This window comes from Mus musculus, chromosome X (genome assembly GCF_000001635.26).
Source record: "Mus musculus strain C57BL/6J chromosome X, GRCm38.p6 C57BL/6J".
Classification (NCBI taxonomy): domain Eukaryota; kingdom Metazoa; phylum Chordata; class Mammalia; order Rodentia; family Muridae; genus Mus; species Mus musculus.
The window spans coordinates 154,961,526-155,025,505 of NC_000086.7; the positions used below are offsets into that span (position 1 = coordinate 154,961,526).

Below are 63,980 nucleotides of genomic sequence, written 5' to 3' on the forward strand. Positions count from 1 at the left end.
CACACCCATTCCCATTTTTTTGGCCCTGGCGTTTCCCTGTACTGGGGCATATAAAGTTTGTATGTCCAATGGGCCTCTCTTTCCACTGATGGCTGACTAGGCCATATTTTGATACATATGCAGCTAGAGTCCAGAGCTCCGGGGTACTTGTTAGTTCATAATGTTGTTCCACCTATAGGGTTGCAGATCCCTTTAGTTCCTTGGGTACTTTCTCTAGCTCCTCCATTGGGAGCCCTGTGATCCTTCCAATAGCTGACTGTTAGCAAAGAAAAACAGGAAAACACAACCAAAGTGTAGAAGTTCTTAAAGAAAAACAGGAAAACACATCCAAACAGGTGATGGAAATGAACAAAACCATACTAGACCTAAAAAGGGAAGTAGACACAATAAAGAAAACCCAAAGTGAGGCAACGCTGGAGATAGAAACCCTAGGAAAGAAATCTGGAACCATAGATGCAAGCATCAGCAACAGAATACAAGAGATTGAAGAGAGAATCTCAGGTGCAGAAGATTCCATAGAGAACATCGGCACAACACTCAAAGAAAATACAAAACACAAAAGGATCCTAACTCAAAACATCCAGGAAATCCAGGACACAATGAGAAGACCAAACCTACTGATAATAGGAGTTGATGAGAATGAAGATTTTCAACTTAAAGGGCCAGCAAATATCTTCAACAAAATGTTTGTTTTCTTTTTAATCCCCATGATATTCACATTCCCAGGACTAAGCTCTGTTTACTGCTTAGGATATAAAATAATAATATAAAAATTGAATGTATAATCAATATCTTAAAATAGCATGCTCACAAATTAAACCCGAAAAAAAAAAAACAAATTAAACTAAAATTTCTACCTGTCTGAAAAAATATTGATTTTTTTTCTAAGTCTGTAGTGGCCCCTGGGTTCAGGAAGTTGTTTTGTTTTGAAACATCACAAGGATCATTCATTTGTTTTCAGGGACTGGCTCCTCTTCCCCTTCATTCCATTCTTCCTCTCCTTCGTCCTCAACTGACTCACTTAGAGATACAGCTGATAAGGCAGATTTCAGTTTGGAACTGCAAGTGTTGTACACAGACAACAGGTACACATATCTGAGATGCCATGAGGAGATGTTGGGCATATGCACAGCCATGTCTATCTCAACAGTAGCTGTTGGGAAATCTACATCATTTTCAGATGTGCTCCCTTTAATGGGACTCTTGTCTCCTGAGAAGGACAGTGGTCTGTGTCACTTACAGGGATGTTGCACTTTTGGTATGCACTAGAAGGCCCCTAGAAATGGCTGCCTGCATGTGTCTTTTTGTTGTTAAACTGCTGCAGTGACTACATACAACTTTCCTTGGCCTTATGCAGCACTGGAAATGTATATTAGGTAAAAACTTCATCTGACTTGTACTAGTCCAGAGCTCCTCATCACTTGTGAGTTGAGATTGTGACTGGCATGCTTGAGCTCATTTTCTCCTTTGTTCCTCTCAATATTCCCCAGGAGCTCAGGCTTGTCCCTCAGGAAGCTGCAGTTCTCATAGACTTAAAACAAATGTACTAGGTTAACCAGGTACAAATGCAGCAAACCTTACTCACATTTTCCTTATCTATTGGAAGGTGGAGAAAAATGGCTCATATTTCTGTCTAGAGGTGATATGTGTTGTAGCACGACATTTATAAAGAGCAATGACTTATAGATAAAGTTGTCTGAATATCTATGTGACATTAACTGGCTTCTAAGAACCTGCCTGCCTGCATGCCTCCCTGCCTGACTGCCTGTGTGTCTTCCTGTTTGCATAAATAAGGTCAAATACAGCCCAACAATACTCTTTAGTAGTGTGGTTTTACTGTGTTCAAAGCTATGGATTACACTTGTATTTCTTTTAGATTATGGGGCTCTTCCAATCTTGAGTGTTATGCTTCAGAGGTTCCTGCACCTTTTGTCAGGGTACTGCCCAGGATTATACCTGACTTTTTCTGAACTAAGATAATCTCAATAAACTCATTGCTTAAAAGTCTTGGGTAAGTGAAAACATTCCTTTGCTCTGTAAGTGTTCTCTATATATGGAATGAAATCCTTTCTTCAAAATTTATTGAGAAAACCCATATACACTAGGGACATAGTGACTAGCAGAAAAAAAGATGACAAAAAGAAATGGCCATTCCCTCTTCTGTGGTATGGAATGGTGTATCTCCAGTAATTGTAATAATTATGTGTCCTCTGTTAGGGATACAGGATATCCACTTGACTTTGAGCCATCTCCCTAAGGTTGAACTGACCCAAGGCAGAATTACAATAGTAACAGACATGAGGAAGCAAACATCTTTGTTTACATGAGACAAAGCATCAAAAATGCATAAAGACAGAGGATGATCCAAAAGTTAAAAACGTTTCTTTTCTGAATTTTAAGGTGAGGGAAATAAGAGAAAACAGGGAAAAAGAAGCCCATTAGGTCAGCAAACTGCACTATGTTGCAAAATTTACATGATGTACAAGATGCTGTTGTGAGTTTTCACATGAACAAAACAGCCAGCAATAGAGGTGCTGAGGAAACCATCTGTGCAGCCTCTGGGATGGCAGGTGGAGAAGGGAGCCCTAGAAGGGCAAATTGATCAGGAGGTGGGAGTTGAGGACCATAGCCAAAACCAAACTGTGGTGGAGAGCCTAAATCCTGTGGGGAGAATCCTCCAACTAGTTAGGATACTATATAGGTGGTAAAGTTTGGGCATTGGGCAGGGTATGGGCTTCTATGTAAGATGGTCATGGGACATAGCTAACAATGTCCTATCCTGCTGGCACCTCATTTATTGTGGGCCCTATCCTTGTTACCATGTAAACAGTGTTGGTTCAGCCCGACCATTATAATTCCCCCATCGTCAATAATGTTACTGGCAGGACTAGAAAAGATTCTGCTAGGGTTGTTTGGATTCCTGGAACCAGATGCCCTCCTACAGTGGCCCCTCTGAGCCCTGCCACTGATGGTGACATTGTCTTCAGATGCATGAAGAACCACACAGTGTACTGCTCCATTCCTACCTGCACTATCCAGGGTGATGGATCCAGGGGAAGCTTTGGAAATACTGAACTCCTGGTAAATACACAGTCCAGACAAAATTAATGACCCCTGGACAGAATATTAGGGGAAGGTGGATCAGCTGCAAAGTCAATATCTGGACAGAAGTCTTAAATACATATATTTCTGACCCATCGGCACAATTGAATTAAGACACTGGTTCAACATCAGGGTTTAAAAATGCCATCAAGTTTAATTCAGAATTTGCAATTTCGTTTTCTTCTTCCTTTTTCCATATTGTATGATAGTGTTATCCCTAGCCTTTTGTTTTCCCATGTATTGCAATATTGAAGTAGAAGTAAAATATATTTACCCTATTGTGATTTTTGACAGAAAATTTCTGCATCATGTCTTGGACTATACTTTATAGAGCAGGTTTCATGTATAATAGAAAGGGGCCCTGGATACCAAGGAAATGGGTGAGGGTTCTGGAAGAGAGAGGTGCATGCATTTGGACCTTAATTAGGGCAGGAACCTGGAGTCCATAGATGATGCAAAGGCCATGAAGGAGTGCTGCTTACTACCTTGACCACCTTTGTTGCTCAGTCTGCTTTCATATAGAACCCAATATGACCAGCCCATGGTGGTATCACTTACAATGGGCTACCCCTCTTGTATCAATCATTAATTAAGAAAATGTTCAAACCCATGATAATTATCCAATCTTATATAGCTCTTTTCTCAATTGAGGTTCCTTCCTCTCAAATGACGTTAGCTTGTATCTCACTACATAAAATTATCCAGCACAGTATGGCCCCTTAAACCACCATTTTATCAGTTCCAGTCTCTCTTTCAAAGACTTCTGATAAATTATTAATCTGTCAATGGGAATATACTCCTTTTCTAGGTAACAAAATCAGTCTCCATATTTTGGGGTAATAGGCCCAAGCACAGCAAATTATTCACCAAGTGAGAGTGAATGCCTAGCACACTGGAAAGTTTAAATGTGTAGCTTTCTAAGTACCTAAATCCCAGACCAGTTTGAGCCTCTCAGAACAAAGTGCACTGCCTTCAGGGGACAAGGCTGTGCTGTTTGGTAGGAAGAAGCCTTCTGCAATGGACCCTGTTACAAGGATGGCAGGGAAACCTTTCTGGTTTCCAGAGGCAGAAGGAAGGTCAGAAAATAAGAAGCAGCAGGAAAGGTTGGGTGGGTACAAAAGACATAATTGGGAACAGGGACAGTAATGATGGAAATGACTGGGTCTTTGACAAAAGCCTTGACATCTGCGTTCTCACCTATCCAGGACACAGCCACAGAGAATTCATAAACTGTTTTGGACTAATGCAGTAAACTTTAAAAAATTATTTTTAGTTTAAATAACATATTATGAGAAGAATATAAAATAATAATAAGTTTAGTTTCTATAAGATCAACAATGCTGTCTTATCAATTACTCAGTATGTAAATCATAGATTTCTAAAGTTGTATAACCTTGGAAAAGCACTTTGAGGTTTTAATATTGCCCTAAATATTATTTGCAATTTATATAGATTAATATTTTAATACAATATAGATTCTCTTCTAAGACAACAGATCCTGAGTACACTTTCTATTTCATACACCCCATACAGCTCCACTCAAACCTCCCCTCTCTGTGCTCCACTCCCCATCTGATTCTTCTTCCAAAAAAGTGGAGATCTCCAAGGACAACTGCAACCAAACACTATAAAAGGCATGTCAGTATGACAAGGCAAACATCTCCAATGTCAAGGCTGGACAAGACAAACCAAAAGATCGAGAAGAGTAAACATCACAGGACAAAGAGTCAGAGACACTTTTCTGAAGAACAACCAAAATGATTTCCAGAGTGGTTCTATCAATTTGCAATCCCACCAGCAATGGAGGTATGTTTTACTTTCTCCACATCCTAGCGAGCATCTGCTGTCACGTGAGTTTTTTTTATCTTGTTTTGTTCCAATCAAATTCTTTTTTATGAGATGTTTTCATTATTTACATTTCAGATTTTATCCCCTTTCCTCATTTCTACTCCCAAAGCTGCTCTATCCCATATCTCTTCCCCCTGCTCACTAACACACCCATTCGCACTTCCCTATCCTGATATTCCCCTACACTGGGACATAGAGCTTTCCCAAGACCAAGAGACTCTCCTCTCATTGATGCCCTGCAAAGACATCCTCTGCTACATATGTGATTGGAGACATGGGTCCCTCCATGTGTTCTATTTATTTGGTGGTGTTTAGTCCCAGGGTGCTCTGGTGGTGCTTGTTTTTTATATTGTTGTTCCTCCTATGGGGCAGCAAACCCATTAAGTTACTTGTGTCCTTTCTCTAGCCCCTCCATAGAGACCCTGTGTAAAGTCCAATGGATAGGTGGGAGCATCGACTTCTGTATTTGTCATTCACTGGCAGAGCCTCTAATGAAACAGCTAGATCATGTTTCCATCAGTAAGCACTTGATGGCATCCAGAATAGTTTCTGGGTTTGGTAACTGTATATGGGAAGGATCCTCAAGGGGGACAGTCACTGGAAGGCCCTTTCATCATATTCTGCCCCAAATATTGTCTCTGTATTTCTCCCCAAGAATATTTTGATCCCCCTTTTAAGAAGGACCGAAGTATCCACACAATGGTCTTCCTTCTTCTTGAACTATATATGGTCTGTGAATTGAATCGTGGGTATTCTAAGATTCTGGGTTAATATCCACTTATCAGTGAATCCATACCATGTGTGCTCTTTTGTGATTGGGGTACCTCACTCAGGATGATATTTTCTAGTTCCATACATTTGCCTAAGAACTTCATGAATTCATCATTTTTAATAGCTGAGTAGTACTCCTTTCTGTAAATGTACCACATTTTCTGTATCCAGTCCTCTGTTGAAGGACATCTTGGTTTTTTCCCTCTCTGGCTATTATAAATAAGGCCGCTATGAACATAATGGAGCATTTGTCCTTATTACACAATTGAGCTTCTTCTGGGTATATGTCCAGGAGTGGCATACTTACATTCTCACTGAATACTATGTCCACTTTTCTGAAGAATGGCCAAAATAATTTCCAGAGTTGTTGTACCAGCTTGCAATACCACCAACAATGGAAGAGTGTTTTGCTTTCTCCACTTTCTTACCAGCATCTGCTGTCACCTGACATTTTGTTCTTAGTCATCTGACTAGTGTGAGATGGAACCTCACCTTTGTTTTGATTGGCATTTCCCTGATGACAAAGGATGTTGAACATTTCCTTAGATGCTTCTCAAGCATTCCATATTCCTTGGATGTGAATAATTTGTTTACCTCTGAACCCCATTTTTAATAGGGTTATTTGATTCTCTGGAGTATAACTTCTTGAGTGCTTTCTCTCTATTGGATATCAGCCCTCTATTAGATGAAGGATTGGAAAAACTTTTCCCAATATGTTGGTGCCATTTCGTCCTATTGACAGTGTACTTACAAAAGATTTGCACATTTATGAGGTCCCATTTGTTGATTCCTGATCTTAGAGCACAAGGTATTTGGGTTATGTTCAGGAAATTATCCTCGGTGACCATATGCTCCAGCCTCTTGCCCACTTTCTTTTTTTTTTTTTTTTTTTGAAAGTTTTAAAAAGTAACAATTTAATAATGAATATTTAGAAATGTGGTACACACAAAGATCATAGTAATATAAAAATGCATACAATTTTAACTAGTTTTTAACGAACCCTTAATATGGATAAGTGACAAGAGTTTTAACAGTTACCAGATATTTGGGGGGCTCATTTTAAATATCATTTGGCCATGCAAATAAAAAAATAAATACGACAAATATATGGATTTTGAAGTATAAATTGACATACAAATCTATATATTCTTAATAATTTTCATTAAAGCATGTTTGAAGCATTCTATAACATGAAGTTGAAAACTCAGATGTAAAGAAAGGCATGATGTTTTATTAGAATTGTGTAATTCACACACCAAATACCTAAGAGTATACACGAACCGTTAAACAAAGTGATATAACTAGTTATTTTATCGTCAATGTCATTGAAGTCAGATAATCACACTGGGACTGGGCAAGGATGTACATGCCAGTCTTCCCAGGCACACAGGGAGGGAACTGCAACAGGATCACTGGAGCCTTTGAGTTCAGACCTGTTTGAGCATCATTATAAGGCCTAACCTGGAAGAGGAGGGTTGGTGAGTGGGGCTTGTCACTAGAAGAATTAGAAAACTTCTAATTTTAAATGTTAATAGGGAAACTATAGTTTTTTATAGAGCAATTTAGAATTGAACTCCACTTTCCCAGGAGTGGTGAAGGAGAAACATAAGATTGTCAAAGCTTTGCTAGAACTTATGACAAGTAGATTTGTAAAATGTTGAAAATTAAGCTATATCCTTTTATATCTGCACACAATCCTGTGATATGTCGTGTGTGTGTATGTGTGTGTGTGTGTGTGTGTGTGTGTGTGTGTGTGTGTGTGTGTGTGTGCTTTTAAAATTGAGATATCCAATGTGCTAAACCATAAGATAGTACACTGGGCTTAAAATGTTTACATTCTCATGTCTTCAAGATGACAGCTTTGAGGCAGCTGGGGGTGAAGAGATATTTATTGTATCTTCTCATCTGAATAGTTTCAATAAAATTTCACGGACTTACATATTAATTTGACCATAACCAAGTTTGATAGAATTTACTATTTATATTTTCAATAGAATATATTCCTTAGTTGGATTTAAGCCAACAAAACTTAATTGGGTTTTATCACTAATTTACAAATTTAACACAGGAGGAAAAAAAAGGACCTTTTCTGAACTAATTTAGAGCAGTAGCCCTGAACTCTAACTATAGATGAGAATCACTCAAAGAGATTTTGGGAAAGACTGAAGCATGATTCAATTTCAGAAAAGCTCCCATAGGATTCTAGTATGAAATGAGGTTGGGTATCATTGAATGGGAATAATTAATAATTGCTATTCAAAATGGATTTGTTTTAAATAAATTAAAATTCAAGTATGAGTACTTTCTTTGTGACAGACATTATTATGAGTGCTAATAAAAGATGTTTTTCTATAAAAACTGTTGGATATTAATATTTATCCTAATCACTTGACTAGCTATATAAATTTACTAAAATAGTCTTCAAACTTTTATTATGTTTGCTATCATAAAAGGTTTCCTTTGACTTTATGTACTGAGCTGTCCTCCACTTAGAATTGTCATTGTAGTGATTATCAGCAAAAACTTTTCCAGAGATATACAGAGAGAATAGTAACTTCATCTTCAAGTTATAGTACATGAGGTATTCTCCACTCCATATCTGAAGTCACAAAGATGCACTCTAAAAACTGAAACAAGATACTGCATTGATGGTTACCAAAATCTCCTGGGTCGAGAACTAACACCCACTGCCTTTAGTGCTAGAGTTAAGTTATCTTAAAAAGAAAGAAAGAAATCTATGCCAGGTCCTCTGGGAAACTAAAAGGAATGGATCTTTAATGCAGAACATGTTTCTTGTGACCTATTTATAAAAAGTTTCATAGAAAACATTACGGAAGTATGGTTTCTAAGATGTAATTAGTGATTAGTTAACTTAAAGGAACTAACAATTTAAACTAAACGTTTAAAATTTTTATGAAAGATCAGTAGTTAAAATAAATACTTAATAAAATATATGCCATAAGAGGAATCTAGTGTTTAAAAGTAAATGTCACATTGTGTTGCCTTCAGTTAAGCAAAACTGAGTGTAGTGGCTTAAGCAGGTAAGAATGGCGAAGGTATTAGTTTGGAAACAGAAAACTGATTTTAACTGAAGACCAGAGAGAATAAGATGGAGGAGATTACTCTAATTACTCTAAAGCTTAAAGCCAGAAGCAGAACCCTTTGGGGAGCAAGTGTCATGAGTAGTCATGGTAATGTAGCTTATGTCAGAGCACTCTCAGTGTGAAAGAGAGAATAGAGTATTAGTGAGCACCACTAGGAGTGTGTGTATGTAACACTTTCCCTGCTTTACAGTTTAGAGTGAAGGACAAATGCATTCCTAAGCTAATATGTCATCTATGTGATGCATGATATATTTTATCATGTTTTTTTCCCTACCATTCCTTCTAATCCCAATGAAAGAACACAGAAAGAAAACAGTATACATTTGCAATACAATGTTGCTTGGCTTATGAGAAGAATTACTGAAGAAAAGAGAATGTCTTTCATGAGTACCAGTCCATTTCTGGATCCAAAGAGGTAAAGAAAAATGGAAAAGAGCGAATAAATGGGAATTCACAAAGCCCAGTACAATCCGGACTTATCTCCAAGGGTTCATCTTTGACACCCCATATTTTTCAATCAGATTAGTAGAAAGACTTACCAGTACTCCCCACCCTTTGCTTTGTATATTAAACCCACACCTTTTTCTTTCTGTAATAAAAGTTTCAAATTGTGACCTGAAATTTGTGATTTCTCTTTTAGTCACCCAAATTAAAATTTGTGCCCTAGCTTATAAAATATATATCCTGGGACAGGTAGATCTTCAATGAAACTCTCATTTTGATCCTATAGAGAGGACCTTACACCGTTTCTGAAAAACCAGTATATATTCTTGACATTTTTCGGTCTCCAGAACAAGCAAACACATGATATAGACTGAAGGTCTTGCAAACATTGTTACATGATGCAGAATTAGTATTATTCTCCATTTAAAATACGTTCAATCTCTTCTAGCCTTTTCAAAGCAGTAACTTTTTTCTTCTCAATTTCTTTGATGTCTTTTGTTGTTTTATGGGGGGCATCTTGGTCTGCATTTTCTGTTGATTGCTTGTTGGATTTAGAGTTTCTGTTATTGTTTGTTTTTAAGATTTGTGGTGGTCTGGATTCACTGCTGATTTCTTTTACATCCTCAGAAGGGATTTCCTCTCTCTCCTCTGTACCTGGAGTCTTATCAACTGGGGCCAGTGGCTGCTCCACAATACCAGAAGAGGAGATTCTATCCCTGACTATACTCAAATGGCATTGAATATACTCCTCATGAGGTGCTAATGCCAATGTTTCCACAAGACACCTCTCAGCTTTTAGTAACTCCTTCTCTTCAAACACACAGGTTGTGCTTCCCCTGCACATTGCTTGGATCCATTTCCAGTATCTTTTCAAAACATCTTTTAGCTCCAGGTATATCCTTCTTTTAGTTCATCAGAATGTCTCCTTTTAAAATGAGACCCTTGGTATGGTCAGGATAGTATTTAAGCAGCTCTTCTAAAATTGGCAATGCCTTTAACTCCTTAGCAGTCTGCAAATACAGGAGTGCCAGGTTAAACAAAGAACTTCTGAAGTCAGGTTGTAATTTGATAGCTTTCTTCATCCAAGACTCAGCTTCTGAATCCTTTTTGTCATCCATGGAGAGCATCCCCACATTGAAATAGCCATTAGCATCCTGTGGCTCTTCATTTACATAATTTAGAAGCCGTTTTCTAGCTTCAGGTCTGAGTTTAACTTCACCTGATTCCTGCATTAAAATAGCAGAATTAAACAGTGCTAGCTTATGTTTGGGGTTTAGTTCCAAAAGTTCTTCAGAGCTTCATTTGGTTCTTTAAGTTCAATATAAACAATTGCCAAGTTGTACCAGAGATCTGCATTATTTCTGTCCAGCTCTAGTGCTTTAAGATATGCTTCCTTTGCTTTGGGAGGCTGATTCATTTTTAAAAGCAACTCTCCCCTGCTAATGTAAGCCTGTTTGAAGTCTGGCCTCATGCTGATGGCCTGTCCGTACAGCTGGTCCGCTTCCTCCAGACGGGACTCATTTGCTCAAATAAGGTTGGCCAGATTGATATAAACGTTTAGGTGATTAGGGGCAATTCTGGCTGCATATTTTTTACCAGGGATAATCTGAGGCATCAGTGATTTAGCCAGCATATAAGACGCTTCAGCTTCTTTAGTTCTGTTTGAGTTTTTATAAGTTCTTCCTGCATTCATGTGGGCACCGATGTCATCTGGCTGAACATAGGTAGCCTGCAAGAAGTATTTCAAAGCTTTCTCAAAGTTCTTCACATTCTCCAGAGCATGAACCACATTATTCCTTAATTTGGCATTGTTTTTATTCACCTTTAAGGCTGACATAAACAATGTATATTCTGACTCCCAGTCCCAATTTCTATGAAGTGTTTTCAAGGCATGGGTTAGTATCACCATGGAAAGACAAACACATGAGAGCTTGTTCAGCACACTTTTGTTTGAAATTTTTTGCCATCCATGGGCTACTAAAATACAGAACCCCATGCTAGGAACATATAGTACTCACTCAGCAACAACAAATCCAACAGGAAAGAACAGGTTTGATGCGGGAATAAATGGTAACACCATTAAACAAAGCGGCATTAGGACAGTCTTTGAGGAGTCACCAGGGTATCTGAGACTGAATATTCCCAAAGCCCCCAGAAAGCAAAAGAAAGCAAAAGTGGCGAGATTTCGAACATCTAGAAATGATTCTATCAGTGGTATTTTCCCCATGGTCCAATCACAGCAGTGCTTCGAAGGATTCAGCAGAAGCCAGGCATTCACAGGAAGGAGGTAGTTAAAAGTCAGCTGCGGTGTCGGGGTTGGGCTTACAGCAGCTGGATTATCAAACCTTGTAAACACTGGAAGTTGTGACTGAATAACTTGGACTCTGATCACAACGAGTAGTAAGATACTGAGCATCAGGACAATGAGCTTCATCAGTGTCTGCAGCACAGATAAGGGAATGCTGCCCTTCCCGCGCAGAAACTGCCTAGCAAAGGTGCATAACATCAGCAAGGTGTACCCTTGGGCCACAAATACTTCATATACACAACAAATTCCGACAACCGTTATTCCTTGTTCCTTAAACAATGTTGCAACAGCCACTAAAAACACGGTTAATACAATCGGGGTCCACACTACAATTTAAGAAGAGAAAATAAGAGATCTATGGAATTATCTGGTCCTTTTGACTTAGTATACGAGAGAAAGGCAGCTAGGAAAAAGACAGATGATGAGTTCGGTGGGATAGCAAGCTTGTACAACCACTCTGGAAATCAGTCTGGCGGTTTCTCAGAAAATTGGAGATAGTACTACCGGAGGATCCCGCAATACCTCTCCTGGGCATATATCCAGAAGATGCCCCAACCAGTAAGAAGGACACATGCTCCACTATGTTCATAGCAGCCTTATTTATAATAGCCAGAAGCTGGAAAGAACCCAGATGCCCCTCAACAGAGGAATGGATACAGAAAATGTGGTACACTTACACAATGGAATACTACTCAGCTATTAAAAAAATGAATTTATGAAATTCCTAGGCAAATGGATGGACCTGGAGGGCATCATCCTGAGTGAGGTAACCCAATCACAAAGGAACTCGCACAATATGTACTCACTGATAAGTGGATATTAGCCCAGAAACTTAGGATACCCAAGATAAAAGATACAACTTGCTAAACGCATGAAATTCAAGAAGAAGGAAGACCAAAGTGTGGACACTTTACCCCTTCCTAGAAATGGGAACAAAACACCCATGGAAGGAGTTACAGAGACAAAATTTGGAGCTGTGACAAAAAGATGGACCATCTAGTGATTGCCATATGCAGGGATCCATCCCATAATCAGCTTCCAAACGCTGACACCATTGCACACACTAGCAAAATTTTGCTGAAAGGACCCAGATATAGCTCTCTCTTGTGAGACTATGCCGGGGCCTAGCAAATACAGAAGTGGATGATCACAGTCAGCTATTGGATGGGTCACACGGCCCCCAATACAGGAGCTAGAGATATTACCCAAGGAGCCTCTGTATGGATTGGGTGCACTGCGAAGAGCAGAGGTGCAATCATGCTGCTCCTCTTATCCAGAAAGAGTCTGCAGACCTTAAGGAAGATCACGCTGACGACAGCGTGGAACACTGTGTTCAGGAGGTGGTAAGACATGGCTTTCAGCTCACTGAGGAGATAATTTAAGCGAAATGTCAACACCATTAAGGGCCTGTATTACTTGTGGCTTCTCTCCTCAGACATAGGAGTTCCACAGAAGTCATTCTGAAATAAAGTCTTTAAAGGTGTAGATGGATGCAGGTCTTTATTATCCAGTATTGCTGAAAAATCATCAAAAACAAACCCACAGAACAGACTGTTCCAGTAGCAGGCGGCAAACACGCTGACTATTAAAGTTACATCTTTGAAGTTAATATCAGCCATCTTCCCTTCAAGCATCGATCACCCTCAAACTGAGGGCGGCTCCACCAGGAGACGGTTCAGGAAAGCTTCTGGGATGGTGGACCAGAGGACTCCGCAGAAAACACAGTTATAGCCTGCCATGCTCTAACTCCCAGGCTGCTGCACCTTACTAGCAGCTCCTCCCACCTCCCAAGCCTTCCACCAGCTCTCCCAGGGCAGCCGCAGCCTCCCGCCCCACTTTCTTTTCTATTAGTTTCTTGTGTCTGGTTTTGTGTGGAAGTCCTTGATCCTTTTGGATTTGAGTTTTGTACAAGGAGATAAGAATAGATTGGTTTGCATTCTTCTACAGTCGAACCAGCACCATATGTTGTAAATGCTGTCTTTTTTTTTCCACTGATGATATTAACTCCTTTATCAAAATCAAGTGACCAAAGGTGTGTGGGATCATTTCTGTGTCTTCATTCCTATTCCATTGATCTACCTGTCTGTCATAGTACCACTACATTACAGTTTTTTATCACGATTGCTCTGTAATACAGCTTGAAGTCAGAGATGGTGATTCCCCGAGAAGTTCTTATATTGTTGATAAAAGTTTTCACTACCCTGGGTTTTTTGTTTTTACAGATTAATCTTGAAATTGCTCATTCTAACTCTATGAAGAATTGACTTGGAATTTTGATGAGGATAGAATTGAATGTGGAGATTTCTTTCTCACAAGATGGCCATTTTTTTCTATGTTGATCCAACCAATACATTTGCATGGAAGACCTTCTGATCTTCTGAGATCTTCTTTGATTTCTCTCTTCAAAGACTTGAAGTTATTGTCATACAGATCTTTCACTTGTGTCGATTCAAACCAAGATCTTTTGTATTATTTGTGACTACTGTGAAATGTGTTATTTCCCTAATTTCTTTCACAGCCTGTTTATCCGTGGAGTAGTGGGAGGTTATTGATTTGTTTGAGTTAATTTTGTATCCAGACACTTTGCTGAAGCTGTTTATCTGGTTTAGGAGTTTTCTGCTGGACTTTTTGAGTCAATTAATTATACAATCATATAATCTGCAAATAGTGATATTTTCACTTCTTCTTTTCCAATTTGTATTTCTTTCATCTCCTTCTGTTGTCTACTTGTTCTGACTAGGAATTCCAGTGCTATATTTCACAGGTAGTGAGAAAGTCAACAACCTTGTCTATTCCCTGATTATAGTGAGATTGCTTCAAATTCCTCTCTATTTAGCTTGATGTATGCTACTGGTTTGCAGTATATTGCTTTTGCTATATTTAGGTATGGGAATGGAATTCCCGACCTTTCTAAAACTTTTATCATGAAGGAGATTAGAATCCATTCCATATACAGTCCCCAAACCCAGAATCTATTGTGGTTGCTGGGAAGTGCTTACTCGCAGGAGCCTGATATGACTGTCTACTGAGAGGCTCTGGCAGAGCTTGACAAATATAGAGAAGGATTCTCACAGCCAACTATTGGACTGAGTGTGGGGTCCCAGATGAAATAGTAAGAAATGGGCAGATGGAGCAGTTGCAGCCCCATGATTGGAGCCACAGTGTCAAAGTCCAGATCCCCAAGAATTCCTAGAGATTAGACTACAAAACAAATAGTATATATGAAGGGACTAATGGCATATGAGGGAGAGGATGGCCTTGCTGGACATCAGTGGGATATTAGGCCTTTGGGCCTGTGGGGGTTTGATGCCCCAGTATAGGAGAAGCTTAGAGATGGAAGGTGCAAATGGGTAGATGAGAGGAGGAGCACCCTCATTGAGGCAGGTGAAGGGAGGAGGGGATATGGCTCTCCAGATGGGAGACCTGGAAAGGAGATAACATTTGTAATATAAAATAAGAAAAGATCCAATAAATGGAAAAAATGGCATCTCACATTCTCTCCCATTGTAAGGAATCCAACAAAACCACCAATCCAACATCCATAACGTGTAGAGAAATTTTAATCCAGCAACATGACTTTCTCCCAAGAGATCATACCCAAAATATTTCAAGGTCAGTGTGGTCTGGCTAGAATTACATACTTTTTTTCCCACTGGATATAACGCAGACACAATTACTACACACCTTTAATCTCAAACAATGAAGGTAAAGTTATTTTTAGAAGGAAGTAGTCATGTTTGAAAGTGAAGTTGAATTGAGGGGCAGACAAAATTACAAATAATAGAAATATGGGAAAGAATGAATGAGAGATAGGATAGTGCAGTGGACTGGAATCAGTTGGTCCCTCAACACACTAGAGAGTCAAGATTCAGGTACTCAAGTGGTCAGCAAAACATCACAGACACAAACACCAGAGAGAGTATTGGGTCAGAACGTAATTTCTCATACCGAGCATCAGACTTGTATTACAGAAGAAAACTAGGAAATTAAGTGATACATTAAGGTCATCCAAGGTACACTGAGGTTACCTGAATGAAAATGACTCTTTACAAAAAAAAGAGAAATGCATACATGAAAGCTGACAGGATCCAGGCATGGTTTACAACTGGGATAAAGATCAGTGTTTACCACTGGGATATAAAGCAGACCCACCTAAGGTAAGCTTATTTTTAGAAGCCAGAGGAAAGGTCTTAATCCCCTTGCCATAGTTACAATTCTACTCTATTGGATAATTCACTATCACCCTAGGACATTTTAAATCCTGCACATGGAAGTGGCTCAGCTGTAATTCTAAGTTTACATTATAGAACTAGCCCTGAGACTACTAGCTCTTTTGTAGTAAATTGAAATGCCTGATTTCTTTCTCTACCTACATTGGAAGCATTGAATGAGTAGAATTCTTAATACATCCAAAGCCCAAGGTCGGCTCAAGGATTTCCTAGGATATTGAAACACTAGTGGAGGCCAATCTAACTTAGCTATATGTCAAGTCATTCCTTGGGGGCACTTATAATTAAACAATACTGAAGGGAAGCACACAGATCTGTTCACCAACTGAAACAAGGGCAAATTTGGGGCATTTTTGCAGGAGATGCCAAGGTTCCAAGAAACTAAGTTTCCATGAAGCTTTTTGACTCAGACCTATGTCCAAGCTTTGGGGCCAGTCACACAGATTCCACTGGAGTGTGTGTGGCAGGATATGCCTAACTGTCAAACCAAAAGGGGAGGCTACTTAAGAGAGATGGGTGTGGGAGGGAGTTTTACAAGGACAGTTTGAGAATAAAATACCATGGAGTGAGAAAAAGGCAGGTGATTAGAAAAGATTGCCAGAGATAGTTTGAGGTAAAACAAATGAATTCAGATAGAAGCCAAGGGAAACAAGTCTGAATCATTAAGATTGGAGAGAAATTTATACCAGAATAGCTGAGTTGAACCACAAAGTCACAATAGATAAAACAAGAAACTGATATATTTATATATTATACTAATATAATATTTATATATTATACTAATATAATAATAGTTCTGTTTGGTTTGTAACCTCGATTAGTTTCACTGTGTCTCTGTTTATTTATACTGGGAGATTAGGAACTAAGAAGTGTTGACCAACAGGGGAATAATGATAGGACTGTAAAAGTAGATCAAGATAATATTTAAAATAAAAATAATAATGATAAACAGGAAACAGTAAGGATCTTCAGCAGTAAGCCTTGGAGATGGAGATTCTTACAGGTCCACTGCTTTCTGCTTTACTTTATGTGACAAAGTGAAAACTCTTCCTATTTCATTTTGTTGGCCTTGTTCTCCTGATGTTCCACAACCTGTCTGATTTCTATAATTCTCCCTACTCCCCCCCAACAACATGCCCTGGGCTACCGGTCTCTTATCTGAAGGACCAGAGACCTCTAATTTAAACACTAAGTTCACATAATGTATGCCTGTGTGTCTCTGCACCTGCTCACAACCAATGATGAAGGAAGTCTCTCTTATCTGAAGAAAGCACTGACTTATGAGTATAATACACTGTAATTGGACATAATATCATTGATTTTTTAGGCCATTCATATTTGGTTCATCCCTAGGTCTCTGGGCTCTCCTGTTTCCATTTCCAGGCAATGTATTTGTCTCATAGCATGGACCTCAAGCTAAACAAAATATTGGTTGCCTACTCCTTCAACTTCGTACCACTATCCCTCTTGCGGTGCCCCAGAACTTTATATAGGTATGACAGATTGTACGTTGAAGGATTTGTGACAGATTTAATGTCCATCTTACACTGTTTTTAGCCTGCCCAGTACCTTCCCACACAAAAGTTCCTAGAATGTTGAAGTTGAGTCACCATGCATATACCAGCTAGTCTTCATTATACTCAATGAACCACGTGGCATTTTCCCTGACAATAGGGCCACCATGTCAGTTTGCAGAGAGCAAACTCTAGTCCTAGCATCAGCATGTGTTGTTTGGGAATCTCTATGGAACACTTCTGCTAAAATTTGAAGCAACTGCAATGCATTCTCACCACTGAAACAATGCTTGTGTTCCAAAGATGACCAGTACAGACTACACATCCTCCATTACCAGAAATCCTAATTATATTAATGGATTAGTAAGGGACAATGGATATAAAGAGGCAGCATGACCAAACAAATCTTATAAAAAAAACAACATTTCATTGTTGTTGAACCTACAGGTTCAGAGGTTCAGTCTATTATCATCAAAGGCAGAAAGAAGGTAATATCCTGTGAAACTCAGCAGCATATATACTAAAATTGGAACGATACGGAGAAGATTAGTATGTCCCCTGTGCAAGGATGACACGCAAATTCATGAAGCGTTCCATATTTTTAGGGAGCGCTTTGCCTGAGCATCAGCAGCAGACAACCTGGTTCCAGGACCCCGCCGAGTGCATTCTGCACAGGCCCCAGATATCCAGCCACCTTCCCGACCATAGGAAAGGTGCCCGAAGGGAGAGGGAGCAATTAGCCTGAGCAACGGCAGCAGACATCTTGGTTCCAGGACCCCTCTGAGTGTATTCTGCACAGGTGAGAGTACGGAATACAGAAGCTAAAAGCTTCTGGGACAGGGGGGAGCCACAGAGCTTCTAAGGCAGCCCCCTTTTCAGGCCCCAGACAGCTGGCCACTTTCCCAGCCAGAGGTTAGGGATCCGACCAGCCCGGGAAAGCTTTGCCTGAGCATCTGCAGCAGACATCTTGGTTCCGGGACCCCTCCAAGTGTATTCTGCACGGGCCCCAGAGATTACCAGATGGCAAAAGGCAAACACAAGAATCCTACTAACAGAAATCAAGACCATTCACCATCATCAGAATGCAGCACTCCCACCCCACCTAGTCCTGGGCAACCCAACACAACCAAAAAGCTAGACCCGGATTTAAAAGCATATCTCATGATGATGGTAGAGGACGTCAAGAACTTTAATAACTCACTTAAAGAAATACAGGAGAACACTGCTAAGGAGTTACAAATCCTTAAAGAAAAACAGGAAAACACAACCAAACAGGTAGAAGTCCTCAAAGAAAAACAGGAATACACATCCAAAGAGGTGATGGAAATGAACAATACTATACTATACCTAAAAAGGGAAGCAAACACAATAAAGAAAACCCAAAGTGAGGCAACACTGGAGATAGAAACCCTAGGAAAGAAATCTGGAACCATAGATACAAGCATCAGCAACAGAATACAAGAGATGGAAGAGAGAATCTCAGGTGCAGAAGATTCCATAGAGAACATCGGCACAACAATCAAAGAAAATGGAAAATGCAAAAAGATCCTAACTCAAAACATACAGGAAATCCAGGACACAATGAGAAGACCAAACCTACGGATAATAGGAGTGGGTGAGAATGAAGATTTTTCAACTCAAAGGACCAGCAAACATCTTCAACAAAATTATTGAAGAAAACTTCCCAAGTCTAAAGAAAGAGATGCCCATGAACATACAAGAAGCCTACAGAACTCCAAATAGACTGGACCAGAAAAGAAATTCCCCCGACACATAATAATCAGAACATCAAATGCACTAAATAAAGATAGAATACTAAAAGCAGTAAGGGAAAAAGGTCAAGTAACATATAAAGGCAGGCCTATCAGAATTACACCAGACTTTTCACCAGAGACTATGAAAGCCAGAAGAGCCTGGACAGATGTTCTACAGACACTAAGAGAACACAAATGCCAGCCTAGGCTACTCTACCCGGCCAAACTCTCAATTACCATAGATGGAGAAACCAAAGTATTCCACGACAAAACCAAATTCACACATTATCTTTCCACGAATCCAGCCCTTCAAAGGATAATAACAGAAAAGAAGCAATACAAGGACGGAAATCACGCCCTAGAAAAACCAAGAAAGTAATCCCTCAACAAACCAAAAAGTAGACAGCCACAAAAACAGAATGCCAACTCTAACAAAAATAAAAGGAAGCAACAATTACTTTTCCTTAGTATCTCTTAATATCAATGGACTCAATTCCCCAATAAAAAGACATAGACTAACAGACTGGCTACACAAACAGGACCCAACATTCTGCTGCTTACAGGAAACCCATCTCAGGGAAAAAGACAGACACTACCTCAGAGTGAAAGGCTGGAAAACAATTTTCCAAGCAAATGGCCTGAAGAAACAAGCTGGAGTAGCCATTCTAATATCAAATAAAATCGACTTCCAACCCAAAGTTATCAAAAAAGACAAGGTAGGACACTTCATACTCATCAAAGGTAAAATCCTCTAAGAGGAACTCTCAATTCTGAATATCTATGCTCCAAATGCAAGGGCAGCCACATTCATTAAAGACACTTTAGTAAAGCTCAAAGCACACATTGCACCTCACACAATAATAGTGGGAGACTTCAACACACCACATTCATCAATGGACAGTTCGTGGAAACAGGAACTAAACAGGGACACAGTGAATCTAACAGAAGTTATGAAACAAATAGACTTAACAGATATCTACAGAACATTTTATCCTAAGACAAAAGGATATACCTTCTTCTCAACACCTCACGGGACCTTCTCCAAAATTCACCATATGATTGGTCACAAAACAGGCCTTAACAGATACAAAAATATTGAAATTGTCCCATGCATCCTATCAGACCACCATGGACTAAGGCTGATCTTCAATAACAACATAAATAATGGAAAGCCAACATTCACGTGGAAACTGAACAACACTCTTCTCAATGATACCTTGGTCAAGGAAGGAATAAAGAAAGAAATTAAAGACTTTTTAGAGTTTAATGAAAATAAAGCCACAACATACCCAAACTTATGGGACACAACGAAAGCATTTCTAAGAGGAAAACTCATAGCCCTGAGTGCCTCCAAAAAGAAACTGGAGAGCACACATTAGCAGCCTGACAACACATCTAAAAGCCCTAGAAAAAAAGGAAGAAAATTCACCCAAGAGGGGTAGACTGCAGGAAATAATCAAACTCAGGGGTGAAATCAACCAAGTGGAAACAAAAAGAACTATTCAAAGAATTAACCACACTCAGAGTTGGTTCTTTGAGAAAATCAACAAGATAGATAAACCCTTAGCTAGACTCACTAGAGGGCACAGGGACAGCATCCTAATTAACAAAATCACTAATGAAAAGGGAGACATAACAACAGATCCTGAAGAAATCCAAAACACCATCAGATCCTTCTACAAAAGGCTATACTCAACAAAACTGGAAAACCTGGACGAAATGGACAAATTTCTAGACAGATACCAGGTACCAAAGTTAAGTCAGGATCAAGTTAACGGTCGAAACAGTCTCATATCCCCTAAAGAAATAGAAGCAATCATTAATAGTCTCCCAGCCAAGAAAAGCCCAGGACCAGATGGGTTTAGTGCAGAGTTCTACCAGACCTTCAAAGACGATCTAATTCCAGTTCTGCACAAATTATTCCACAAAATAGACGTAGAAGGAACTCTGCCCAACTCATTCTATGAAGCCACAGTTACTCTGATACCTAAACCACAGAAAGATCCAACAAAGATAGAGAACTTCAGACCAATTTCCCTTATGAATATAGATGCAAAAATCCTCAATAAAACTCTTGCTAACCAAATCCAAGAAAACATTAAAGCAATCATCAATCCTGACCAAGTAGGTTTCATTCCAGGGATGCAGGGATGGTTTAATATATGGAAATCTATCAATGTAAAACATTACATAAACAAACTCAAAGACAAAAACCACATTACCATCTCGTTAGATTCAGAAAAAGCATTCGACAAGATCCAACACCCATTCATGATAAAAGTCTTGGAAAGATCAGGAATTCAAGACCCATACCTAAGCATGATAAAAGCAATCTACAGCAAACCAGTAGCCAACATCAAAGTAAATTGTGAGGAGCTTGAAGCAATCCCACTAAAATCAGGGAGTAGACACGACTGTCCACTCTCTCCATACCAATTCAACATTGTACTTGAAGTTCTAGGCAGAGCAATTCAACAACAAAAGGAGATCAAGGCGATACAATTTGGAAAAGATGAAGTCAAAATATTACTTTTTACAGATGATATGATAGTATATATAAGTGACCCTAAAAATTCCACCTGAGAACTCCTAAACCTGATAAACAGCTTCAGTGAAGTAGCTGGATATAAAATTAACTCAAACAAGTCAATGGCCTTTCTCTACACCAAGAATAAACAGGCTGAGAAAGAAATTAGGGAAATAACAACCTTCTCAATAGTCACAAATAATATAAAATATTTTGGCGTGACTCTAAGGAAGTGAAATATCTGTATGATAAAAACTTCAAGTCTCTGAAGAAAGAAATTAAAGAAGATCTCAGAAGATGGAAAGATCTCCCATGCTCATGGATTGGCAGGATCAACATTGTAAAAATGGCTATCATGCCAAATGCAATCTACAGATTCAATGCAATCCCCATTAAAATTCCAACTCAATTCTTCAATGAATTAGAAAGAGCAATCTGCAAATTCATCTGGAATACCAAAAAACCTAGGATAGCAAAATCTCTTATCAAGGATAAAAGAACCTCTGGTGGAATCACCATGCCTGACCTAAATCTGTACTACAGAGCAATTGTGATAATAACTGCATGGTACTGGTAGAGTGACAGACAAGTAGACCAATGGAATAGAATTGAAGACCCAGAAATGAACCCACACACCTATGGTCACTTGGTCTTCAACAAGGGAGCTAAAACCATCCAGTGGAAGAAAGATAGCATTTTCAACAAATGGTGCTGGCACAACAGGTTGTTATCATGTAGAAGAATGCAAATGGATCCATTCCTATCTCCTTGTATTAAGGTCAAATCTAATTGGATCAAGGAACTTCACATAAAACCAGAGACACTGAAACTTATAAAGGAGAAAGTGGGGGAAAGCCTTGAAGATATGAGCACAGGGGAAAAATTCCTGAATAGAACAGCAATGGCTTGTGCAGTAAGATCGAGAATTGACAAATGGGACCTCATGAAACTGCAAAGCTTCTGCAAGGCAAAAGACACCGTCAATAAGAAAAAAGACCACCAACAGATTGGGAAAGGATCTTCACCTGTCCTAAATTAGTTAGGGGACTAATATCCAATTAATATAAAGAACTCAAGAAGGTGGACTCCAGAAAATCAAATAACCCCATTAAAAATGGGGCTCAGAAATGAACAAAGAATTCTCACCTGAGGAATACCGAAAAGCAGAGAAGCAAGCTGAAAAGATGATCAACATTCTTAATCATCAGGGAAATGCAAATCAAAACAAACCTGAGATTCCATCTCACACCAGTCAGAATGACTAAGATCAAAAATTCAGGTGACAGCAGATGCTGGTGAGGATGTGGAGAAAGAGGAACACTTCTCCATTGCTGATGGAATTGCAAGCTTGTACAACCACTCTGGAAATCAGTCTGGCAGTTCCTCAGAAAATTGGACATAGTGCTACCGGAGGATCCAGCAATACCTCTCCTGGGCATATATCCAGAAGATGTCCCAACAAGTAAGAAGGACACATGCTCGACTATGTTCATAACAGCCTTATTTATAATAGCCAGAAGCTGGAAAAAACTCAGATGCCCCTCAACAGAGGAATGGATACAGAATATGTGGTACATTTACACAATGGAGTACTACTCAGCTATTAAAAAGAATGAATTTATGAAATTGCTAGGCAAATGGATGGACCTGTTGGGCATCATCCTCAGTGAGGTAACACAATCACAAAGGAACTCACACAATATGTACTCACTGATAAGTGGATATTAGCCCAAAACTTAAGATACCCAAGTTTTGATACAATTTGCTAAAGGCATGAAACTCAAGAAGAATGAAGACCAAAGTGGGGACACTGTGCCACTTCCTAGAATTGTGAACAAAACACCCATGGAAGGAGTTACAGAGACAAAGTTTGGAGCTGTGACCAAAGGATGGACCATCTTGGGACTGCCATACCCGGGGTTCCATCCCATAATCAGCCTCCAAACGCTGACACCATTGCATACACTAGCAAGATTTTGCTGAAAGGACCCAGATATAGCTGTCTCTTGTGAGACTATGCCCCGGCCTAGCAAACACAGAAGTGGATGCTCACAGTGAGCTATTGGATGGATCACAGGGCTCCCAATGGAAGAGCTAGAGAAAGTACCCAAGGAGCTAAAGGGATCTGCAACCCTATAGGTGGAACAGCATTATGAAATAACCAGTACCCCGGAGCTCTTGACTATAGCTGCATATGTATCAAAAGATGGCCTAGTCGGCCATCACTGGAAAGAGAGGCCCATTGGACACACAAACTTTATATGCCCCAGTACAGGGGAATGCCAGGGCCAAAAAATGGGAATGGGTGGGTAGGGAAATATGGGGGAGGGTATGGGGGACTTTTGGGAGAGTATTGGAAATGTAATTGAGGAAAATACGTAATAGAAAATATTTAAAAAAACTCTAAATTTTTGGAAGATCTCAGGATCATGCTCTCATCCTATATAGATAATTTATTGACTCTGGCTTCAACTCTACCCTCTTATCTATAGGAAAATATAGACCTAGCTTCTGCCAATGACCCACTGCTAACAGAGGACTTTAGTATGAAAGGGGAACCAGTGCAGAGTTTAGTGTTACAAATGAGATTTACTGTTTTCAGGTTTAATTTTAATTTGTTAAACACAACAAGAAACTAAAGAGTTTGAGATGATGAAAATTCTTTTATTCTTGTTTTTTTTTAAACATTCACATTTTTTCCATTGCCCAGAAAGTTACAGTTTCAGTGTCTCTAGTATCTTGAGACATTTTACAAAATAATAGAGAAGTCATTCCCATTTATTTTCAAAAAAAATGACATTCAGCTAACCTGGAAAAACAACACTGCATGCACTTAAAACTAAAACTATTGGACCTTATACTACTATTATTAACATTTTGAGCTACAGAGAATCCTCAAGTCACCCAAACAGAGTGAAAATTGAATGTGTTATGCTCTCTTCCACCCAGCTATCCAATGAGGGTACAGCAATGGAATCAGTGACTCTGTCTGACCTGGGGTTAGAAGGGAAATGCCAGTACACTAGAATGTAAGCAGGTCAGAGAAGTTGGAGCATCTGTTCAAGATCCACGCCTTGGTCCTGTCTATCTCATCTTGCAATGCCTCTGCATACTTTTCAGGGTAGGCTCTGGGATGAGTCTTATTAATGCTGGCAAAAAACTGTAAGACTTTCATTTTGCTGGTTTCTGCAAAAGCCCTTGGGCCCCACAGGAACCCATAGCTAGGAGGATCACTATTGGGCACCTGCCTGTATTCCAGGTACCCTTCCTGCACAAACTCCTCAGAGATGAGCTTCCTGGGGTCTTTATGTATGTAAGGATTCCTCCCACCACACAATCCTATGTTATTCAGCATTTCCCAGATAATCTCCTCACTGACATAGTTTCCCTTCATGAAAATGACACTCAGTACAGCTATGAGGATACCTGTCTTGGGCATACCCTGGACATCAGTCATCATGCCATCATAGGTGATCCCCAGGGCAGTGACAAGCATATAGGAGTGGACAAAGGGGTCCACTTCTACCATGTCAAGGCCAAAGACCATCTTCAAGCACTCAGAGGCCTCACTAAAGATCAGAGGGTAGTACTCCTCATACTCTCTACCAATACTTTCCAACATTTCTGCTTTGGTAGGAAATGCCTTCATTTCATAGTTTAAAACCAGAAAGTCCACCAAGTCATACACCTTTGTGTTCTGTGCATTGTGCAACAAATAAAGTGGGTCTTCCAGGCCCTCTGATCCTTTGATGGAAGCTTCCTCAGATGGGCTATCAGGGATGGAGGCCAGTGCCACACAGGGAGAGTAGGCTCTCTGAGGACTCTGGGGAGGACTTGGTATTCCACTACCATACACTTTATTTGAGGTGGTGGTAACTTCCTCCTCCTGTGATGTCACCATGGTCTCCTGGTCATTGTCTAATTCCTGTTGGGCCTGAGCACTCTCTTGGAGGTTGCAGTATTGGATGTTATGGGAGTCAGCCATTGTGACTGTCCTAGGTAACAGTAGGCAGGATAGTGTTCCAATCACAGCAGGGAGGACACACAGGACTGATGGAGAAAGAAAAGAGGGTGAGTGGATTCTTAAGGCAGACCATGTCCCACAGCATTCAAAATGTCATGATACTTGAGAGCTCTGGGGGAGTGTTTTAAGGTCACAGGACACTAAGCAATCCTGGAATCTGAAAGCCTGAAACAGGAAGTTATCCTGCCATTTGGAGGGCAGCCAGAACACAGAACAGATAATCACAGGGTACCATGGGAATATTTGACACCAGGTATTGTGGAGAGTCTGGATTCTCAGTTGTTGGCTCCACTGATATGAAATAGCAGTATAGGCATCCCTGTAAGTTCTTGAGATACACAGTTTTGACCTTGTAAAAAGGTGAGGGCTCTAATGCAGAGGATGATTTTCATGTGTTCCACGTTACAATCATTATAAGAGATGCTGCCACCATCCCATAGCTGCAAAGAGCTAGTTGCTAACTTAATCCCTAGTCTTAAAACAAGGGGAGAGATGACCTGCTTTGGGGGACATGTGGTAACACTACTTAAAGTGAATGGTGTCTTCACTTAACATTTTGGGCCCTTGTGTTTTTCTGTCATTGACTTTACACTGCCCTTTTGCTGGCCTGTAGCAAACTCTTACATGTCCACCTCTCTAGAAATTAATAAAGGGTATTAAGATCATTTCATACCTGACTATACCTGTTCAAACTAAATTACAAGAAATGAGACAATTTAATGCTTTTCATGTGTCCTGAATTGTCAGACATGCAGAACAATCTCCTTCATCAAAGACAAGTACTGTACTGCTTCACCTGATGATCTGAGGCTAGTTTCTTTTAGTCACGAGCCTATTTCTGTTATAAAGTGGAAAGAGGTGAGGGAAGTTATCTATGGACCTTGGTTTCTTCACAGCCTACAGCAGGCCATGTGTGGGACATTTCCCATTTTTTGAAATGCAGGACATCTTCAGTCCTCACCTTCAGTCCTGACACTCCTGAGATCTTCCCTCTGATGACTCTAGTTAAACTCTGCTTTACCAGGATTTCAGCTCCTTGATACCAGGGACCTGTAAACAAGATAGGATGGTTAGCAAGACCTCCCCACCCAGCACTGAGTGGATCAGGGAAGTGACAAGTGTTTGTTGGGCCCATAACAGAGTTTTCCTTAACTCATACATTCGAGGATACTACCTGAAATCTCATGACCCTGGGACCCTTGTTTTTAAATATAGCTACCCACTCTATACTCATGACATCTGAGAAAGTGCCAAATCCATGTCCATCTGGATGTGTTAATGTGGATTGTTCACATGACCTGCACTCATCTAGCCTGATATGGGATTTCCTAAGACCAACTGGGATTTATTCATCTGACTTTTTCCTTATACCTTCCTTTATGTGCAGATGTCAAAAAGATCTCGTCTCTCCAAAGACTGCTGCCTTCCTGTCCAAGGTACAACTAAGCTTGCCACTTAACGCCTCTGAGTGTTAGACTCAGAATATGACCAGGCAGCACAGTCCCTTCTTTTTCAGCCTTAGACACATACAGTCCACAGAAGTACATGTATGAGACACACATAATCCTGGGACTCTGCTCTCTGTCCTCCTAAGTGGTTCCCTCTGCCACCTTGACATCACACCAAGAATCAATGACTTCGCCTCCTATATAAATCTCAGAAAAAAATCGTTACTCATAACAGACAAGCAGTCACAGCACCCACATACCTAGGAATCTCAAGAAAGTTTTTATTCATGGATTATTTGAAGTGAGCTGCACACAGTGAACCCTAGATTTTTGCCTTAACTAGGGATGTATCCTAGACTTCATTAACATAGACATCAGAAGAAAAACAAAAAAACTTCTGAAATTATACCTACTGAGGTCACAGTAGGCCAATCTGTTGTCTACCCTGGACGCCTGTCTTGCAATTCCAATTATTGTGATGCAGCTGAATTATCTAATGGGGATTCTCTTCCCTTTACCTACAGTGTGTTACCCTGGAAGTTCATGGATCCTGGACCCTATCTACTTCAATTGCTCCAAAAATGTATATAAGACAGAGTCCCCCTGAAGGACAGATCCTTACCCCTATGGATGCACCCCACCCTGTCACGTGCAGAATGGACAATGAAGAAGCACTGTTTTGAGACTCCTCAGACTAAGCATAAACTCTCACCTTGATTCCAAGGGTCTGTGTGGAGTGTTCAGAGTGCCAAATGATATTTTAAGAATATTTTCTTAAAATTCGGATCATTTCATACATTGCCTTTTAATTATATTCAACATCCCTCCTGTTAGGTTCTGAGCCTCCTTCTGATCCACAACTGGGCATGGCTGCTTACAGAGGGGAAATGTGGGGAGTTTTATTGTGCTTATCCCATGGTTCCAGCAGGGCAAATGCTGGGTAATACTGAAGCATTGAGCACTGTTCTTTAGGTGAGAAAGAAAAAGTCTGAGATGTGGGAAAGCCACAGGGGTTCCAGGCCTGTGAAGAGGTCAGGGCTTTGGGGTTCTCAGTCTCTTGGACATCCAGGCAACCTTGGCCATTGCAGAAGAGCAGGGAATGGAGTCAGAGTACTGCAAACTAGGGCTGCATCTTGCCCAGGGCTGGGGGAAATGGGGAGTAGTGGCTTGAACAAGCAAGGATGATAGGTCTTGCCTAGACTGTACTTGGCTTGGTGGCGATTGTGGCTTAAAGAACAGGGAAACATTCAAAGGGAGATTAGGATGTGACTCTGTAGCCTAAGGCCCCACAGCATATCATGGTGAAAAGAAACAGTCTGTAGTTGCAAACTGCTTATTGTCATGTAGGAAAATGTATGCTCAAAACAATACTACACATCTCATGGTGTTCCTGAAAATAAACATCTGTTCAGGGTGGAATGTCTGTGAAGGGAAGCTTATTGTCTGAGTCTTCCAGGACTCTAATTACCTCATTAGCATAGAGAACTCTGTTTTAAGCCTATGTGGCCACAGGTCATGTCTCCATGATGTGAGAAGCAGGGCACAATTTCCATTTCAGGAGTAAGGTAGGGAGCTAGGAGTCACCTAAGTGTCAGGTGTGCCCACTGAGTCTCTGGGTCCTGAAATGCTCTACCTTACCAACATTCCAGGCATGGTTTTATGTCCCAAATTCTCCCAAGTCCTCCAAGTTCCACCCACTTCTATTCTTACCAATACTTGCACTCTCATGTTTTTTAACCCATGGAGTCAAATTGATAATGCCTGAATGCACTTGGACCTGTGGCCATCCAGTGAAGCATGATAAACTAACCAGACACTGCCCATGTAAGGAAAGCAAACTCTCTCCTATGGGGCTATAAATTATATAGAGCTCCACAGCTAGGGGTGGGACTTACATACCCCAATTTATGCTGAAGATGTTGTCTAACTTGGAGCCCAGTACTCTTGATTGTTCCTACTTAATGAACTTGGGGCTAAATAGGTAGAACTGGTTCAATTTGGGGTGACTAAATCTGGAACAGGTCTTCAGAAGTCAAACCATAGCTGTCACCTTGGCATCATGCATGGCTCACCTCCTCCTCTGTCTCCAGATGACCACCAGAATTCTTTTTACTTAATGTACATGAATGTGTGACGGAATGTTTACTTAAGCACAACACATATATTACTGGTGCACACACAAGTCAGTAAATAAGGCCAGATGCCCTGGAACTGGAGTTATGAAGCAACATTTGTGGCAGGGAATTGAACCTACAGGAACAACAAGTACTGATAACCACTGAACTATCTCTCTATCTCAATACACTACATTAAAATAGGAAAAAAAATGTCTAATTCCTACAACATGTCTCCCCACATGTTGCAGATGGATCCCATAAATGTGAAGATGAATTCATCTACAATTCACCCTTACTTCTCACACAGATTACAAGCAAGACGTACCAGGACACATGAACTCCCACTTTCCTATTTTTGTTAAAGCTACAGGACTCTTTCCATATTATTTGTGGAAAGCTTATCCAGAAAGGATGCTCTTTAGGCCATCCTGAACACCATAAACTCTGACAGTAAGGCAACATTCATGCTACAGAAAGAAAATATTCTCTGTCATGCAAGTCCTTACATATAGATGGAATGGTGGGGAATGTGAACAGGACCACACATAAGAGTTCCTGCTGGGAATCAGGTTAGTGAAACAAGATTAAATGGAGGATGTCCTATACTCTAGAGCATCTGTAGTCCACCAGCAGATTACACTTGAGTCAGAAATGGACCAAGTACTTCCTCAACCAGGAAGCTCTAAAAATGGCATCTATATTTTGAGAAATCCTGGGAACCAGACTGGGGAAGAATGCAATAACTACAAGGGCCCACTCTTTGGTGTCTCCTAGACAGCAGAGCTGAAGCTGCTTTAATTGGAGACCCCCTCTTATGATAGGGGCTTTATAGTCTACTATATAATCATCTGGACTCTGAAAGCTTGTATCACCCTTCCAGAATTTGAAAACATTGTTATAGCACCCACTGAGCACCTGGATGTGAATGTGGCAGTATAGGGAGGGACTTTTCCCCCTGATTGAAGACTCAAGTGTTCTCTAACTACAAGGAATGGCAGGAAATTGTTTGGAGTCCTCCAAGTTACCTCTTGCAGATAGAGAACCTCACTCCTGCAAACCAACCTGGTTTTGCTGAAAGACTCTCAAAAGGATACAATGTAATCTGGCACTTTCTCTCCTGGATGAGGCTTCTGCAATCAACTGACAGATCACTGCTTGACTGACAAGCATACTCCTCTTTGCAATCTTCTTAAAATGCTCCAAGACAATGATTCCCAGGGGAGGGAAGGAGAGAGGCTCATTCCTACAAATGGGCCCACTGAATACCCTGTTGATCACTATTTATTAACTTTCCTAAAGCTGGGACTTTTAACACAATTCCTCATCTGGTGGTGAACCCAAGCCAAAACTTGCCTTGGAGGCTATTCCATAACTATAATTTTGCAACTATATGAATCATAATGAATATATGTGATAGGTAGGGCATATGATATGTAACCCCAAATTGGTTATGACACAAAAGTTCAGAACACAGGTTCTAGCCTGCCAGGGGCCTTAGTAATTCACCTATAGGCAGGATATACAGCCTGCATGTGAAGTTACCAAGTGGGCTGATGTAACTATTAAAAATTGCTCCTCTGTGTCTTTGACAGTGACCACAGGATGATTCCTGCATCTGAGGCCATGTTTAGTGCAAAGTTATAATGTTATGTGACCCTTTCTCTGCATTGGAGCTCTTATAGTCTCCTCTCAGGTCTAGCTTCCACTCTGAACGTGATGTAAGCCTCTTTCTAAGAAGTTCATGAAAATGCTCCTGTTCATGGTGCACAAAGGGGGAACCAGCAAGAACCTCATGCCAACAAGCATGTTATACTCAATGCAATGCCAACTGAAGGGTGAAATCTGCATTACAATTTGTCCTTGAATCCTGATGGAGACCTTTTAACTGCCCTAAGCTATCACCTAGACTCCGAAAGCATGGTATGGCTTTCTTGCTCCAAGGATTCTCACAAGATGGTGCTAAGTCTTGGAACTCTCTATATAAAGATCTGGAAGCTTGGATACAGGCTCAATCCCCACAAATCTCCTCCCACTTGGTGCAAGCCTCTGAAAATGATACAAGGAAACAGTTGGAGAAGAACCATCTAGAATCCAGCTTCCCAAAACCCACACTCATCTCCCATCTTTATATTAAAATGACTGACAAACCCTGATTTCTGAAATGGTGCCTATGGCCAGAGTCCCCAGAGAGCAATCGGGAAGGGTTTTTTTTCAATAGATGGCCCCTGTTTGATACAGTTCACATTTGCCATCCTAAAGATGGTTGGGTCATTTCTTGTCAAGCAGAGTTTTCCCAGTATTTCCTGGGAGCTCATTTCACCCAGGGTATTATTCAACCTCCTTCTTTCAAAGAACATCATAAAATAGTGACTGTAGTTAGTCCTCAGATGTTATGGAGCAAAGGGCTCAATCCTACAGGTGAGCTCTACTTGGAGCTATGCTAACAATAGGGGGTTTCTCTATTCCAAAAAAAAAAAAAAATCCTGGGAAGAAAGTAATATTTTCTCAGGGGAACCATATGTGTGAAAAGTTTTGGATTCAGCTTGAAATACTTACCTCATGAAACACAGCTAGGTAATCTCCCTTCCTGGGGTGTCACAAAATGGTACCAAATCCACAAATGTACAAGAGACAAAAGGCTTGCAAGGGGCTCTGTATCACAAGTCATCGCAAAGTTTTCATTTAACTCAGGGACACCACAAAACATTCCTGAAACCTACTTGTAACCAGATATAGATGGCTATTTGTGGGTAGACTCTTTGCACCAAATCAGTCCTAAGGCATCTATTAAACTCAAAGAACCTCAAAAAAGAGTCCTCAGCCTGCCTAGTTCTCAGATATGACAACTGGAGACCAGGCTCTTTTCAGTAAGTGTGCTCTCTTATGCTTCAGGACCACTAAAGAAAATATATCTACCAAATTATCTGTGCTTGTGGATCCTAGTAACAGTTTCAACAATCGATTTCTCCATTTTTATACACAGTGAAAATATCACATGGTCCAGCATTACTAAGAACCCGGCAAATGGAGCCTGAGAACAGAGTCCTCTGAGAGATACTAGAAGGATCTTTTTTTTTTATTACGTATTTTCCGCAATTACATTTCCAATGCTATCCCAAAAGTCCTCCATACCCTCCCGCCCACTTTCCTACCCGCCCAACTAGAAGGATCTTATTCCCACACAGCTTCCCATTTGGTGTAGGTAAGCTCATTAAAGCTATAGTGTATGGTGCTCTCCTGACACTACCAGAGATTCCATAGCACACCTTTAGAGACTCTTAGACATAGCCAGGTATTCCACTACACCTCACAGAATTTTGAAAACCACGTAATAATTTAATCTCCAAAATCATGGAATAAGGTACTCATTGCTACAAGGTAACCCAGTGGGAGCAAGGGAGATCAAAGGGACAAGACTCTATTATATGAAGAGCCACCAAGGTTTCAAAGTGAGCCATAAATTCTTACCTCAAATGGCAAGGCAAGGCGAACTCCTTTCCAAGACTCTCTCAAATGGTGCTGAGTCCACAATGTCCCTGGATCTGAGTGGAAGGTTCAGCCTCTATATCTGGAGTAAGCAAGAGATTTTGGTAAACTTAAGGAAATTCCCAAAAAGGTCCAGAGACCTCAATGTCACTAGCTATAGATTTCTGGAGAGGGTCTAATTCCACCAAGTCAGCTCTGAAGCACCCTTTAATATCAAGGAACCACAAAAAGTGCCCCCAGACTTCCAGGGCCTCTGATATGGAAACTGGGGCCCAGGAACTTTCTTTTAAGTAACCCCCTTATGCTTCAGCGAGCCAAAAGGAAACAAATCTAACTTAATTGTCTGGGCCTGGGGATCTTGGATCCACCACAAACAACCAACTCCCCTGCCTTTATCCAGATGAAAAATCTCATACATCCCACATTTCTGGGAACCTCTGACATGGTCCTAAAGGACATTATCCATAGACAGGGAAGAACGGGGGCTCATTCCTAAAATTCCTACCCTAGTTCGGTGCAGGAAAATTATAAAAACTACAGTATGTGGGACTCTCTCGCCCAAGCAGCTCGTCCACAGTACACCCTCACATACTGGGCTAACTCCTCCAAATATTGTATCTGCTTTCTCTCCTGGAACATTTGAAACGGCAACTTTAGAAACACTTTAGAATCTAGGAGTAAGAGCTCATTCCCACAAGGTTACCCCACTGGGAGCTAGCAAGGCCAAAAGAGATGAAGCTGCATTATTTGGGGGATCATCTATCCTGAAAGGGTTCAGAGTGAGCCCGAAATTCTCACCTAAACTGGCACTGCAGAGCGATCTCCCATCTCGGCTTCTCCCAAAATGGCGCCTAGTTCGAGTCCACAAAGTCTCCAGATACGATTGGCTGGCAAGGTGCTCTCTGTATCACAAGTCAGCACAGAGGTTTCCTTAAATTTAAGGTACCTCACAATAGGTTCCTGAGTCCCCCATATCACCACATATAGATGGCTGTGAGAGGTCTCATTCCACCTTGTCAGTCCTAAGGCCTCTACTGAACTCAGAGAACCTCAAAAACGGACCTCAGCCTCCCTAGTCCTCAGATATGGAAACTGCAGATCAGGCTCTTTCCAGTAAGTGGGCTCGCTTATGCTTCAGGATTGAAATGGGTACAAGCCTAGCATAAATATCTGGACCGGTGGATCCTGGATCCAGCTCAAACAAACCACTCCTCAAATTTCAGTTAAAATAAAAATATCACATGCTCTTGCATTTCTAGAAACCGCAGAATTGGTCCATAGGGATAGAGTCCCTAGATAAAGTGGGGGTAGGGACACATTCTCACTTTTTATGAGGGTATATCATTAATACCAAATTATCAGGGTCACTCTGACACAAAAAATGCTTCCACAGTCCATCCTTAGCCTCTCATTTTAAACGGACAATTGTTCCATATCTTTTCCTCAGGAATGCTTGAAGACCGCACCTTTAGACAGTCCCTACCTTCGAGGGCTAAGGAGCTACTTCCAACAAGGTTAGTGGACTGGGAGCTAGGCAGGCTAAATGGTGACCTTCCAGTCCTTAAAGGTTTCATAGTGAGCCCGAAATTCTTACCTCAACTGGCACAGCGGGGAGACCTCCCTTCCAGGACGCTCCAGAACAAAATGGCGCAGAGTCCAAAGGAAGCCGGATATGAGTGGCTTCCGAAGTGCTCTGTACCACAGGTCAGCACAGAGGTTCCGTTAAACTCAGGACGCTCACAAAAGGTTCCGGAGACCTCCATGTCCCCAGATATAAGATAGGGAGGGAATCATATACACAAGTTCTCACTGAGGCATCCTTTCAAGTCAGAGAACCGCAAAAAACAGTCCCCTCGCTCCCCTGTCTGGCAATATCAACACTAGAACCCAAGCACTTTCCAGTAATGTGATCACCATTTCATTCAGGATCCCAAAATGATACAAAACTCGCTTAATTGTCTGAGCCTCTAGGATCCTGGATTCAGCTTAAAATACCCACTTCTCAACTTTCAACCAGTATAAAAATCCCACATGCTCCTGCATTTCTGCAAACCTGGGATATGTTTCCTTAGGACCGGGTCTTAGATGAAGAGGGGTAGGAGCTGATTCCCAGGAGGGTGCTCCTCTTTGATGCAGGATACATCATTTAAAGTATAGTGTTTTTGGTTCTCAGACCTAACCAAGGCTTCCCCAGTCCACTCTTACCAGCCTTTTGACACAGCCAACTACTCCATTGCCATTCCTCAAGCAAAGGTCTAAATGATAGCTAAATTAGATAGTCTCCAGAATGAAGAAGCAGGGAACTTTCCCACAAGGGTGACCGACAGAGAGCTAGGCAGGCCAAAGGATGAAGCTGTATTATACGGGGGATCATCTGTCCTAAAACATTTCAGAGTGAGCCCCAATTTCTCTCCTCAACTGGCAGGACAAGGCAACATCCATTCTAGGAGTCACATGACATGGTGTCCAGTACACAAAGACCCCAGATACCAAAGTCTGGAGAGGTGCTGGACATCACAATTCAGAGCACAGGTTGCTCAAATCTCAGGAACCTCACAAAACGTACCTTAGGCCACCATGTCATGAGGCATAAATGACTGGGCAGGGACTCATATACCCAGTTTAACACTGAGGGTTTTGCTAAACACAAGGAAATTCATTTGCCAAACCTAAGTCTCCCTTCTCCTTCCATATGAAAAATGGAGCGCAGGCCTATTACACTGAGTAGACTTGCATTTGCCTCAGGACAACAAAAGGATATATGTCTAACTTATATGTCTGAGCCTGTGGATCCTGTTATCCCTTCCCAAAACACACACCCTGCATTGCATGCACACTAAAATGATCATATGAGTCTGCATTTCCCAGAAACCAAGAAGTTGTGCTAAAGACATAGTCCCCTGAGAAGGAACAATGGTGGCTCATTGCCATAATACTTGTCCTTACCCTGTCCTGTGATGTCTATGGTCCCTCATTGCATATGAGAGCATCCAAACTCTGTTCCAAGTTCCTCCATCACCATGCAAACTGTGCAGCTTTTACCCTGTTCTGAACTGATGAAGAATATGAGGAGGTTCTTTTGTATTAGGGCGATAGAATTGAAGGAGTAAAGACTCACAGGCCAATTCATAGAAGCAGACGGTTTTGGTCCAGTGATTCTCACAAGACTATAGCTATAGTGTTTGGGGACCCTCTGTGGAACTTCACATTTGAACTTTTAGGTCTTACTTTCAGTATCTCTGGAAATCCTAGAAATTGTTCCATGAGTGCAGTCTAGGGAGGGGTCTTGTGTAAGAGCAAATTCCAATAACTACACCAGGTTTTCTGATTTACTGACCTCAGAAGAGCCACTGTACCTTTTGGGATTCTTCCCTCTGGATCAGAGCAACTTTGACTATGAAAATAGGCTTTGGGAATATTATAAAGAATTTTAGACTTCCCCAATAACTTGTGTATGTATGAGAATGTGTAAATGATGCTCATTTATGTTATTTGAACCCAGCATTTTGGAGCAGAATTAAATTATTTAAGATAGTTCTTTCTAGTGTGCCATTTCAGTACACCTTTAGTTTTCCACTGAAATCCAAATAGGAATCCATCTAATACACACACACACACACACACACACACACACACACACACACACACAGAGAGAGAGAGAGAGAGAGAGAGAGAGAGAGAGAGAGAGAGAGAGAGAGAGAAACATACATACATACATACATACATACATACATACATACATACACACACATACATCTTGAAATGAGCTGATGTTCTAGTTGAGAAATTATTATAAATGAGTGTGGAAAGTCAAGGAATCCTGGGTGAAAGTATAGACTGGATTAAATTCTGAGTGAATGTGTTTAGTTTGAAGGGGTCAGAATCATACCAAGGACACTAGTTCCATATATACAGAGAAGCATGAGAAGAGAAAAAGATATCCTCTGGGTCAAATGGAAATCTGGTCAGGAATCTGAAAACACACAGCCAAAGCTTTTTCTTCAGAGATGGCTGCAATCTGAGATTGATCCCCAAAGAACTTCCAAAGAATAATGGAAACATATGTGAAATATGTTTCTCATTCATCAGAATGCACATGTTCAATGTATCCAGGAATTGCTGTACCTGTGTCTCTGTGTCTGATTTTTGTTTTGTTTTGTTTTGTTTTGTTTATTTCTTGTTTTCTTTTTAATCCCCATGATACTCATATTCCCAGGAATAAGCTCTGTTACCTGCATAAGATATAAAATAATAATGTAAAAATGAATGTATGATCAATATCTTAAAAGAGCATGCTCAGAAATTGAATCCAGAAAACAAACTAAACTAAAATTTCTACCTGTCTAAAAAATATATTGATTTTTTTAAAAATATTTTTTATACGTATTTTCCTCAATTACATTTCCAATGCTATCCCAAAAGTCCCCCATACCCTCCCCGCCCCACTCACCTACCCACCCATTTCCACTTTTTGGCCCTGGCGTTCCCCTGTACTGGGGCATATAAAATTTGTGTATCCAATGGGCATCTCTTTCCACTGATGGCCGACTAGGACATCTTTTGATAGATATGCAGCTAGAGTCAAGAGCTCTGGGGTACTGGTTAGTTCATAATGTTGTTGCACCTACAGGGTTGCAGATCTCTTTAGCTCCTTGGATACTTTCTCTAGCTCCTCCATTGGGGGCCCTGTGATCTATCCAATATCTCACTGTGAGCATCCACTTATGTGTTTGCTAGGCCCCGGCATAGTCTCACAAGAGACAGCTATATCAGGGTCCTTTCAGCAAACGCTGAAAGGGATGGGTTATGGGATGGATCCCTGGCTATGGCAGTCTCTAGATGGTCCATCCTTTTGTCTCATCTCCAAACTTTGTCTCTGTAACTCCTTCCATGGGTGATTGTTTCCAATTCTAAGAAGGGGCAAAGTGTCCACACTTTGGTCTTCGTTCTTCTTCAGTTTCATGTGTTTTGCAAATTTTATCTTATATCTTGGTTATACTAAGTTTCTGGGCTAATATCCACTTATCACTGAGTACATATCATTTGAGTTCTTTGTGATTGTGTTACCTCACTCAGGATGATGCCCTCCAGGTCCAACCATTTGCCTAGGAATTTCATAAATTCATTCCTTTTAATAGCTGAGTAGTAGTACTCCATTGTGTAAATGTACCAAATTTTCTGTATCCATTCCTCTGTTGAGGGGCATCTGGTTTCTTTCCAGCTTCTGGCTATTATAAATAAGTCTGCTTTGAGCATAGTGGAACATGTTTCCTTCTTACCGGTTGGGACATCTTCCTGATATATGCCCAGGAGAGGTATTGCAGGATCCTCCAGTAGTACTCTGTCCAATTTTCTGAGGAACTGCCAGACTGATTTCCATAGTGGTTGGACAAGCTTGCAATCCCACCAACAATGGAGGAGTGTTCCTCTTTCTCCACATCATCACCCCTAGGATGCCTCTAGGAGGCCCCTAGGAAAGGCTGCCTGCATGTGTCTTTTTGTTGTTAAACTGCTGCAGTGACCACATACAACTTTCCTTGGCCTTATGCAGCACTGGAAATGTATATTAGGTAAAAACTTCATCTGACTTGTACTAGTCCAAAGCTCCTCATCACTTGTGAGTTGAGATTGTGACTGGCATGCCTGAGCTCATTTTCTCCTTTGTTCCTCTCAATATTCCCCAGGAGCTCGGGCTTGTCCCTCAGGAAGCTGGAGTTCTCATAGATTTAAAACAAATGTACTAGGTTAACCAGGTACAAATGCAGCAAACCTTACTCACATTTTCCTTGTCTATAGGAAGATGGAGAAAAATGGCTCACCTTTCTGTCTAGAGGTGATATGTGTTGCAGCACGACATTTATAAAAAGCAATGACTTATAGATAAAGTTGTCTGAATATCTATGTGACATTAACTGGCTTCCAAGAACCTGCCTGCATGCCTGCGTGTCTCCCTGCCTGACTGCCTTCTTGCCTGACTGTCTGACTACTTGTGTGCCTTCCTGCAAGCAAAAATTAGGTCAAATTCAGCCCAACAATACCCTTCAGTAGTGCGGTTTTACTGTGTTCAAAGCTATGGGTTACACTTTTCTTTCTTTAGATTCTGGGGCTCTTCCAGGCTTGAGTGATATGCTTCAGAGGTGTGCCTGCTCCTTTTATCAGGGTACTGCCCAGGTGTATAGCTGACTTTTTGTCAACTAATTTACTCTCAATAAACTCATTGCATAAAAGTCTTGGGCAAGTGGAAACATCCCTTTGCTCTGTAAGTGTTCTCTGTATCTGGAAAGAAATCCTTTCTTGAAATCTACTTGATAAATCCCATGTGACACAAGGGACCAATTAGTGACTAGCAGAAAAATAAGATGACATAAAGAAATGGCCAGTCCATCTTCTGTGGTATGGAATGTTGTGTCTCTAGTAATTGTAATGATTATGTGTCCTCTGTTAGGCTTATAAGATATTCAATTGACTTTGAGGCATCTCCCTAAGGTTGAACTGACCCATGGCAGAAAGACAAGAGTAAATAGACATGAGGAAGAAAACTCCTTTCTTTACATAAGACACAGCTTCAAAAACGCATAAAGACAGAGGGTGATCCAAAGGTTAAAAATGTTTCTTTTCTGAATTTTGAGGTGAGGAACATAAGGGAGAACAGGAAAAAAAAAACATGATAGGTCAGAAAACTGCATTATGTGGCAATATTTACATGAAATACAGGAGGCTGTTGGCAGTTTGCTCATGAACCAAATGTCCTGGGATAGAGGTGGTGGGAAGGCCATCTGGGCAGCCTCTTGTGTGGCAGGTGGAGAAGAGAGCCCTAGAAGGGCAAATTGATCAGGAGGTGGGAGTTGAGGACCATAGCCCAAACCAAACTGTGGTGGAGAGCTTAAGTCCGGTGGGGAGAATCCTCCAACTAGTTAGGATACAATATAGATGGTGAAGTTTGAGTGTTGGACAGGGAAATGATTCCTCTCTCAGAGGGTGATGGGACATAGCTAATGATACCCTATCCGGCAGGCACCCTCATTCATTGTGGGCCTTATTCTTGTTACTGTGTGAACAGTGTTTGGTCAACCTGGCAAGTGTAATTCCCCCATGGTCAATAATGCTAATGACAGGACTGGAAAAGTTTCTGCTAGGGTTCATTGGATACCTGGAACCTGCTGCCCTCCTACAGGGGCCCCTCTGTGCTCTGCCAGGTCATGTTGACAGTGTCTTCAGATGCATGAAGAACCACACAGCGTGCTGCTCCCATTCCTACCTGCACTATCCAGGGTGATGGATCCAGGAGAGGCTTTGGAAATAAGGAACTCCTGGTAATCACACAGTCCAGACAAAATTAATGACCCCTGGACAGAGCATGAGGGGAAGTGGGAGCAGCTGCAAAGTCAATATCTGGACAGAAATCTAAAATATATTTATGTCTGACCGATCAGCACAATTAACTTATGACACTGGTTCAACATCAACGTTTAAATATGCCTTCAAGTTTAATTCAGTATTTGCAATTTCCTCTTCTTCTTCCTTTTTCCACATTGTATGATACTGTTTTCCCTAGCCTTTTGTTTTCCCAGGTATTGCAATATTGAATTTAAAGGAAAATGATAGTGCTTTCCCTAGCCTTTTGTTTTTCCAGGTATTGCAATATTGAATTCAAAAAAAAATATATTTACACTATTGTGATTTTTGACAGAAAATTTCCACAACATGTCTTGGATTATATTTTATATGAAGCAAGGTTCATGTATAATAGAAAGGGGCTCTAGATTCCAGGGAAATGGGTGAGGGTGAGGGAATAGTGAGGTGCATGCATTTAGACCTTAATTAGGGCAGGAACCTGGAGTCCATAGAAGATGCAAAGGCCATGAAGGAGTGCTGGTTACTACCTTGACCACCTTGGTTGCTCAGTGTGCTTTCATATAGAATCCAATAGGACCAGCCCATGGTGGTATCACTTACAATGGGCTACCCCTCTCCTATCAATTATTAATTAAAAAAATGTTCAAACCCATGACAATTATCCAATCTTATGTAGCTCTTTTCTCAATTGAGGTTCCTTCCTCTCAAATGACTTTAGCTTGTATCTCACTACATAAAATTATCCAGAACAGTATGGCCCCTCAAACCAACATTATATCAGTTCCAGTCTCTCTTTCAAAGACTTCTGCTTAATTATAAATCTGTCCATGGGAATAAACTCCATTTCCAGATAACAAAATCAGTCTCCATATTTCACAGTAATGGTCCCAAGTACAGCAAATTATCCACCAAGTCAGAGTGAATGCCTAGCACAATGGCAAGGTAAAATGGATAGCTTTCTAAGTACCTAAATTGCAGCCCAGTTTGAGCCTCTCAGACCAAGGTGCACTGCCTTCATGGGACAAGGCTGTGCTGTTTGGTAGGAAGAAGCCTTCTGCAATAGACCCTGTTGCAAGGATGGCAGGGAAACCTTTCTGGTTTGCAGAGGCACAAGGAAGTTCAGAAAACAAGAAGCAGCAGGAACAGTTAGGTGGGTACAAAAGACATGATTGGGAACAGGGGCAGTGATGATGGAAATGACTGGGTCTTTGACAAAAGCTTTGACATCTGTGTTCTCACCTATCCAGGACACAGCCACAGAATATTCACAAATTGTTTTGTACGAATGCAGTAAACTTGTAAAAAATTATTTTTAGTTTTAATAACATATTTTGAGAAGAATGTTAAATAATAATAAGTTTCGTTTCTATAAGATCAACATTGCTCATTGCATACACTAGCAAGATTTTGCTGAAAGGACCCAGATATAGCTGTCTCATATGAGACTATGCAGGGGCCTAGAAAACACAGAAGTGGATGCTCACAGTCAGCTATTGGATGGATCACAGGGCCCCCAATGGAGGAGCTAGAGAAAGTACCCAAGGAACTAAAGGGATCTTCAACCCTATAGGTGGAACAACAATATAAACTAACCAGTACCCTGGAGCTCTTGACTCTAGCTGTATATGTATCAAAAGATGGCCAAGTCAGCCATCACTGAAAAGAGAGGCCTATTGGACTTGCAAACTTTATATGCCCCAGTACAGGGGAACTCCAGGGCCAAAAAGGGGGAATGGGTGGGTAGGGGAGTGGGGGGGTTGGTATGGGGGACTTTTGGGATAGCATTGGAAATGTAAATGAGGAAAATACCTAATAAAAAATTTTTAAAAAATCAACATTTCTGTCTTATCAATTACTTAGTATGTAAATCATAGATTTATAAAGTTGTGTAACCTTGGAAAATCACTTTGAGGTTTTAATTTTACTCTAAATATTATTTGCAATTTATATAGACTAATATTTTAATACAAAATATATGCTTCTCTTTGACAAAACATCACGACTACACTTTCTACTCCATATACTCCATAGAGCTCCACTCACAACTCCCCTCTCTGTGTTCCACTCCCCATCTGATTCTTCTTTCAAAAAAAGGAGATCTCCAAGGACAAAGGCAACCAAACACTACAAAAGCCATGTCAGTATGACAAGGCAAACATCTCAAATGTCAAGACAGGACAAGACAAACCAATAGGACAAGAGGAGAAACAAGCACAGGACAAAGATTCAGAGACAATTTTGTGAAGAACAAACAAACTGATTTCCAGAAGGTTCTATCAATTTGCAATCTCACCAGCAATGGAGGAGTGTACCTCTTTCTTCACATCCTAGCGAGCATCTGCTGTCACATGAGATTTTATCTTGTTTTGTTTTGTTTTCTTTTGTTCCAATCAAATTCTTCCATTGCTATATTTTACAGGTAGGGAGAGAGTCAAGAGCCTTGTCTATTCCTTGATTCTAGTGGGATTGCTTCAAGTTCCACTCTGTTTAGCTTGATGTAGGCTACTGGTTTGTAGTATATTCCTTTTGCTATGTTTAGCTATGGGCATGAAATTCCTGATCTTTCCAAAACTTTTATCATGGAGGAGACTTAGAATCCATTCCACATACAGTCCCCAAACCCAGAATCTATTGTGGTTGCAGGGAAGTGTTTACTGACAGGAACCTGATATGACTGTCTACTGAGAGGCTCTGGCAGAGCTTGACAAACATAGAGAAGTATCCCGAGCTTTTGTCCCCGCCGGCAAGAACACACTCAGGACAACCATAATCTTCTGCAGCAAAGCTATTATTGCTTACTTATCAGGAGGAAAGACCCCGAACCAGGAAAATGGCGCTGCTTATATAGCCACAGTGTGACATTTCAGCACCTGATGTGGCGTGACAGCTCCTGATTCTTTGCTCGCACATCACCCCATTACTGCCCTGCGAGATGGGCAGTGACTAGACGAGAGTGAGTTCACTCTTGTACTTGCGCATAAGGCTTGTTTACTAGTTAGGTGCAGTGGAAGCCAGCGCCATCTTATAATGGCGATTGCTCACAGCACGCACAAGATTGCTCGCGACATGGAACTCCACATCTCCCCTTTTTATTTTATTAAAATTTGAGGCTGGTCTAGGCCTCTGCAGTCATGTCCATCTGCTGTGGCTCCTGTTTTAGGTCATTCCTCCAATGTCACAACCTTTCCTGTCATATGGTAACCCTATCGCCACCGGGTCCCGTGTCTTAGGTTGGTCTGTGCATGAGGAAAGTTGCCCGTATCTGGATACCACAGTACTGTGTGACAGTAACTGCTAAATGACCTAGGGCAAACTCTATAAAAGAGGCCAGCCAAAAAACGAATTAGTAAACCTCAGCGAGGTGTAAGTGGAGATCAATGAGCGTTGAGTCTCTTACATCCCAGTGCAATGGATCCACAAATCCGTGGGACACAATAGCAGAGAACTCAGATGCTATTTAGGTCTTAAGCATGGACAGCCAAATTTCAGGGGAGGCCCCTTGTTCAATGGCTGCAAGTGCTTGAGCAATCACAACTTTGTCATTTGTTCGTTGGGTTTTGAGCTTGCAAATCAACCAGAGCATGAACACAAGTCCACAGCAGGTGGCAGCAGCAAATAAAACTACCCCCACCCATTCCTTAAAATAAGAAAAAGCAGATGAAATCCAGGAGGAGAGACCCTCTGTCAATGACAGGTCCACTCGTGTCGAGTTGATCCTGAGAACAGCCACTCTCAGGGCCTCAAGGGTCTCATCAATTCTTTCAGACCAATTAACTGCAAGATACAAAGAAATCTGCCTAGACAGATTAGCAAACATGTAAATATTGATTTTTCCCAAAGGAGGAAATACGCGTGACATCCATTTGCCAGCTCAAAGAACGGGAGCTAATAGTGGAGCAGGACTGATAGCCTAGCCCTTGTAAAGAGTGTGATGACTGAGTTAGGAGCCAGATTTTTGGCCACCAGTGAGAAGAAATAATACTTTTGTCTGCTCCTGTATCTAAAATTCCCTTAAATTGTTTCCCTTCTATAACTAACTCCAAGGATGGCCTGGAATCTAAAGGCATTATTATGTAAGCAGAATCATTTCCAGTAGAACCAATCCCTCTGGCAGATCGAGGAATAACTGAGGAAGAAAAACAGCCATGTAGGCTTGGCAAAATTATTAGTTGAGCTATTCTGTCCCCTTGTGATATAGAAAAGACACCTTGAGGACAAGAACAGAGAACCTGAAGTTCCCCTTTATAATCCTGATCTACAACTCCAGGGTGGACAATAAGACCTTGTAGGCTGCAAGAGCTTGCATCGTATATCTCTAATTAAACGGCAGCCCTTAGCCCAATGATATCCTTTTCCACATTTAGTACACAATCCTGGTGTTGTCCTTTTTATAGGGGCTCTACAGTCCTTTTTTAAATGTCCTGGTTTGCCACAATTAAAGCAAAGATTGAGCTCAGTTGAATCCAAGCGCCTCCTCCCCTGCAGAATGGCTGCTGCCAATCCAGCATTAGTAAGCAGCCCTCCAAGCTCACGGCAAACCTTTAACCAGTCCTGTAACCCCTTACTCTTTCTAGGTGTAATTGCTGATCTGCATTCCTGCGTAGCTTGTTCATAAACCAATTGTTCAATTAAAGGCATAGCTGCTTCTGGGTCTCCAAATATCCTCCCTGCTGCCTCCGTCATTCTGGCCACAAAGTCTGAGAAGGACTCCTGTGCACCTTGAGTAATCTTGGTCAAATGCCCACTTGCCTCTCCCTTCTTAGAGAGTGCCTTCCATGCCTTAACAGTGGCAGCTGAGATCTGAGCGTACGCTCCCCAATGATAATCTGTTTGGTTAGCAGCATGCTGTCCCTGACCTGTAAGTAATTCAAACGTCCACGTTCTTTGGTCCCCTTCCATGGTGGCATTGGCCCTTGCCTGCGTCTGGCAGGAGTCCTGCCACAAGGCTTTCCACTCAAGATACATTCCCATACTGGGGACTGCAGATTTTACTACAGTCTGCCAATCACCAGGAGTCATAGCGTGATTCATAAGCCTTTCGACTTGTGCTATAGTGAAATTAGCACTGACTCCATAATTGTGAACTGCTTCTGCGAGCTCCTTAATCTGTATATACTCTACCAGAGCGTGAACACGCCCTTCCTCAGCTCCTTCAAAAACTGGGAACACTTGTTGCACTTTTCTCTGTTCCTCTTTTGGAATGAATGAATCTGAATGATACCTCTGCACATAAGGCTCTGAATGGTACCTCTGCACATAAGATTGTGAATGGAACCTCTGCACATAGGGCAGAGATGCACTAGGACCCTGAAGCCGACAGTCCGGAGACCGAGCAGCAAGCTGGTTTTCACCAGCCGCTTTTTGCCTTTTTCTGGACTGAGTAGCTCGCATTTTATCTTGCTGGTACCTTTCTCCCTTATAACGAACTGCTTCCTCCTCCAAGTTCATTTCTTCATAGGAGCTAAGTCCTTCATCTGATTCTGAGTTACTAAGAGCTAGCCACTTAAACTCATCTAGTGGCGGGTATAAGTTCCTTCTCCTAGAAACCTAACTGATTGATCTTTTTTCTTTTCTTTTTCCTTCTCCTTCCTTCCAATCTCTCCCCAGGTATTCTTCCCTGACATTAACTTTTCCTCAGGTTCAAGACCCGTGAAAAGGCCTGTATGCTTAATTGGTGCACCATGTTTCCTCTTTGCTCCTACTCTCTCTCCCCGCTTTACCTCTGATTGACTGTCTTGAATTTCATCCAGAATTCTCTGCCCTACCTTAACCACTTGTTGACATGTGAAAAGGAACAAAAAGGCTTCTAACACTGGAGAAAGTTCAAGGCCAGACATCCCTCGTAAAGCTGTAATGTCCCGCAGTTCTGGTTCGCGAACGAGGGATCTCCCTTGCGCCAGTGTGATGGTAGTTCCCGGGTTCCTCGGCGCCACTTATTGCCCGAGCTTTTGTCCCCACCGGCAAGAACACACTCAGGAAAAATGGAATCTTCTGCGGCAAAGCTTTTATTGCTTACTTATCAGGAGGGAAGACCCCAAACCGGGAAAATGGCGCTGCTTATATAGCCCGAAGCGTGACGTTTCATCACCTGATGTGGCCTGACAGCTCCTGATTTCTTGCTCGCCCATCACCCCATTACTACCCCGCAAGATGGGCAGTGACTATGCGTGAGTTCACTCTTGCACTTGTGCATAAGGCTTGTTCACTAGTTAGGCGCAGTGGAAGCCAGCGCCATCTTATAATGGCGATTGCTCACAGCACGCACATGATTGCTCGTGGCACAGCTCTCCACAGAGAAGGATTCTCACAGCCAACCATTGGACTGAGTGTGGGGCCCCAGATGAAATAGTAAGAAATGGGCTGATGGAGCAGATGCAGCCCCATGATTGGAGCCACAGTGTCAAAGTCCAAATCCCCAAGAGTTCCTGGAGACTGGACTAAAAAACAAATAGTATATATGAAGGGACTAGTTCATATGAGGTAGAGGATGGCCTTGCTGGACATCAGTGGGAGGATAGGCCCTTGGGCCTGTGGGGGTTTGATGCCCCAGTTTAGGAGAATCTCAGAGATGGAAGGTGCAAGTGAGTAGATGAGAGGAGGAGCACCCTCATTGAGGCAGGTGGAGGGAGGAGGGGATAGGGATTTCCAGATGGGAGACCTGGAAAGGGGATAACATTTGTAATATAAAATAAGAAAAGATCCAATAAATGGAAAAAAATTGACTCTCACATACTCTCCCATTGTTAGAAGTCCAACAAAACCACCAAGCCAACATCCATAATGCATAGAGAAATTTTAATCCAGCAATATAGCTGTTCTCCCAAGAAATCATACCCAAAGTACTTCGAGGTCAATGTGTTCTGGCTTGAATTACATACATTTATTCCCACTAGATATAATGCAGACATAATTACTACACACCTGTAATCTCACACAATGAAGGTAAAGTTATTTGTAGAAGGAAGTAGCCATGTTTGAAAGTGAAGTTGAATTGAGGGGCAGACAGAATAACAAATCATAGAAATATCTGAAACAATGAGTGAGAGATAGCATAGTGCAGTGGACTGGAATCAGTTGGTTCCTCAACACACTACAGAATCAAGATTCGGGTACTCAGGTGGGCAAGGAGTCAGCAAAAAACATCACAAACAGACAAAAACATCAGAGAGAGTGTTGGGTCAGAATGTAATTTCTCAAGCCGAGCATCAGACTTATATTACAGAAGAAAACAAGGAACTTAAATGATACATTAAAGTCATCCAAGGTACACTAAGGTTACCCGATGCAAAATGACTCTTTACACAAAACAGAGAAATGCATACATAAAAACTGACAGGATCCAGGCATGGTTTACAACTGGGAAAAAAATCAGTGTTTACAACCGGGATATAAAGTAGACCCACCTAAGGTCAGCTTATTTTTAGAAGCCATGGGAAAGGGCTTTATGCCCTTGCCATAGGTACAATTCTAGACTATTGTATAATTCACCATCTCCCTAAGACATTTAAATTCCTACACATGGAAGTGGCTCAGCTGTTATTCTAAGTTTTCTTTGTAGAACTAGCCCTGAGATTTCTAGCTCTTTTCCAGTAAATGGAAATGCCTGATTTCTTTCTCTGCCTACACTGTAGGCATTTCGTCTGAATGAGTAGCATTCTTAATATATCCAAACCCAAGGTCGGCTCAATGATTTCCTAGGATATTGGAACACTAGTGGAGGCCAATCTAACTTAACTATATGTCAAGTCATTCCTTGGGGGCACTTATAATTAACAATACTGAAGGGAAGCACACAGATCTGTTCACCAACTGACACAAGGGCAAATTCAGACCATTCCTGCTATGAGATGCCAAGGTTCCAAGAGACTAAGTTTCCATGAAGCTTTTTGCCTCAGAAATATGTCCAAGCTTTGGGACCAGTCACACAGTTTCCACTGGAGTTTGTGTAGCAGTATAGGCCCAACCCTCAAACAAAGAGGGGAGGCTACTTAAGAGACATGGTTGTGGGAGGGAGTTTTACAAGGACAGTTTGGAGGTGGAGGATAAAATACCATAGAATGAGAAAAAGGCAGGTGATTAGAAAAGATTGCCAGAGATAGTTTGCCCATAAAGCAGATGAATTCACATAGAAGCCAAAAGAAACTAGCCTGAATCATTAAGATTGGAGAGAAATTTATACCAGAATAGCTGACTTGAACCACAAAGTCACAATAGATAAAACAAGAAACTAATATATTTCTATATTATGGGAATATAATAATAGTTCTGCAGCAATGGCTTGTGCTGTAAGATCGAGAATTGACAAATGGGACCTCATGAAACTGCAAAGGGACAAAATCCTAATTAACAAAATCAGAAATGAAAAAGGAGACATAACAACAGATCCTGAAGAAATCCAAAACACCATCAGATCCTTCTACAAAAGGCTATACTCAACAAAACTGGAAAACCTGGACGAAATGGACAAATTTCTGGACAGATACCAGATACCAAAGTTGAATCAGGATCAAGATTAAACAGTCCCATATCCCCTAAAGAAATAGAAGCAGTTATAAATAGTCTCCCAGCCAAAAAAAGCCCAGGACCAGACGGGTTTAGTGCAGAGTTCTATCAGACCTTCAAAGAAGATCTAATTCCAGTTCTGCACAAACTTTTTCACAAGATAGAAGTAGAAGGTACTCTACCCAACTCATTTTATGAAGCCACTGTTACTCTGATACCTAAACCACAGAAAGATCCAACAAAGATAGAGAACTTCAGACCAATTTCTCTTATGAATATTGATGCAAAAATCCTCAATAAAATTCTTGCTAACCGAATCCAAGAACATATTAAAGCAATCATCCATCCTGACCAAGTAGGTTTTATTCCAGGGATGCAGGGATGGTTTAATATACGAAAATCCATCAATGTAATCCATTATATAAACAAACTCAAAGACAAAAACCACATGATCATCTCGTTAGATGCAGAAAAAGCATTTGACAAGATCCAACACCCATTCATGATAAAAGTTCTGGAAAGATCAGGAATTCAAGGCCCATACCTAAACATGATAAAAGCAATCTACAGGAAACCAGTAGCCAACATCAAAGTAAATGGAGAGAAACTGGAAGCAATCCCACTAAAATCAGGGACTAGACAAGGCTGCCCAATTTCTCCCTACCTTTTCAACATAGTACTAGAAGTATTAGCCAGAGCAATTCGACAACAAAAGGAGATCAAGGGGATGCAAATTGGAAAAGAGGAAGTCAAAATATCACTTTTTGCAGATGATATGATAGTATATATAAGTGACCCTAAAAATTCCACCAGAGAACTCCTAAACCTGATAAACAGCTTCGGTGAAGTAGCTGGATATAAAATTAACTCAAACAAGTCAATGGCCTTTCTCTACACTAAGAATAAACAGGCTGAGAAAGAAATTAGGGAAACAACACCCTTCTCAATAGTCACAAATAATATGAAATATCTCGGCGTGACTCTAACTAAGGAAGTGAAAGATCTGTATGATAAAAACTTCAAGTCTCTGAAGAAAGAAATTAAAGAAGATCTCAGAAGATGGAAAGATCTCCCATGCTCATGGATTGGCAGGATCAATATAGTAAAAATGGCTATCTTGCCAAAAACAATCTACAGATTCAATGCAATCCCCATCAAAATTCCAACTCAATTCTTCAACGAATTAGAAGGAGCAATTTGCAAATTCATCTGGAATAACAAAAAACCTAGGATACCAAAAACTCTTCTCAAGGATAAAAGAACCTCTGGTGGAATCACCATGCCTGACATAAAGCTTTACTACAGAGCAATTGTGATAAAAAAAACTGCATGGTACAGGTATAGAGACAGACAAGTAGAACAATGGAATAGAATTGAAGACCCAGAAATGAACCCACACACCTATGGTCACTTTTTCGTCGACAAGGGAGCTAAAACCATCCAGTGGAAGAAAGACAGCATTTTCAACAATTGGTGCTGGCACAACTGGTTGTTATCGTGTAGAAGAATGCGAATCGATCCATACTTATCTCCTTGTACTAAGGTCAAATCTAAGTGGATCAAGGAACTTCACATAAAACCAGAGACACTGAAACTTATAGAGGAGAAAGTGGGGAAAAGCCTTGAAGATATAGGATCAGGGGAAAAATTCCTGAACAGAACAGCAATGGCTTGTACTGTAAGATCGAGAATTGACAAATGGGACCTAATGAAACTCCAAAGTTTCTGCAAGGCAAAAGACACTGTCTATAAGACAAAAAGACCACCAACAGACTGGGAAAGGATCTTTACCTATCCTAAATCAGATAGGGGACTAATATCCAACATATATAAAGAACTCAAGAAGGTGGACCTCAGAAAATCAAATAACCCCCTTAAAAAATGGGGCTCAGAACTGAACAAAGAATTCTCACCTGAGGAATACCGAATGACAGAGAAGCACCTGAAAAAATGTTCAACATCCTTAATCATCAGGGAAATGCAAATCAAAACAACCCTGAGATTCCACCTCACACCAGTCAGAATGGCTAAGATCAAAAATTCAGGTGACAGCAGATGCTGGCGAGGATGTGGAGAAAGAGGAACACTCCTCCATTGTTGGTGGGATTGCAGGCTTGTACAACCACTCTGGAAATCAGTCTGGCGGTTCCTCAGAAAATTGGACATAGTACTACCGGAGGATCCAGCAATACCTCTCCTGGGCATATATCCAGAAGAAGCCCCAACTGGTAAGAAGGACACATGCTCCACTATGTTCATAGCAGCCTTATTTATAATAGCCAGAAACTGGAAAGAACCCAGATGCCCCTCAACAGAGGAATGGATACAGAAAATGTGGTACATCTACACAATGGAGTACTACTCAGCTATTAAAAAGAATGAATTTATGAAATTCCTAGCCAAATGGATGGACCTGGAGAGCATCATCCTGAGTGAGGTAACACAATCACAAAGGAACTCACACAATATGTACTCACTGATAAGTGGATACTAGCCCAAAACCTAGGATACCCACGATATAAGATACAATTTCCTAAACACATGAAACTCAAGAAAAATGAAGACTGAAGTGTGGACACTATGCCCCTCCTTAGAAGTGGGAACAAAACACCCATGGAAGGAGTTACAGAAACAAAGTATGGAGCTGAGATGAAAGGATGGACCATGTAGAGACTGCCATATCCAGGGATCCACCCCATAATCAGCTTCCAAATGCTGACACCATTGCATACACTAGCAAGATTTTACTGAAAGGACCCAGATGTAGCTGTCTCTTGTGAGACTATGCCGGGGCCTAGCAAACACAGAAGTGGATGCTCACAGTCAGCTAATGGATGGATCACAGGGCTCCCAATGGAGGAGCTAGAGAAAGTACCCAAGGAGCTAAAGGGATCTTCAACCCTATAGGTGGAACAACATTATGAACTAACCAGTACCCCTGAGCTCTTGACTCTAGCTGCATATGTATCAAAAGATGGCCTAGTCGGCCATCACTGGAAAGAGAGGCCCATTGGACACGCAGACTTTGTGTGCCCCGGTACAGGGGAACGCCAGGGCCAAAGGGGGGGAGTGGGTGGGTAGGGGAGTGGGGGTGGGTGGGTAAGGGGGACTTTTGGTATAGCATTGGAAATGTAAATGAGCTAAATACCTAATAAAAAATGGAAAAAAAAAATAAAATAAAACCAGAGACACTGAAACTTATAGAGGAGAAAGTGGGGAAAAGCCTTGAAGATATGGGCACAGGGGAAAAATTCCTGAACAGAACAGCAATGGCTTGTGCTGTAAGATCGAGAATCGACAAATGGGACCTAATGAAACTCCAAAGTTTCTGCAAGGCAAAAGACACCGTCAATAAGACAAAAAGACCACCAACAGATTGGGAAAGGATCTTTACCTATCCTAAATCAGATAGGGGACTAATATCCAACATATATAAAGAACTCAAGAAGGTGGACTTCAGAAAATCAAATATCCCCATTAAAAAATGGGGCTCAGAACTGAACAAAGAATTCTCACCTGAGGAATACCGAATGGCAGAGAAGCACTTGAAAAAATGTTCAACATCCTTAATCATCAGGGAAATGCAAATCAAAACAACCCTGAGATTCCACCTCACACCAGTCAGAATGGCTAAGATCAAAAATTCAGGTGACAGCAGATGCTGGCGAGGATGTGGAGAAAGAGGAACACTCCTCCATTGTTGGTGGGAGTGCAGGCTTGTACAACCACTCTGGAAATCAGTCTGGCGGTTCCTCAGAAAACTGGACATAGTACTACCGGAGGATCCAGCAATACCTCTCCTGGGCATATATCCAGAAGATGCCCCAACAGGTAAGAAGGACACATGCTCCACTATGTTCATAGCAGCCTTATTTATAATAGCCAGAAGCTGGAAAGAACCTAGATGCCCCTCAACAGAGGAATGGATACAGAAAATGTGGTACATCTACACAATGGAGTACTACTCAGCTATTAAAAAGAATGAATTTATGAAATTCCTAGCCAAATGGATGGACCTGGAGGGCATCATCCTGAGTGAGGTAACACATTCACAAAGAAACTCACACAATATGTATTCACTGATAAGTGGATATTAGCCCCAAACCTAGGATACCCAAGATATAAGATATAATTTGCTAAACACATGAAACTCAAGGAGAATGAAGACTGAAGTGTGGACACTATGCCCCTCCTTAGATTTGGGAACAAAACACCCATGGAAGGAGTTACAGAGACGGAGTTTGGAGCTGAGATGAAAGGATGGACCATGTAGAGACTGCCATAGCCAGGGATCCACCCCATAATCAGCATCCAAACGCTGACACCATTGCATACACTAGCAAGATTTTATTGAAAGGACGCAGATGTAGCTGTCTCTTGTGAGACTATGCCGGGGCCCAGCAAACACAGAAGTGGATGCTCACAGTCAGCTAATGGATGGATCATAGGGCTCCCAATGGAGGAGCTAGAGAAAGTAGCCAAGGAGCTAAAGGGATCTGCAACCCTATAGGTGGAACAACATTATGAGCTAACCAGTACCCCGGAGCTCTTGACTCTAGCTGCATATATATCAAAAGATGGCCTAGTCGGCCATCACTGGAAAGAGAGGCCCATTGGACTTGCAAACTTTATATGCCCCAGTACAGGGGAATACCAGGGCCAAAAAGGGGGAGTGGGTGGCAGGGGAGTGGGGGTGGGTGGATATGGGGGACTTTTGGTATAGCATTGGAAATGTAAATGAGTTAAATACCTAATAAAAAATGGAAAAAAAAAAAAAAGAACTCAAGAAGGTGGACTTCAGAAAATCAAATAACCCCATTAAAAAATGGGGCTCAGAACTGAACAAAGAATTCTCACCTGAGGAATACCGAATGGCAGAGAAGCACCTGAAAAAAATGTTCAACATCCTTAATCATCAGGGAAATGCAAATCAAACATCCCTGAGATTCCAGCTCACACCAGTCAGAATGGCTAAGATCAAAAATTCAGGTGACAGCACATGCTGGCTTGGATGTGGAGAAAGAGGAACACTCCTCCATTGTTGGTGGGATTGCAGGCTTGTACAACCACTCTGGAAATCCGTCTGGCGGTTCCTCAGAAAATTGGACATAGTACTACTGGAGCATCCAGCAATACCACTCCTGGGCATATATCCAGAAGATGCCCCAACTGGTAAGAAGGACACATGCTCCACTATGTTCATAGCAGCCTTATTTATAATAGCCAGAAGCTGGAAAGAACCCAGAAGCCCCTCAACAGAGGAATGGATACAGAAAATGTGGTACATCTACACAATGGAGTACTACTCAGCTATTAAAAAGAATGAATTTATGAAATTCCTAGCCAAATGGATGGACCTGGAGGGCATCATCCTGAGTGAGGTAACACATTCACAAAGGAACTCACACAATATGTACTCACTGATAAGTGGATATTAGCCCAAAACCTAGGATACCCAAGATATAAGATACAATTTCCTAAACACATGAAACTCAAGAAAAATGAAGACTGAAGTGTGGACACTATGCCCCTCCTTAGAAGTGGGAACAAAACACCCTTGGAAGGAGTTACAGAGACAAAGTTTGGAGCTGAGATGAAAGGATGGACCATGTAGAGACTGCCATATCCAGGGATCCACCCCATAATCAGCATCCAAACGCTGACACCATTGCATACACTAGCAAGATTTTATCGAAAGGACCCAGATGTAGTTTTCTCTTGTGAGACTATGCCGGGGCCTAGCAAACACAGAAGTGGATGCTCACAGTCAGCTAATGGATGGATCACAGGGCTCCCAATGGAGGAGCTAGAGAAAGTACCCAAGGAGCTAAAGGGATCTGCAACCCTATAGGTAGATCAATATTATGAACTAACCAGTACCCCGGGGCTCTTGACTCTAGCTGAATATGTATCAAAAGATGGACTAGTCGGCCATCACTAGAAAGAGAGGCCCATTGGACACGCAAAATTTATATGCCCCAGTACAGGGAAACGCCAGGGCCAAAAAGGGGGAGTGGGCGGGTAGGGGAGTGGGGGTGGGTGGGTATGGGGAACTTTTGGTATAGCATTGGAAATGTAAATGAGCTAAATACCTAATAAAAAATGGAAAAAAAAAAGAAACTGCAAAGCTTCTGCAAGGCAAATGACACCATCAATAAGACAAAAAGGCCACCAACAGATTGGGAAAGGATCTTTACCTATCCTAAATCAGATAGAGGACTAATATCCAATATATATAAAGAATTCAAGAAGATGGACTCCAGAAAATCAAATAACCCCATTAAAAAATGGAGCTCAGAGCTAAACAAAGAATTCTCACCTGAGGAATACTGAATGGCTGAGAAGCACCTGAAAAAATGCTCAGCATCCTTAATCATCAGAGAAATGCAAATCAAAACAACCCTGAGAATCCATCTCATACCAGTCAGAATGGCTAAGATCAAAAACTCAGGTGACAGCAGATGCTGGTGAGGATGTGGAGAAAGAGGAACACTCCTCCATTGTTCGTGGGATTGGAAGCTTGTACAACCACTCTGGAAATCAGTCTGGTAGTTCCTCAGAAAATTGGACATAGTGCTACCGGAGGATCCAGCAATACCTCTCCTGGGCATATATCCAGAAGATGTCCCAACCGGTAATAAGGGCACATGCTCCACTATGTTCATAGCAGCCTTATTCATAATAGCCAGAAGCTGGAAAGAAACCAGATGCCCCTCAACAGAGGAATGGATACAAAAAATTTGGTACATTTACACAATGGAGTACTACTCAGCTATTAAAAGGAATGAATTTATGAAATTCCTAGGCAAATGGATGGACCTGGAGGGCATCATCCTGAGTGAGGTAACACAATCACAAAAGAACTCAAATGATATGTACTCACTGATAAGAGGATATTAGCCCAGAAACTTAGTATAACCGAGATATAAGAGACAATTTGTAAAACACATGAAACTGAAGAAGAATGAAGACCAAAGTGTGGACACCTTGCCCCTTCTTTGAATTGGAAACAATCACCCATAGAAGGAGTTACAGAGACAAAGTTTGGAGCTGAGATAAAAGGATGGACCATCTAGAGACTGCCATATCCAGGGATCTATCCCATAATTAGCCTCCAAACAATGACACCATTGCATACACTAGCAAGCGTTTGCTGAAAAGACCCTGATATAGCTGTCTCTTGTGAGACTAGGCCGGGGCCTAGCAAACACAGAAGTGGATGCTCAGTCAGCTATAGGATGGATCACAGGGCCCCCAATGGAGGAGCTAGAGAAAGTATCCAAGGAGCTAAAGAGATCTGCAACCCTGTAGGTGCAACAACATTATGAATTAACCAGTACCCCGGAGCTCGTGTCTCTAGCTGCATATGTGTCAAAAGATGGCCTAGTCGGCCATCACTGGAAAGAGATGCCCATTGGACATGCAAATTTTATATGCCCCAGTACAGGGGAACGCCAGGGCCAAAAAGTGGGAATGGGTGCGTAGGGGGGTAGGGGTGAGGGTATGGGGGATTTTTGGGATCGCATTGGAAATGTAATTGAGGAAAATACATAATAAAAAATGTTAATTCCTGGCCAGCGGAGTTGCCTGACACCCGCAAGGGCCCACACAGGATTCCCCACGGGATCCTAAGACCTCTGGTGAGTGGAACACAGCGCTGGCCCCAGTCCAATCGCGCGGAACCTGAGACTGCGGTACATAGGGAAGCAGACTGCCTGGGCCTGACCCGGGGCAAAAGCCCCTTCCGCTCCACTGGAGCCCCGGGCTTCCTTGCCAGCAGAGTCGCCTGACACCCGCAAGGGCCCACACAGGATTCCCCACAGGATCCTAAGACCTCTAGTGAGTGGAACACTACTTCTGCCAGGAGTCCTGTTCGAACACCAGATATCTGGGTACCTTCCCTGCAAGAAGAGAGCTTTCCTGCAGAGAATACTCTACCCACTGAAACCAAGGAGAGTGCTACCCTCCCAGGTCTGCTTATAGAGGCTAACAGAGTCACCTGAAGTACAAGCTCTTAACAGAGACAACTATAACAGCTAGCTTCAGAGATTACCAGATGGCGAAAGGCAAACGTAAGAATCCTACTAACAGAAATCAAGACCACTCACCATCATCAGAACGCAGCACTCCCACCCCACCTAGTCCTGGGCACCCCAACACAACCGAAAATCTAGACCCAGATTTGAAAACATTTTTCATGATGATGATAGAGGACATCAAGACGGACTTTCATAAGTCACTTAAAGAATTACAGGAGAGCACTGCTAAAGAGTTACAGGCCCTTAAAGAAAAGCAGGAAAACACAGCCAAACAGGTAGAAATCATTAAAGAAAAACAGGAAAACACATCCAAACAGGTAATGGAAATGAACAAAACCATACTAGAACTAAAAAGAGAAGTAGACACAGTAAAGAAAACCCAAAGCGAGGCAACGCTGGAGATAGAAACCCTAGGAAAGAGATCTGGAATCATAGATGTGAGCATCAGCAACAGAATACAAGAAATGGAAGGGAGAATCTCAGGTGCAGAAGATTCCATAGAGAACATCGACACAACAGTCAAAGAAAATACAAAATGCAAAAGGATCCTAACTCAAAACATCCAGGAAATCCAGGACACAATGAGAAGACCAAACCTACGGATAATAGGAATTGATGAGAATGAAGATTTTCAACTTAAAGGGCCAGCTAATATCTTCAACAAATTAATAGAAGAAAACTTCCCAAACATAAAGAAAGAGATGCCCATGATCATACAAGAAGCCTACAGAACTCCAAATAGACTGGACCAGAAAAGAAATTCCTCCCGACACATAATAATCAGAACAACAAATGCACTAAATAAAGATAGAATATTAAAAGCAGTAAGGGAGAAAGGTCAAGTACCATATGAAGGAAGGCCTATCAGAATTACACCAGACTTTTCACCAGAGACTATGAAAGCCAGAAGATCCTGGGCAGATGTTATACAGATCCTAAGAGAACACAAATGCCAACCCAGGCTACTATACCCGGCCAAACTCTCAATTAACATAGATGGAGAAACCAAAGTATTCCAAGACAAAACCAAATTTACACAATATCTTTCCACGAATCCAGCCCTTCAAAGGATAATAACAGAAAAGAAGCAATACAAGGACGGAAATCACGCCCTAGAACAAACAAGAAAGTAATCCCTCAACAAACCTAAAAGAAGACAGCCACAAGAACAGAATGCCAACTCTAACAACAAAAATAAAAGGAAGCAACAATTACTTTTCCTTAATATCTCTTAATATTAATGGACTCAATTCCCCAATAAAAAGACATAGACTAACAGACTGGCTACACAAACAGGACCCAACATTCTGCTGCTTACAGGAAACCCATCTCAGGGAAAAAGACAGACACTACCTCAGAGTGAAAGGCTGGAAAACAATTTTCCAAGCAAATGGTCTGAAGAAACAAGCTGGAGTAGCCATTCTAATATTGAATAAAATCGACTTCCAACCCAAAGTTATCAAAAAAGACAAGGAGGGACACTTCATACTCATCAAAGGTAAAATCCTCCAAGAGGAACTCTCAATTCTGAATATCTACGCTCCAAATGCAAGGGCAGCCACATTCATTAAAGACATTTTAGTAAAGCTCAAAGCACACATTGCACCTCACACAATAATAGTGGGAGACTTCAACACACCACTTTCATCAAGGGACAGATCGTGGAAACAGAAACTAAACAGGGACACAGTGAAACTAACAGAAGTTATGAAACAAATGGACCTAACAGATATCTACAGAACATTTTATCCTAAAACAAAAGGATATACCTTCTTCTCAACACCTCACAGGACCTTTTCCAAAATTGACCATATAATTGGTCACAAAACAGGCCTCAACAGATACAAAAATATTGAAATTGTCCCATGTATCCTATCAGGCCACCATGGCCTAAGACTGATCTTCAATAACAACATAAATAATGGAAAGCCAACATTCACGTGGAAACTGAACAACACTCTTCTCAATGACACCTTGGTCAAGGAAGGAATAAAGAAAGAAATTAAAGACTTTTTAGAGTTTAATGAAAATGAAGCCACAACGTACCCAAACCTTTGGGACACAATGAAAGCATTTCTAAGAGGGAAACTCATAGCCCTGAGTGCCTCCAAGAAGAAACGAGAGAGAGCACATACTAGCAGCTTGACAACACATCTAAAAGCTCTAGAAAACAAGGAAGCAAATTCACCCAAGAGGAGTAGACGGCAGGAAATAATCAAACTCAGGGGTGAATTCAAACAAGTGGAAACAAAAAGAACTATTCAAAGAATTAACCAAACGAGGAGTTGGTTCTTTGAGAAAATCAACAAGATAGATAAACCCTTAGCTAGACTTACTAAAGGGCACAGGGACAAAATCCTAATTAACAAAATCAAAAATGAAAAGGGAGACATAACAACAGATCCTGAAGAAATCCAAAACACCATCAGATCCTTCTACAAAAGGCTATACTCAACAAAACTGGAAAACCTGGACGAAATGGACAAATTTCTGGACAGATACCAGGTAGCAAAGTTGAGTTAGGATCAAGTTGACCATCTAAACAGTCCCATATCACCTAAAGAAATAGAAGCAGTTATTAATAGTCTCCCAGCCAAAAAAAGCCCAGGACCAGACGGGTTTAGTGCAGAGTTCTATCAGACCTTCAAAGAAGATCTAATTCCAGTTCTGCACAAACTATTTCACAAAATAGAAGTAGAAGGTACTCTACACAACTCATTTTATGAAGCCACTATTACTCTGATACCTAAACCACAGAAAGATTCAACAAAGATAGAGAACTTCAGACCAATTTCTCTTATGAATATCGATGCAAAAATCCTCAATAAAATTCTCGCTAACCGAATCCAAGAACATATTAAAGCAATCATCCATCCTGACCAAGTAGGTTTTATTCCAGGGATGCAGGGATGGTTTAATATACGAAAATCCATCAATGTAATCCATTATATAAACAAACTCAAAGACAAAAACCACATGATCATCTCGTTAGATGCAGAAAAAGCATTTGACAAGATCCAACACACATTCATGATAAAAGTTCTGGAAAGATCAGGAATTCAAGGCCCATACCTAAACATGATAAAAGCAATCTACAGGAAACCAGTAGCCAACATCAAAGTAAATGGAGAGAAACTGGAAGCAATCCCACTAAAATCAGGGACTAGACAAGGCTGCCCAATTTCTCCCTACCTTTTCAACATAGTACTAGTAGTATTAGCCAGAGCAATTCGACAACAAAAGGAGATCAAGGGGATACAAATTGGAAAAGAGGAAGTCAAAATATCACTTTTTGCAGATGATATGATAGTATATATAAGTGACCCTAAAAATTCCACCAGAGAACTCCTAAACCTGATAAACAGCTTCGGTGAAGTAGCTGGATATAAAATTAACTCAAACAAGTCAATGGCCTTTCTCTACACAAAGAATAAACAGGCTGAGAAAGAAATTAGGGAAACAACACCCTTCTCAATAGTCACAAATAATAAAAAATATCTTGGCGTGACTCTAACTAAGGAAGTGAAAGATCTGTATGATAAAAACTTCAAATCTCTGAAGAAAGAAATTAAGGAAGATCTCAGAAGATGGAAAGATCTCCCATGCTCATGGATTGGCAGGATCAACATTGTAAAAATGGCTATCTTGCCAAAAGCAATCTACAGATTCAATGCAATCCCCATCAAAATTCCAACTCAATTCTTCAACGAATTGGAAGGAGCAATTTGCAAATTTGTCTGGAATAACAAAAAACCTAGGATAGCAAAAAGTCTTCTCAAGGATAAAAGAACTTCTGGCGGAATCACCATGCCAGACCTAAAGTTTTACTACAGAGCAATTGTGATAAAAACTGCATGGTACTGGTATAGAGACAGACAAGTAGACCAATGGAATAGAATTGAAGACCCAGAAATGAACCTATACACCTATGGTCACTTGATCTTCGACAAGAGAGCTAAAACCATCCAGTGGAAGAAAGACAGCATTTTCAACAATTGGTGCTGGCACAACTGGTTGTTATCGTGTAGAAGAATGCGAATCGATCCATACTTATCTCCTTGTACTAAGGTCAAATCTAAGTGGATCAAGGAACTTCACATAAAACCAGAGACACTGAAACTTATAGAGGAGAAAGTGGGGAAAAGCCTTGAAGATATGGGCACAGGGGAAAAATTCCTGAACAGAACAGCAATGGCTTGTGCTGTAAGATCGAGAATTGACAAATGGGACCTAATGAAACTCCAAAGTTTCTGCAAGGCAAAAGACACCGTCAATAAGACAAAAAGACCACCAACAGATTGGGAAAGGATCTTTACCTATCCTAAATCAGATAGGGGACTAATATCCAACATATATAAAGAACTCAAGAAGGTGGACTTCAGAAAATCAAATAACCCCATTAAAAAATGGGGCTCAGAACTGAACAAAGAATTCTCACCTGAGGAATACCGAATGGCACAGAAGCACTTGAAAAAATGTTCAACATCCTTAATCATCAGGGAAATGCAAATCAAAACAACCCTGAGATTCCACATCACACCAGTCAGAATGGCTAAGATCAAAAATTCAGGTGACAGCAGATGCTGGCGTGGATGTGGAGAAAGAGGAACACTCCTCCATTGTTGGTGGGAGTGCAGGCTTGTACAACCCCTCTGGAAATCAGTCTGGCGGTTCCTCAGAAAACTGGACATAGTACTACCGGAGGATCCAGCAATACCTCTCCTGGGCATATATCCAGAAGATGCCCCAACTGGTAAGAAGGACACATACTCCACTATGTTCATAGCAGCCTTATTTATAATAGCCAGAAGCTGGAAAGAACCTAATGCCCCTCAACAGAGGAATGGATACAGAAAATGTGGTACATCTACACAATGGAGTACTACTCAGCTATTAAAAAGAATGAATTTATGAAATTCCTAGCCAAATGGATGGACATGGAGGGCATCATCCTGAGTGAGGTAACACATTCACAAAGAAACTCACACAATATGTACTCACTGATAAGTGGATATTAGCCCCAAACCTAGGATACCCAAGATATAAGATATAATTTGCTAAACACATGAAATTCAAGAAGAATGAAGACTGAAGTGTGGACACTATGCCCCTCCTTAGAAGTGGGAACAAAACACCCATGGAAGGAGTTACAGAGACAAAGTTTGGAGCTGAGATGAAAGGATGGACCATGTAGAGACTGCCATATCCAGGGATCCACCCCATAATCAGCATCCAAACGCTGACACCATTGCATACACTAGCAAGATTTTATTGAAAGGACACAGATGTAGCTGTTTCTTTTGAGACTATGCCGGGGCCTAGCAAACACAGAAGTGGATGCTCACAGTCAGCTAATGGATGGATCATAGGGCTCCCAATGGAGGAGCTAGAGAAAGTAGCCAAGGAGCTAAAGGGATCTGCAACCCTATAGGTGGAACAACATTATGAACTAACCAGTACCCCGGAGCTCTTGACTCTAGCTGCATATATATCAAAAGATGGCCTAGTCGGCCATCACTGGAAAGAGAGGCCCATTGCACTTGCAAACTTTATATGCCCCAGTACAGGGGAACACCAGGGCCAAAAAGGGGGAGTGGGTGGGCAGGGGAGTGGGGGTGGGTGGATAAGGGGGACTTTTGGTATAGCATTGGAAATGTAAATGAGTTAAATACCTAATAAAAAATGGAAAAAAAAAGAAAATCGAACAACCCCATTAAAAAATGGGGCTCAGAACTGAACAAAGAATTCTCACCTGAGGAATACCGAATGGCAGAGAAGCACCTGAAAAAATGTTCAACATCCTTAATCATCAGGGAAATGCAAATCAAAACAACCCTGAAATTCCACCTCACACCAGTCAGAATGGCTAAGATCAAAAATTCAGGTGACAGCAGATGCTGGCGTGAATGTGGAGAAAGAGGAACACTCCTCCATTGTTGGTGGGATTGCAGGCTTGTACAACCACTCTGGAAATCAGTCTGGCAGTTCCTCAGAAAATTGGACATAGTACTACCGGAGGATCCAGCAATACCTCTCCTGGGCATATATCCAGAAGATGCCCCAACTGGTAAGAAGGACACATGCTCCACTATGTTAATAGCAGCCTTATTTATAATAGCCAGAAGCTGGAAAGAACCCAGATGCCCCTCAACAGAGGAATGGATACAGAAAATGTGGTACATCTACACAATGGAGTACTACTCAGCTATTTAAAAGAATGAATTTATGAAATTCCTAGCCAAATGGATGGACCTGGAGGGCATCATCCTGAGTGAGGTAACACATTCACAAAGGAACTCACACAATATGTACTCACTGATAAGTGGATATTAGCCCCAAACCTAGGATTCACAAGATATAAGGTACAATTTGATAAACACATGAAACTCAAGAAGAATGAAGACTGAAGTGTGGACACTATGCCCCTCCTTAGAATTGGGAACAAAACACCCTTGGAAGGTCTTACAGAGACAAAGTTTGGAGCTGAGATGAAAGGATGGACCATGTAGAGACTGCCATATCCAGGGATCCACCCCATAATCAGCATCCAAACGCTGACACCATTGCATACCCTAGCAAGATTTTATCGAAAGTACCCAGATGTAGCTATCTCTTGAGAGACTATGCCCCGGCCTAGCAAACACAGAAGTGGATGCTCACAGTCAGCTAATGGATGGATCACAGGGCTCCCAATGGAGGAGCTAGAGAAAGAACCCAAGGAGCTAAAGCGATCTGCAACCCTATAGGTGGAACAACATTATGAACTAACCAGTACCCCGGAGCTCTTGACTCTATCTGCATATGTATCAAAAGATGGCCTAGTCGGCCATCACTGGAAAGAGAGGCCCATTGGACACGCAAACTTTGTATGCCCTAGTACAGGGGAATGCCAGGGCCAAAAAGGGGGAGTGGGTGGGTAGGGGAGTGGGGGTGGGTGGGTATGGGGGACTTTTGGTATAGCATTGGAAATGTAAATGAGCTAAATACCTAATAAAAATGGAAAAAAATATTAAAAAATTAATAATAGTAGTACTGTTTGGTTCGTAACCTCGAGTAGTTTCACTGTGTCTCTCTTTAGGTTATACTGTGAGATTAGGAACTAACAAGGGTTGACCAAGAGGAGAATAATGTTAGGATTGTAAAAAAAAAATCAAGTTAATATTTGAAATAATAATAATAATGATAAACAAGAATCAGTAAGGTTATTCAGCAGTAAGCCTTAGAGATGGAGACCCACGCAGGTCCTGAACTTTCTGCTTTAGTTTATGTGACACCGTGCAAACTCTTCCTATTTCATTTTGTTGGCCTTTTTCTCCTGATGTCCCACATCCTTTCTGATTTCTATAATTTTCCACACCCCACCCCCGAAAAAACTTCCCCTAGGCTTCCTGGTCTCTTATCTGAATG

The 63,980-nt window shown here is 41.3% G+C and overlaps 1 protein-coding gene, 1 non-coding gene and 1 pseudogene across 3 annotated transcripts; 1 reads left to right on the top strand and 2 right to left on the bottom strand.

Moving 5' to 3' along the window:
- Positions 10,481 to 13,408, bottom strand: Gm6645 (predicted gene 6645; annotated as a pseudogene).
- Gm25257 lies at positions 17,819 to 17,923 on the top strand. The gene has a single exon (XR_003953128.1). It is a non-coding gene; the product is annotated as a U6 spliceosomal RNA (small nuclear RNA).
- Positions 17,924 to 24,249: 6,326 nt separating this feature from the next.
- Magea8 (melanoma antigen, family A, 8) lies at positions 24,250 to 34,325 on the bottom strand. 2 transcript variants are annotated; one of them, XM_006528728.3, is made up of 5 exons: positions 34,271 to 34,309; positions 33,475 to 33,578; positions 32,659 to 32,758; positions 26,587 to 26,675; positions 24,250 to 25,651 (listed from the first exon to the last, which is right to left on the bottom strand). In XM_006528728.3, the coding sequence occupies exon 5, from the start codon at positions 25,584 to 25,586 to the stop codon at positions 24,624 to 24,626; it is 963 nt and encodes a 320-aa protein (XP_006528791.1). In that variant the 5' UTR covers positions 25,587 to 25,651; positions 26,587 to 26,675; positions 32,659 to 32,758; positions 33,475 to 33,578; positions 34,271 to 34,309; the 3' UTR covers positions 24,250 to 24,623. The 2 variants fall into 2 exon arrangements, with proteins under 2 accessions (XP_006528791.1, NP_064404.1); NM_020020.4 differs by lacking the exon at positions 33,475 to 33,578 and having other exon boundaries at positions 34,271 to 34,325.
- Between the last annotated feature and the right edge of the window lie 29,655 nt (positions 34,326 to 63,980).

Coding starts and splice junctions, on each gene's coding strand:
- Magea8 (NM_020020.4), bottom strand. CDS start 25,586: ATGGCTGACTCCCATAACATCCAATACTGCAACCTCCAAGAGAGTGCT.